We start from the raw sequence: 72,089 nt of genomic DNA, 5'->3' as shown, positions 1-72,089 counted from the left end.
AGCAAAGCAAAGAAGCAGTTCTTACCGAGTTCACTCAGTCATCAAAGGTAATTTGGAAGAAACAGTTCTTACCGAGCTCACTCAGTCATCAAAGGTAATTTGGAAGAAGTAGTTCTTACCGAGCTCACTTGATCATCAAAGATAATTTGGAAGAATCAATTCTTACTGAGGGATTCAGTTCTTACCGAGTAAACCTGGTAGCCAAAGGATTTTAAGGATATTGCAATGTTAACTGAGTCAAGAAGGCTAACTTAGGAAATTTTTGGAAGCAGTATTTACCAAGCAGGGTCAGCCAGTAAAGGATTTCATTATTTTATGAAATAATTTTTATTTGTTCAAAGTAATATCTATAGCTGACTGATGCATGGTTTATTGGTAAACGTAACATATAAATGGGCTGACCTAACAATCTGAATGGTATAAGTAAGAGGTCAAGTTGCGAATTCTAAGAGTGTGGAGTTAATGAGATATGAGGACTGATTATTGTGGAAGCAAATTTGAAGGATGATCAGAGATCATTGAGGAGCAACAGAGCCATATTTGATCAAGGAGGATCTAATGATGTTGAATAGAGACCTATAACTAGCAAATTCAGTTGCATCTTGTTCAGGTCAATTCATTGTTACTTTCTAACCATTGTAGCAGTGATTTCAAATCTCTTAATAGAGTTGGTTTAACAGCCATTTTTGAAATCCTCTAATAAGGTGACACTTCATTTGAATTGTTCTAAAGACCTCTAGCAAGGCCACTCCTAACAAGGTGATTAAATCCTCTAATAGGGTCACACCTAACAGTGTCTATTGTAACCTTTAACAGGGTTGGCTCCTAATAGGGCTCACTTCAAAAGAGTGAAAAATTGGTAACTAGTTACTTGGTGGTTTTTCTCATATTGGGTTTCCACATTAAATCTAGTGTCTTTTATGTTCACTTTGTTTTCAGTTACATGCATGAATGCTTGAAGATAAGTAATAATTTAATTTACCAAGTTACAGCATTTGTTTACCAAGTATCAGCAGTAACTAGATCTTTAAGACATCTAAGGGATCTATGGATTAATTTTTGTTAGTAACTAATTCACCCCCCTCTCAATTATTGTATCTTTAATCCCAACAATTGGTATTAGAGCTATTGGTGCTTACAGGAAAAGATTTCAAGGATCTAAGCTAAAGATTAGGATGTCTTACAAAAGGGAAATTCCAAGACTTAACAGGGACAAATTCTCAACATGGTAAGGATTGATGAGGCTTCATCTAGCTTCTATTGGTGATACAGGGCTAAAGTACTTTGATGAAAAATATGAAGAACCTTCTTGTGCTTTATCTGTCAATGATATTGCTAAAAAGAAGACTCACAATAACATGATGATAGATATAGCATCTACTCTAAGTTATGACAAATTTGATGACATCAAGGATTGCAAAATTGCCTTTGAAATGTGGAACAAGCTGAAAGAGATCTATGGAGGAGATGATAATGTGAGAAGAGCCAAAGCAAAAAGTTTGAGAGGGCAATTTGATCAAATGAGGATGAGAGATGATGAAAATATTGCAAAGTATGTTGAAAGAGTTAAATCATGTGTTGGTGCAATCAAAGCATCTGGAGGAGATATCAGTGAGGAGATAGTTATAAGTAAAGTTCTTAGAACTCTACTTCCCATTTATACAATCAAAGTCTTTGCAATTCAAGAAAGGAGATGTGAGGAAAATCATAAAATAAATTTAGAGGCCATAGTTGGAAGATTGACTGCATTTGAGCTAGACAACTATGACAATTATGTTTGAGCTACCAAGACCGTTGAATCAGCATTTGAAGCCAAGCTTTCACTCAAAGAAAAAAGGAAAAAGATGAAGGATCCACAATCAAATAGTGATGAAGAATCAGAACAAAGTTTAGATAGTGATCTTGAAGTGGTTGAAGCTCTACTAGCAAGAAAATATTCAAGAGGCAAAGGGAAATACAAAGGTAAGGTTCCTCTAATATGTTTCTCTTGTGAATAAATTGGACATATTGCTGCTAGGTGCCCAAATAAGCAGAACAAAGATGAGAAGAAAGGTCACAAGTACAATGTCAAGAAAGACTTCAAATCATTCAAGGATAAAGGTAAGAAAACATGTTTTATGGCTAAAGATTCTAATGATTCTGATGATGATGAAGAAGATGAAATTGTCTACATTGCTATGAAAGATGAGTCTGATAATGATGAGGAAATGGCACTCATTTCACATATGAGCTTAAATGATACATGGATCATAGATAGTGGTTGTTCTCATCACATGACTAGTGATAAAACTAAGTTTGAATACTTTGAAGACTATGATGGTGGCAATGTAAGATTTGGTAACAATGAACCTTGTTGTATAAGAGGAAAAGAAAAAATCTCACTAACTAAGGAACTTGTATGTGATAATGCATACTGGGTAGAAGGACTAAAGCATAATTTGTTGAGTGTAGCACAGCTACTCAATAATGGATTCAAAGTAGAATTTATGCATGGAAAAGCAAGATTTTTGGATGGCAAAGGAAAGCTGATTGGATAAGGCACTCAAAAAAAAGGTAACTTATTTTATCTTCAACTTGGTGAATGTTCATGTTTCATTGCTCAAATTGAAGAAAGTTGGTTATGGCATAGGAGGTTGAGTCATGTAAACTTTGACAACTTAATAAAAATTAGTAAATTCAGGAAAGTAAAAAGTATTCCTTACATAAAGAAACCTGAGGTTGGCCTATGCAAGAATTGTCAAATTGGTAAAATGGGAAAGACTAGTTTTAAGAGCAAGAACTATCAGACCGAAGAAGTTCTAGAAATTGTGTATACTGATTTGTGTGGATCTATTGGCATTGAAAGTTATATGGGTGAAAAATTCTTCATTCTATTTGTTGATGATTATTCAAGAATGATGACTGTCATGTACCTAAGAGAGAAATCGGAAGCATTTGAAAAGTTCAAATGGTATTTGGCCAGAGTAAAAAAGGAAACAGGAAAAAGACTGAAATGCTTAAGGTCTAACAGAGGTGGTGAATTCATTTCACATGAGTTCAATAACTTTTTCATTGAAAGGGGAATTAAAAGATAGGTTTCAGCACCTGGAACTCCTGAACAAAATGGAATAGCAAAAAGAAGGAATAGATCTATAATGGATTGTGCAAGAACCTTAATGATTGAGAAAGGCATTACTATCAAATACTAGAAAGAAGCTATCAACATTGCAGTTCATACCTTGAACCGAGTACAACTAAAAAAGGACTCATTCAAAACACCCTATGAGTTGTGGTATTGCTACAAACCCAATGTAAGTTATCTAAAAGTATTTGGAAGCAAATGTTACATTTTGAAAGAATCTAGAAAAGGTAAATTTGATGTAAAAAGTGATGAAGGAATATTTTTTGGGATACTCTTGCAAAAGAAAAGCATATAGATGTTTGAATTTATCTACTCACAAAGTCATAGAAAGTGCACATGTGAAAGTTGATGAGTTTGCAGAAAGAACAGAAGAAGAAAGCAAAAAGGAACCTGAAGACTACAAAAGATTTGTTTACATTGAACCTGATACAATGCCAAGTATACCTATTAATTAGGAATCCTCAACTCCAGAATCTTCATTAACTGAGTCACAAGAAGTTCAAATCGAGTCAGCATCTACTGAGCTGCAAGAACCCGAGTTGCAAATAGAAGCTATCAAGTTAGCATCTACCGAGCCCGAGCAACCAAAATCAAAACTAGAAGTTGAGACATAGAAGGATAACAATGCAAGTCATTCAAAAGGCAAGGAGCTCATGTTAGCCAAGTATGTCAGAAAGCATCATGCATCTAATCAGATCATTTGTGATAAATCAGAAGGAACAATGACAAGAAGTAAGTTGAAAGGCACTTGTTTACTTGTTGATTTTGAACCTAGAAATGTCAAAGATGCACTAGACAATGAAAGTTGGATTGAAGCTATGAAGGAAGAAATAGAACAGATAGAGAAAAACAACACATGGACTCTTGTACCTAGACCCAAAGACAAGAATGTGATTGGAACAAAGTGGGTATTTAGAAACAAACTAAATGAATATGGTAAGGTATCAAGGAAAAAAGCTAGACTAGTATGCAAAGGATATTCACAAGAAGAAGGTGTAGACTATGGAGAAACTTTTGCTCCTATTGCAATATTGGAAGTTGTCAAAACCTTACTTGCATATGTTGCATTCAAAGGATACAAAGCTTATCAAATGGATGTCAAGTTAGCATTTCTCAATGCCATATTGGATGAAGAGGTTTACATTGAACATCTTGAAGGTTTTGTTGATCTAGACAAGAAGTAGATGGTCTGTAAATTGTATAAAGCATTATATGGTCTGAAACAAGCCCCTAGAGCATGGTATGAAAGATTGCATAACCATCTTATTCTGATTGGTTTTCAAAGAACTAATGACAATAGTAGTTTGTACACAAAGGAAGGACCGAATAATAAGATTGTTTTGGCAGAAATATTTGTAGATGATACTTTGTTCACAAGAAATGATGATCTTTGCAAAGAATTTTCAGAACAAATGAACAAGGAATTTAAAATGTCAATGTTTGGTAAAATCAAATTCTTTGTTGGTCTTCAAATTCAACAGAATAAGAATGGCATCTACATCACTCAATCTAAATATATCAAGGAGATATTGAAAATTTTTGGTATGGAAGATTGCAAACTAGTTGGGACTCCTATGTGTACTAGATTAAAACTTACCAAGGATGATGAATCAAAGGAAGTAGATTAGACATTGTATAGATATATGATTGGAAAGTTGTAATATGTAGTGCACACAAGACTAGACATTGCCCTTGTAGTAGGAATTGTAGCAAGATTCTCAGCAAAACCAAAAGAAAATCACATGATGGAAATCAAAAGGATCATGAGATACTTAAAAGGAACTGAAGATTATGGATTATAGTATAAACTTAGAGGAAAACTGGATTTAAAGGTGTTCACTAATGCAAATTGGGCAAGAAATATTGATGACAGAAAGAGCACAAGTGGAGGAGCTTTCTTTCTCGAGAAAAGGTTGGTTTCTTGGACAAGAAAAAAGCATAATTGTACATCTCAATCCATAGCAGAGGCTGAATATATTGCAACAGCAGTAAATTGCTCAAACATTGTGTGGTTTAAACAATTATTGGAAGGTATGAAGCAAGAAATCAAAGAACTAGTTGCTATGTTTTGTGATAACACAAGTGCAATTAACATCTCCAAGAATCAAGTGATGCATTCAAAAACCAAGCATATTGCCATAAAATATCACTTTGTTAGAGAATTGGTGCAAGAAAAGGAAATAAGGTTGGAATATGTGCATATAAAGGAACAAATTGCTGACATATTCACAAAGCCTTTACCTAAGGATGCATTCTTGTATCTAAGAGGTAAGTTAGGGGTCATTCCCCTATCTAAAGCTCACTAAAATATAGTTTTAGTGATGGATCAACAGGAACAGAATTGAAGATCTATCAGTTGATGCAGCAAACCAATGAAGACATTGCATATGAATCAGTACATCAGGTACAATGCTATTCAACTATTTTGAGTTGTCTTTGTCATGTGTTGTCAAAGAGGGAGAATATACTATCATATCTTTTTGAAATTTGCAAAATAATAAGAATTTGTGTAAAAGGAAGAGATTATTATGAAAGAGGGAGTTTTGTATTCTGTCATTAAAAGACTTGTTTTCAAATTTCATCCTGCTATGACATGTTGTGTTGCCATCAATGCCAAAGAGGGAGATTGTTGGATACAATTGTTCAAATTGTGTGTTGTCTTTGATGTCACACAAATGTTATATCAGTCATCACATAGTGTCTACTGAGCTCAAAAGGTTAGCAAGGCAAAAGACAATGTCTACCGAGCTTAGAAGGTCAACAAAGCAAAGAAGTAGTTCTTACCAAGTTCACTCGGTCATCAAAGGTAATTTGGAAGAAGCAATTCTTACCAAGCTCACTCGGTCATCAAAGGTAATTTGGAAGAAGCAGTTCTTACCGAGCTCACTCGATCATCAAAGATAATTTGGAAGAAGCAGTTCTTACCAAGGGATTTAATTCTTATCGAATCAACTTGATAGCCAAAGGATTTTAAGGATATTGCAATGTTAATTGAGTCAAGAAGGTTAACTCAGGAAATTTTTGGAAGCAATATTTATTGAGTAGGGTCAGCCAGTAAAGGATTTCATTATTTTATGAAATAACATTTATTTGTTTAGAGTAATATTTGTAGCTGACTGATGCATGGTTTATTGGTAAATGTAACATGTAAATGGGCCAACCAGATAATCTGAATGGTATAAGTAAGAGGTCAAGTTGTGAATTCTAAGAGTGTGGAAGATGAAAGTGTGGAGTTAATGAGATATGAGGACTGATTATTGTGGAAGCGAATTTGAAGGATGATCAGAGATCATTGAGGAGCAACAGAGCCCTATTTGATCAAGGAGGATCTAATGATGCTAAACAGAGACCTGTAACCAGCAAATTCAGTTGCATCTTGTTCAAGTCAATTCATTGTTGCTTTCTAACCATTGTAGCAGTGATTTCAATTCTCTTAATAGAGTTGGTTTAACAACCATTTTGTAAATCCTCTAATAAGGTGACAGTTCAGTTGAATTGTTCTAAAGACCTCTAGCAAGGCCACTCCTAACAAGGTGATTAAATCCTCTAACAGGGTTACACCTAACAGTGTGTATTGTAACCTTTAATAGGGTTGGCTCCTAACAGGGCTCACTTTAGAAGAGTGAAAAATTGGTAACTAGTTACTTGGTGGTTTTTAACATATTGAGTTTTCATGTTAAATCTAGTGTCTCTTATGTTCACTTTGTTTTCAGTTACATGTATGAATGCTTGAAGATAAGTACTAATTTAATTTACCAAGTTACAACATTTTTTTACCAAGTATCAGCAGTAACTAGATCTTTAAGACATCTAAGGGATCTATGGATTAATTTTTGTTCGTAACTGATTCAACCCCCCTCTCAATTACTGTATCTTTAATCCCAACAATTTCATTCTTTTGTCATTTTACCCTTCTAATTTTTTGATTGGTTAAATTGAATTTCTTAAGATTAATGCCTTCTAACAAAATGCATAATCTACTCTGTAATTGTCTCTACAATCTTTAAATGTCATGTAGAAGTCAAATCAAATGATTTACATAAGTGTCTATACCATTACAAACTCACATGTCAAAATTGGTTTACTCAGCACTTAAATGTTCTGACACTCGATCATAACTAACAATCATGTTGTCACTTGACTTCTATACACTCAAAATATATTGATTCACTTGGCATTTACGAACTTTACAAATGCTAGATCTCTCCAATGTTACTCGACATGTATGCTGACTTGGTCTCTATTAGGTGCTTGGAAACCTTTGACTTGCTCAACATGTAATGAAATATGAACAAGTCCTCTATAGCTCAACCTTCTCTAGATGGCTCAATCATAGTGATGATGGCATAACTTTGGCTTGGAAATTACTAAGTGTTAGACACTAATATGCAACTTGAGCCGAGATATCAACATATATATGTGTGTGTTGTGAGATTTTTTAATATTAAAATGGAGATTAATTAAACTAATTCATTATTGGTTAACTAAGAGAGATGACAATCTATTTTATGTTGGGTTTCTTTGTAAGTAAAGGTGACAAAAGGTCATGTCTGATAAGACATGACTCCTCCATGAGTCATGACTATCATGTGTGGCTCATGTTTCCATACTTATATTGCCTGATGTTCCTCAAATTAAATAATTAGAACATATACCTTATCATAGTCTTTGATGTTTCATTTGCAGATTGCATTCAATATCTCTAAGTCTACTTTAGTTTTAGTTACTTCATATTTGATTACTACTTCAATTTAAATTACAATTTGTCTACTCACAATAACTTTCATATTTAATATTCAAATCAGAGATAAAGCTATCACACACACACACAAGAATTAAGTTCTAAGGAAGAAAAGTACTTTTCAATATTACAATAAAGTCTGATAATTTTAATACAACTAATCTCAACTAGGATCTTACATTTCTTGTTGTCTCATACATTGTTCTTGCTGAAAATTTAAAATCAAAATCCTATTTCCCCTTATGATTTAGACCTTGAATATAGACATTTTCTTATTTGTGGGTTGAAAGTTTGTGTAGGTAGTTGTTACACTTCTTTGCTTGTTGGACAAGTGTAGAAGAATCAAGGTTAGATCTTCTTTATTAGGAATCATCTTAGGTGTACTCACTTGAGTTATATAGAGATCAAAGAGTAGGAGGAAAGTGTTGCCTTGTTAGTTGATCTAGGTTCTAATCAAATGTATTGATCATGGGAATTAGCTAGTCTTTAGATGTAAATTTGTTTTAACTTCTTGGTAGTTAAAATTATGTCAAATCGGGAGCCAACATAGTCAATATGAGAAAGAAAACAAATGTTATCACATACATTGATAGTATTATACAAAGTGCATTCTCATAACAAGAACAATGCTAGTTCATTATTTTCTTTAGTGGCCAAATTGAAATGTGTGTTGTCAAAAGTAAGTATTCTCTAGTTTTGAACAACAATTTATTCAATAATTTCCATTACATCACAAATTTATAACATTTTGTGTTGCTAATTGCCACTCCCAACATCTAATATCTTGATAGATATTCTTAATATGCATTTTTATATAGGTTCAAATCCAATTTGAGTAAACGGATTAATCTTGGTGTATAATAGGAAAAGTAGAACTTCAACTACTAAGTTTGAATAGGAAACAAATATTTGGTATAGACAAGGTATTAGAATACAAAAAATAAAATAAAAACCACATATCTTGGTAAAATTTAGATTTGGTAGTCAAGATTAAATTCTACAAAGACTTCTCAAATTTAAAGGAAACAAAAAATTAGTTTCCAAGACATATCAAGATACACCATATTCACAAGTTATGTACTAAAATTAATAAATACCCAACTATAATTAATTTAATTGCCACTCTTATCGAGGTTTATTCTTGTATGATATCTAAATAGAGATAGACACTCATGCAATGACAAAGGAACAATGCCCAGGAAATGCATCTAGTAGCATCTAGGGGTTACCTCATTAAATTCTAAAGGATGAAAATTATTATCCCTTAAAGTTTATTGTTTTATCCATGAAAATCAAAGTCTAAATTTTATACCTACATCTTCTATCAATAATTCACACTTCTATATGAGTCAAAATGAACAAAGACTAAATTTTTATGTATTTAGATCATGTTATTAGCTAATTTTTTATTAAGTGAACTAGCCTTCAAAGTCTTGGTTCTATAAACGCATGTATTGGTGTATTTTTATGTTTAAACTTCTAATGTTTTTGAAGCCTAACCAACTTGACTGAGTAGTACTCGTCGAGTGTATAGATAGTTGTGTTAGAAATGTATCTTATAGACTAGGTGATGAGAGGGGGAGGGGGTGAATCAGGAACCAATAAAACTTATAATTTAATTCACCATTTAAACCTTAACAATATAATCTGATCTAATTGCATGCATGAGAGACTAAAAGAAATAAAACATTCATAATACTTGACACAATATTGGTAACCTAGAAACCTTCCAAATAGAAATTAAAATTGGGATGGGGATCATACCTGCAAGCTTTATTACTATAGTATAAAGTTAGTCTATTAAAGCTTACAATTGATCACATCTAGTGATCTGCCCTATTAGGCGCAATAAGGACTATTAGGTCCACCTTGTGGAAGGATTTACAACATACAATGAAGTATGCACTCTATTAGGAGATTTAGAAAAGACTATTAAGTCCACCTTGTTAGAGGATTTGACTGATGCACCTGTTAGGATGAATCAGTGATTGATCTTTGATCTGCAACTCGATCTGTGGAATGAGATCCCATGAAATACAATGATCACCTGACTGTGATAGATAAGACTCTACTTTTCCTTATACTTCTTGTAGCGTTCTTAATTCACACTCGTACTACTTCTTGCTTTATTCACTTTGATGATTGGATAAGATAAGATGTATTACATATATACCAATCTAATAAATTACCTTCTAGAGTCAGTTGCAACACTAATTCAAACAATCTTCCCTAAGTCAACTTACTATTGTAACTCAAATTTTGAATACAACTCAAGTGATATTCTAACACTCAACAACACTATCAACTCAGCAAACTCTGGCATTCATTTGACATTATTGCTTAGTCCACATTGATCACTCTAGAGTAGCAAGAACTTGGTTAGCATAGGGTGACTCAATGAATATTGAAGAACTCGATAGATTGGGTTGGCACCGAAGCTTAGTCAATACTATCTTCATTCTACTTCATTAACACATTGTAGCTTAGTAGACATTGATAAACTTGGTAGATCCCACAAAGCTCGATTAACAATAAAATCTTCATTGATTACATTGAAGAGCTCGATAGCAACTAATATCTGCTTTTGGATATCGGTAGACTTTGCTATGCTCGAGAGACTCTTCTTTCTGCATATGGAGCTCAGTAGCAACTATGAACAACTAACCAAGTGTTAAGTCACTAATTGACAAATGATTTGACCATAAGGTCAACAATCTCCCCTGTTGGCATTAGTGACAAAAATATTTATCATACCAAAAATCTGAATGTTCAAAATACAAGTCAAAACTTCCCCTATCAACAAGTCTGGGTCTATAACTTAGTTTTGACTATTGTCTTGTTGTTGCTTAGTAACCTCTGACTCTATTTTTTTTTATTTTTCAAAATTGTTTTTGTAAACATACTTTTTGCTATGTATATATGTCTTTCATACTATACATATATTTCTTCCTTGTATGTATGCATTCCCCTTGATTTACATATGATATACATTCTATATTCTCCCTTTTTGATACAAATGCCAAAATGCATAACTACAAGGTAATGCCAAAATGTGAAAGGAAATCACTATGTACCTTCAAAAGTATGGACATTGTCTTGTCCCAATTCTCTTGCAAAACTTTTGAACTATGCAAAGTTATTTGTACCTCAGTTGATAGTTCCATCATGTGATCAACTATAGAGAAATTATCGTCATGGTTCAATATTTTTGCATGTGCAATATGCTTTTACATTGCATCTATGTTAGGAAGTATCATGCCCTATATTTCTTCTAGTGCAACCCTTATGTTGGCTTCTTCCCTCAACAATTTTACATGTAGATCTATCAAATATTTGATTTTCACAAAATGTGCAGAACTACTATTAGGATCAAGTGACAACTAATGTGCACTTGCCTTTATATCAGCATCTATCTTAGATAACTTATCTTTTATTTCTTTAGTAAAATTTGATGTATCACTTAACTTTACAAATAAAGTAACAACATTATTTACAGAATCTTCAAATGTAGCAAGAATGGTAGATAGTTCTACTTGATCAATGGCTACCCAACTTCTCCAAAAATTTATTTTCAAATTTACTTTCTACCTTCCACAAAACTATTTCGTGTCCATTCACTTCCTCATTATACTTGTGAACTACTTCAACAAGCTGATCTAAAATTGGTTGTTTTTCATCAACCTCTATGTTCAGTGCATCAATAAATATGCCCTTGATATCTTCAAGAACTTGATTTTTCTTTTTCTTATCTTCTTTGAGATTTTTGCATCTAGCCCTTTTCTTCCACAACTCACCTGGGGTATCCATTTGATCAGGGGTTATATTGGAAAGATCCCAATCTAGTATTACAATATCTTCCTCTAGATCAATTTCCTCATTAGAGGCTTCTAGCTCTTTACCATTTTCTTGATGTATAGTAGAAGGAATAATTTCCTTTCCTTTGCTCAAGACTTTAGTGCTTAGTTAAGGCTCAACCTCAACTGCCATTGCACTTGAAATAATCGAAACAATAGTAGAAACAATATAAATTGCAATAGAAACAACACTAATAGTAGGAATACTTGTAGTACCTTACTAAGACTCAGATTGTCCTATTGCAAAGATGATTTGAGCATGTTTCTCAATAAATGAAGTGATAGTACTCATAATTATACTTGGTAGAGTTGCACCAATAGTCAATTGGATGTTTGGTAAAATAGTGTTTACCTCATCTAACTCGGTAGTGGCATTCTCTGAGCTAGATTGCACTAAGGCTTTTCTTGGAGAGATTGGATGGGAGATCATTACCTCTGCTACTATCTTCTCAAGACTTGAGTCTTAAATACTCTAAATTTCAAGAAGATCTCCTCCTACAATCTAATCCTCTTCATCCTCTTTGTCCACATTATCAATTTCATCATCATTTATCTCCTCGTCATCTTTCTCAACATCATCTATTTTCACAACCGCTTCAGTAGGTTTATGAAATCCATAGATGTTATTCCATGGAATTGTCTTAGACTTCACAACTAAATCAATGTCTTTTGAGAGGATTGAGAATGCATTGAATCTAGGGGTCAGCTTTTGTTCATCATCCTTCAATGATTTCTACACTTCCTTGTTAGAAAGATTTGGTATAAGTTGTCTTAAGGTTTGTTCTCTGATGTCCTTGATAATATTTAATTCATTCTCCCAATGATGTGTAATTGTCTTTAGTAGGATATTAGGAATGCGTTTTGTTAGTTCCTCTGGGGAGTACTTCCACTTTGCCATTTTAGCCGCTAAGGCTTCTTCAACTAGTTTTTGCTCTACCTTTGTCCTTGTTTCATATTTCAAAAAATTGAAATTAGATGTACCTCCACCATCTTGAATTCTTTTCAGTATTTTTTCAAAGGTGAGGTCTAATCTCTTGAATGTTACTTTTTGATCTTCTTCTTCATTTCATCATCACCTAATTTGAGATTCTTCTTAGATTTTGCAGATCTTCTAGTGAATACTACAGGGGAAGATTTTCCTAGCCTAGTTATTATAACCTTCCCTTTCTTCTTGGAAGGATCCTCCTCTTCAAATTCTTCTTCCTCTACATGCTCTTCTTCTCCCTCCTCTTCCTCAATTTCATCTCCTTTGCCTTCTATCAGAAGAAGACGAGAGTTGGTCTTCTTGGTTTCTTTCAAGATTTTCTCAACTTTCTTTCTTCCTCTCTTCAAGGATTGAGGAAGCTTGATCTCCAATGAAATCCTAGCCTTGGTTTCTTTATAGGTACCAAAATATGGTGCCTTTGAGACTATTGGCTCATTCACAACAGCCTCAATTATATCCCTTGTATCATCAATGCTAACCTCATATCCAAGAGGTTTAACCCATGTCACTCTTAACCTTACTACCTGGATATGTATTTTGTCAACAATCCATAAGAAAATAGATATCTTTTTTATAATCTTCAACTAGCTTCTTGGGAATTCCATATCTATTTTGCATTTTCTCCTTAAAAGTTTCAAAATATATATCCATAATTCTTTCAAAATTATCACCCATCTCATCTATGAATTTATTAATCTAATACACAACTAGTGTATCCTTCTTCCATGCCACAATTCATCTGGAAGGGAAAAACTTTTGAACATAAAAGAATAATTAGGTCAAAAGAGATCCAAACTTACACAAATTATTCTTTGATGACTAAATTTTCTCCATATTTTTGCTCATTTGATTGAGTTGCAGCTCGACAAGGTTGAAAGATATGTTGTTCTTCACAAATTTGTAAGCTAGGTCAATAGTTTCACACAAAATATTGTTCTGACAACTTGAGTTGTAGATCTTGTGGGAAATAACATGGATGCCAAATTTGATCTCAAGGTTACTAACTTGATGGGGACACGACCCAAGAACAGAATGGACACAACAGAAAAGGGAAATTGTATTAACTGAGAAAATAAGCTAGTACAAACAGTATAGAGAAAATAAACTTCAAAATATGCCCTAAGGGCTTACAATAGCATAAATCTAGAGATAATTTCTCCTTTCAGTACCACCTCTCAAACTCCACTCCGAACTACCTTTTACAATGACAGAAATCTCCTTAAATAGACCTCGGAGGGTTAAGGACTAGGAGTACATTCTAGAAAGTGCTAGTAGGCATCCACTGACCAAATAGAAGGTTCCAGAAGCTACGTTAGAAGTCGGTGCAAATCTAGAAGAATCCAGAAACAGTAATCGAACTTTTGGGAGGCATAACTTTTGAACCGTAGCTCCGATTGATGAACCGTTTACATTTTTGAAAAGCTCTTGAAGCGCTCTATAGCCCTATGGACAAGCTTTGCTCACCCCCCATTTTTTTACCCTTTTCAAGGTCATTTAATGCCCCTAACCTGACTTTGAAGCATTCTTAGGAGGTCTCCAAAACTCGAAAAACTACAATAACTTTCAAACCGTGGGGCCTTTTGACCTAATTCTTTTTTTGGAATGCTCTAAATCACAATTACATTCATCTGGCCAATTTACACCTTCTAGATCACCAAAATGATGGCCAAATTACATGCTCCTATTTTTTCAGGATTTTCTAGCACACTGATAGCTGAACTGTGAGAGTTGGAACCTTTATTTGACCCAAATGGGTATCCAAAAATGAAAAGACATGAAACAGAAACTAAGTATAAGTACTTTTTTTGGGTGACACAGGATTGCCCTTATACCTCTGAATGCTCCTGCATCATGACTCCATTTAAATCCATGCCTCTACCATCCCATTTGGCAAGAGTCTTCTTTGCAAGTTTGACCTAACCTAGGGTTTTAGTGTTTTTGCCTTGTCAAGCATAGGTAACCCTGTGATTCTATGAATCATCTTCTTGGTGATCTGAATTGGTTGATCCAACCATAAATACATGTCATGAACTTAGCTTAGAAAAAACCTAATACAATTTCTTTAAAAATCTCTTGGCATATGTAGGATATGCATTAAACCTTTCATTTCCAAATGCTTGTGCTCGAGTTTCAAACTCCTACACACAACTCATTATATGCCTGGGTCATTTCTAGGGTTCCTAATTCTTGGATAGAATGGTGATAATATTATTGAATATCATGAATTAGAAGTACCTTAGGAGGAATCTATCATTGAGCTCTCATTGGGTCAAGTTCTTCCCTAAATGGTGGACTCAATTTGAATATTGGGGCTTTTCAATCAACACCCCAAACTAACATTTATGAACCTTTCTTCACTTTGCTACTGGAAGATGCCATATTACTCAGTAATGCTTCGAATGAAGGAATAAACTTCAATGAATTTCTCTAAATCACTTGGTGGCTCTAGAATACTTTTCACTCTTAGCTCTAAAAATTTGCGGTGAAACAATAACCTTTGATTTCTCCTTTTAAAAAAATTTATTCATAAAATTATCATTAATGCATTTTACAAAAATTAGCTCAATGGCAAGCTATCCAATTTGACTAAGTATTCAATGCTCAGAAGATACCTTTGACATGGTAATGTCTCTAAAATTGGAAGGAATATCAAGATGGTAAGAACATTAAACTTGGTAGAGTCTTCATCTCGGTAAAAACCTTGATCTCTCCATTTGCATCCAAGCTCGGTTAGGTCTTGCAACCCGACCATGCTTGGTAAGATCTAAGAAGCTGGTTGAACTGTCATTCTAATTTGATGATCACAATGCATTTGAAATATTGATATGGACCTTTTGTTTGTTGACTAGAACTGATATGAGATATCTCCTTCTGAATCATAGCTCTAGTAACCTCCATAAATAACTAGTTTGAAATGGTTGAGTCACCCAACTCATTGACTTGGGTGTCAACACTTTCATTACTCTGGCTTGCATTCACTAGAGACTTCTTTACCCATTGCTACCTCATTTAACATTTGATATTGTTAGTCTTTGCTTTCTTTTCATCTTCAACTATTCCTTGGTTCATATAGTTCTTGGCAAGATGCCCAAGTTTTGTACATACAAAACATCTCTTTGTAGTATCTCTCTTCCTTGTGTGATGTTTTATGCAGTTTTCTCCAATGTGCCCATATTCACCACAATAGTGAAATTTGTACCATGTGTTGTAATCCAAACCAAATATAGCTTTGATAATTTGTTCTATTGGGTTCCATTTCTTGGTTTTTCATTCTAAAGATTTATGCCCTTGTTTGTTGTAATTGAAAAACTTGCCTTCAAACTTGGGTTTTTTTGTGCATTCACTTGCTCTATTTCCTGGTTTGTTGCAACTATAACACTTTCCACTAAACTTTGATTTTCCATTTCTCCAACACTTATTTGATGTATGTCCTATCTTTCCACAATGATTACATGTAGGCCTTTTGTTCTTTTGAACTCCTTGCTAAGATGATTCAAATTCTTTTTTGTATCCTAATCCAGCTTTGCGTTTCTGTCTAAATTGATTTTTCCCAATAAATTGATTCATGCTTTCTTAAGATTTCATCATTCTCCCATTGGTTTGCTTCTCTATGCTGAGATCATTCTACAATCTTTCATTGTATGTCCTCAAGTTGATAAGCTCTTGATTTTCATCATTGAATTGATCAATCAAATCTATTTGTTGAAGAGATAGTTAATGAATTTCATTGTACTTTTCTTCTATTTCTTCTTTGGCTTTGTCCTTTTGTTCCATGACTTCACAAATTCTACTTGATTGAATTTCTTATTCTATTTTTAGCTTTCTGACTTCTTCATGAAGAGTAAGATTCTTTTCAAGTAGATTTATGATTGTTGAATCAACTTCATTTGAACTTCTATCTTGAAAAATGTCTTCAATTCTTTCTTCAATGTAGAGATTGTCATTCATCTGTATTGCAAGGTCTTTTCTTCTTTTCAAGGATTGACAGAGTTTCTCCTTCATTTTCTTGAATTATTCCATGGCCAATTATAGATCCAACTTTTCATTTTCAATAGCTTTCTCCAGTCTATATAATTTCATTACCTCTGATCTTTTCTCAAGCTGTTAAACTTTTGATGTAAGAACCAATGCTTTGATACCAATTGTTGGAAATGTAGTATAGACTAGGTGATTAAGAGGGGGAGGGGGTGAATTAGGAACTAATAAAACTTATACTTTAATTCACCTTTTAAACCTTCACAATATAATTTGATCTAATTGCATGCATGAAAGACTGAAAGCAATAAAACATTCATAAATACTTGACACAATATTGGTAACCCAAAACCTTCCAAATAGAAAGTAAAACTGAGGTGGGGATGATGCCTACAAGCTTTATTACTACAGTATAAAGTTAGCATGTCAAAGATTACAATTGATCACTTCTGGTGATCTTCCCTATTAGGAGAAATAAGGACTATTAGGTCCACCTTGTCAAAGAATTTAGAACATACAATGAAGTATGCACTCTGTTAGGAGATTTAGAAAAGACTATTAAGTCCACCTTGTTAGAGGATTTAACTAATGCACCTATTAGGATGAATTAGTGATTGATCTCTGATCTATAACTCAGCTTTCTAAATGAGATTCCTTTGAAATACAATGATCACCTGATTGTAATAGATAAGACTCTATTTTCCTTAGACTTCTTATCACATTTTTAATTTGTACTCATACTACTTCTTGCTTTATTCACTTTGATGATTTAGATATGATAAGATATATTACATATATACCAATCCAATAAAATACCTTATGGAGTCAGCTACAATAGCTAATTCAAACAATCTTCACTAAGCTGGCTTACTATTGTAATTGGGATTTTGAAGACAACTCAGGTGATATTTTCACACTTGGAAAAACTATCAACTCAAGATACTTTGGCATTCATTTTACACCGGTGCTCATTCCACATTGATCACTCTAGAGTAATAGGAACTTGGTTAGCATTAGGTGACTCGGTGAATATTGAAGAACTTGGTAGAATTGGTTGACACTGAAGCTCAGTCAACACTACCTTCATTTTGCTTCAGTAACACAATATAGCTCGGTAGACAATGATAAACTTGGTAGACACCATAGAGCTTGGTTAAAACTAAAATCTTCACTAATTGCATTAAAGAGCTCGGTAGCAACTAATATCTGCTTTTGGAGCTTGATGGACTTTATTATGCTCAGAAGACTCTTCTTTTTTCATATGGATCTATGAACAACTAACTAAGTGTTAATTCACTAATTGATAAATTATTTGACCATAAGGTCAACAGGTTGGGGAAGATTTTGTTTATTCCATTAATACAATCATGGGAAGAAAATTAAAAACAAGCACTTGTTCCTAGAAAGCCCAAGGGTTACACCGATCATTGATCCATTATATTGATCACTTGCTACAATTTAAATAACTAGAGGTTGGTATATTTGATTTGTAAGATTCACATCTTTTAATCTTTTATGAGCATCCACCAAAACTCTTTTTGCAACAAGGGTTGCCTCCACTCCAAAGTTGTGGTTGTTGAACCATGCCTTGGTAGAAGAATTCTTGAGCTCTTCTAATGGCCTAAAGATCTCTATAGCTAAAGGTTCATCAAGAAATCCTCCTCATTCCCTCTTAATATATCAAAAACTATTTCCCTCTTGATAGTGCCCATGACCTTTATCAAAATAAAAGTTCTATGTTTTTGTGATATGTATCAAAAGAATCCAAACACAAGTTTGGAAGATTAATACCTTGAATATAATCAAAATATGATTAATTTTTTTTAAATAAGGAGTTGCAAGTGATGTAGAAAGATATTTTATGTTCATGCCAAAATAGGAGCATTGAACATTGAACTATTGAATGAGGGTGTAACATTAAATTCTACAACCTCTATTAGTTGCCAAGAAAATTAATACCATTATTTAAAATGAAAGTGTGAAAAGGGAACAAAGGGACAAAAATTACTGTGAAAAGGAAAGAAATGATGTGGGAAAGAGCTTCATGGAAAAATATCATATCTTAGTATTATTATTATAATTTTTAAAAAAAAAATTCCCTATCAATGTAATCTGTACCAAAATAACCCAAACATGTATTTTATAAATAGCCTAAAATGTATTCATATTATAGTTTATCATTAAATATCATTAAATATGGAGTTACATTGAGCCATATAGAATTGATAATGCTTGTGAGCTTTATCAAAATAAAAGTGTTATATATTTGTGATCTGTATCAAAATAACCCAAACAGGAGTTTTAAAGATCAATACCTTGAATACAATCAAACTATGGTTAATTTTATAAAAATAAGTGATACAAGAGCATCCTTTATGTCCATGTCAAAATAGTAGCATTGAATATTGAATTTATTGAATGAGGGATGTAACATTAAATTCTACAACCTTTATTAGCTACCATGAAAAATAACACCATAATTTATTATGGAAGTGTGAAAAGAGAACAAAGGGTCAAAAATTAAGGGAAAAGGAATGAAATGTTGCAAGAAAGAGCTTCGTGGAAAATATCATATCTATATATCATTATTATTTAAATGTACCCTATCAATGTAATCTGTACCAAAACAACCCAAACATGTATTTTGAAGATAAATAGCCTAGAATACATTCATACTACAATTAATTAGTAATATAGTTACATGGTAAGGATTTTTTTTGAATTATAGCTCAAATTATATGATCCATATAGAATTTTGACTATAAGAAATAAGCTTGGGTGCACCTGTGTAGTGAAAAAAGTGTTGGCTTCAAAAAATATTTGGAAGTCGAAGTGCTACATCAATTTTAATGATCGTTCACTCTTTTGATATTGAAACAATCATTAAATTCCTACTAGAATATTTATGGTGGTAAGCCTATGGAGTTCACCTATGTAGTTGAGCCAAAGAAATCAACCTCAGAAGCTTCTTGTTGCCCATAATTTTCTCTCTCTGTTACCTTTGCATCGCATGTTCTGCCGCATCATAAGTTATATTTCATCTATCGCAAAAATAGGATTCCAACTTAAATGAGACAATCGAACCACTACTTTCTTTTCCCAATCTAAACATGGCATTTTTTAGTGGATGATCCTCCTAGGAGATAGCCTAATGACTAATCAAATTAATCGTCAGTTATATGCACTACTTGTTTGTTTGAGTGTCATTTTAGACTAGTTGACAATTTATGGATAGAATTTTCATGATCATAAGGTACAAAGTGTTGTAATATGGAGCTTAATCAGACTTAGAGGTTTATTCAACATGATTCCACCCCAGATTATTTCTATGAGGGTTTGGGGATAGTGCCCCCAAGAAACAGTCAAGAGGCAACACACCAGGTGTGCTCCCTATTGCAATACATGGTGGGGTTGAGGGGCAACACCCTCATGAGGGTTTTTGGGGCAATGCCCCCAAAGCCAAAAATAACTTTATATAGTAAAAGGTGTCAGCTACTATTTTTCTATTGGATGACTTTTTCTAGCCCTAATTTTTGGTAAGTGGCAAAAAAGCTTCTATAAAATAGCTTAGGGTTAGGGATTTCATAATGTATGGTGATATTATAGCTTCTTGTAGCAGTATTGAGCTATAAGGGATTGCAAATTATAATCACTAGATAATAATAATAATGGACTTGTTGTTGGTGGACGTAGCCCCAAGGATTGGGTGAACCACATTAAAAAATTATGTCTTGTGTTGTCTTCTATGTGATCTATTATTTTCTAATATTGGTTATATTTGAATGTAACTATTATTTCTAGCATGGGTGGTCTTTGATTGGCAGAGATCTTTAGTGACATTTTTCTCAAAGATTTATTTCATAAGTATATTTATAATGTTTCTATGTGATTCTAATAGTAAGTTCTAACTAAACTTAATAAAAATGAACAACAAAACTATCATGATTACTAATTTTTTAATGACTTTGAACTTAAATGCTTTATCTAGTCAAGATTTAGAATGTAATATTAGAACATGGATTTTATTGAGATGGCTAATGTAAGTGGTCACAATATGCAAATCTTCCTCTTTGAATAGTTATGATGTTTCCTAACTCACAAGCTCAACTCTTGAATGGTTGCATCCTTTATGAACTAGCTAAAAATGGTCTTTGTGGAAAAATACTATGAACAATAAGATTGAATGTGTAGTACAATGCAAGGGGTCTTCCCAAGCCAAGAAATAAAATAAACATATATTCAAAGGTAGCAGGAAAGCCACCTAACTCCATTTCCTAAGTTTTCCATGATACCATAGTCTTCTTTTTTCTTCTTTCTTTTCAAGAATGCCCTATCATTTTTGTCAATGTGGAAGGAATTGCATGTCATTTCTAAGGGATGTGGTTGGTTTTTCTTAAAGAACCCACTATCTACTCATGTTCTCAATATTATCCCTAAGTGTTGAGTAAAAGTAAATATGTGTTATATATATATATATATATATATATATATATATATATATATATATATATATATATATTTGTGTGTGTGTGTATGTGTAGAGAGAGAGAGATACACACACCAAAATTTTATTTCAAACTAAGCATATTATTTAATATAAGCCAATAATCTCTTACTTGTTCCCTAGAAAGTGATTGATTAGATAAAATGTAACTTCTATTCAACTCATAGATTTTAAGATTAAGTTAGGGACAAGAGTATCCATTTAATTATTCATAGTATGCATGAAGTGGTGTGTGTGTGTGTGTGTGTGTGTGTGTGTGTGTGTGTGTGTGTGTGTAAGCCAAATGCTATGAATCCAATCCTCTTAAGGAGCTAGCCTCGTCTATCTCAACCATAATCTCACATTCGATCTTTTGTAAACTCTGACACTCACAACATATCAATGAATTAGTAGACACATAATACCATGATCCATTGATACATTATCACATGTGCAAATAAGAAACATCATGTATTCATGACATGTCATCATAATCACCATAATCATGTTATTCATCACAATATGTCATCATATTTGTTGACCATTAGTTTATAGTACAATCATTACACCATGCATCATACAATCATCAAAGCAATCCAAAATTGTCTAGCAACTTTAATTGTCAAGTCCAACATAACACAACTAAAACATATCGACTCAAAGTCAAGCCATAAAGACTAATTCAACAATAGTCAGATGTTTCAAATATGTTAAGATATAGGAAAATCATAGGTCAAGTCATAAATAAATCCCTATTAGGAAGAGACAATGATTCAATGTTGCATGAACACAACAAAATGAGAAAATGATCTTAATATATACATATTAGTGAAATGGTATAAAAGTATTTATGCAAAAAGATGTAGGAAGGATCAATGCATATCATTTGCATCCTCCCAAGTGTTGTTGACAAAAAATTGGTCCCATTGGATCTTGTACTATGAAAATGTCTTGTCACATATCTAGATGGTACACTTATCAACAAGGCAGGTAGGTTGTTCGAGCACTACCCCTAGATCCTAAACCTACAAAGCATGCCATTCTAAAATGTGAGACACATCAAGATGATATGGATTAAGAAAAGATACATGAAAAACATTGTGGATACAGGCCAAAGAAATTGGTAGAGAAAGTCAATAAGCTACAAGTTTGATGACCTTCAAGATGTCAAAAGGCCCCACATATCTCAGCACAAGCATGAAAGACTTTCCAAAAGATATTGAACTCTTATGCTAGTGCACACACAATAATACTTTATTCCCTACCTAAAATTATCTAAAATTACATTTCCTATTTGTATAACTCTTCTATATATCAAACGCTCCCTTCATTTAACTACAAATCATTGATATCTAATCTTCCATCTCTCGCAACATCTTAGGATCAATCACAATCTAATCCTCAATTTTGTTCCAGCTAAAAGGTGTATGATGCTTTCTCCTAGCAAACCCCTCAAATATTATCATCCCTAAAGAAACATGGTATGAGTTTTTATAAGAAAAATAAACCAAGGGAATATTATTTTCCTATTTGTACTATCGATTCATGCAATACTTATTTCACCCTCTCCATATGACAGTCTGTCTAAGGATGGTAAATTATGTTAAATTAAGCCATGTACCTAATGAAGAATTCAAAGTTGTCCAAAACCTTTATGTCATCCTTCTACCCCTATTATATATATATATAATAGTCTCAGGTATACCATGTAATCTAAAAATATCTTCCCCAATTTCTTGGCTAAAGCCAATTGCAAAGTACCAAGAATGAAATGTGCTACCTTTTTAAACTTATCTACCACAACTATAATACCATTGTGTCTTTGTATGGTCATAGGTACCCCTTGATGAAATTCATAGTAATAACTTTCCATTTATATTCTGACATGTTACATGGATAGATTATCTAGTCACATGAACATGCTCAACCTTGACTCTTTAACACTCTAAACATTGGATCATGTAAGTTGACACATCATACTTCAGCCTGAACAAAATTAAAGTGGACTCATATCGACAATCATCTTAGTCACCTTTAAATGACCTAAAAAGGGAGTACAATGCATCTCTATTCTTAACATCATCAACCCTACTTGCTGGATAATGTATATCTGACCCTGGTATCTCATAATACCATCAACACGAAAACTATAACTAACAAAATGGTAATTAGATAGATCAGTATGCAAAGTAGACTTGACCATCTCATAATAATCATCACCTACAAGGTTCTATGACACCTTCTCTCTCATGTACATCCTTGCAGTAGATATAACAAAAATATGCCTCGTTCTACTAAGAGTGTCAACCACTCTATTTTCCTTCCCTTTGATACACTCAATACCAAAAGCATGTTCAATGAGAAATTCTAGACAAAATTTATGTCTAACATTTAAGTTATGTTGTGTAAAGATGTCCCTTAGCCTCATATGATGTATTTTTAATTCAAATGGTTTACCTACTAGGTAGTGCCTCCACACTTGTAAGGAATGAATTATCACACTAGCTCAAGATTGTAAGGCAAGTAGTTAACCTCATGTTGCTTCAACTTTTGGGACTCATAAGATACTACCTTGCCTTCTTGCATTAGTAAAACACCTATACCATCACCTAAAGTATCTATAATAACTAGAAATTGTTTGTTCAAATCTGGGATAACTAGGATAGGAGCATAAGTGTTCTTTTATTTTAACAGCTAAAAGGATCACTCACATTGTTTTACCCATTCAAATATTTTTCATTTTCTCTAAAGGGGTGTAATAGAAGCTTCTATTTTAAAGAAACTCTCTAAAAATTTCCTGTAATAGCCTAACAAACCCATGAAGCTCCTAACCTCACTTACATTTTGTGAGGTTGGCCATTCAAGAACAACCTTGTTGTTTGTAGGATTAATTGAAACTCCATCTGCACAAATGATGTGCCCCAAACAGTGAATCTTCTTATGATTGAAGGAATACTTTGATAGCTTCCCATATAATTTCCTATCATGAAGATGCTACAATATTATACATAAGTATTTCTCATCTTCTTCCATATTTTTTGAATAGATCAAATATCTATTCTATGAATATCTCCATGAACTTATCTAGGTAGTCTCTAAACATATTAATCATTAAATTCATGAAGGCTTTAGGTACATTCATTAGGTCAAATGGTAGGACAAAAAACTCATAATAAAGTAGTTTTTAGTATGTCCTCATACTTGATCTGAAGTTGATTATACCTATATTAAAGATCAATCTTTGAGAAATAGTATCTCCCTTCATTTGGTCAAGTAACTCACCTATTCATAGGAGTGGATACCTATTTTTTATGGATACTTTGTTTAACATCCAATAATTAATATATAACTACAAAGTACCATCCTTCTTTTCAACAAAGATCACTGGTGCTCCCCATAGTGACACAGCCAAGCATACAAAACTCTACCAAAAAATCCAAAACTTGAACCTTAATCTCATACATTTATATGGTGGATATCATTTATGGTGCTTTTAATTGTTTCTCTACACTTGACATTGTGTACGTAGGAAACCTGAACTCCCTTTTAGGAGGTAGTTTCCATAGGTCTTAAGGAAAAACATCTTGAAACTCTTGCAATATTCGATAATCCTCTAAACAAAGAGTGGAATATTCAAAATCCATCATATGAGTAACATACACTTGACATCATTTCCTCTTAGCTTTCTTTAGTTGCATAATGGATATTTGCCTTAATTTCGTTGGCCTTTTTATCCCATTCACCACTATAGGATTACCTATATCATCCCAGCATTCAACCAACTTCTCTTTAAATTTTAGAATCACCTTATGCTCAGTGAAATAGTCAATACCTAAGATAATTTCATAAGACCCAAGAGGGGCTATATACAAATTGACTTGCATGTGGAAACACAAAATTTCCAACTCACTACACAAAAGATATTATGCTCTTTACTTTGGGAAATTCCCATATTCAAATATCCAATGGTTAGCCATAAAACCTACTCTAACAAGAATTCTATTGACTACTCTAGGAGCAACAAAAGATTCAGTAGCACCAATATAAATAAAGATAGAAACTTTGTAACCAAAAATCTTGTGAGTTAGTTGTATAGATGTTGCCTAGAAAGTTGCCTACCTATTCTCTATAGCTATGTGTATGTAATGTTGTGCCCCTTTAACATCTTTGGATATAGGTCATTGGGGAAATCTAACAACATAATAATCACCACCACATACAAAGTATCATTCACATGGTCTATGCCGACCCTTTGGTTTATCCTTCTTATTGCCATTTTGATTGTTGTTGCCACCATTGTTCCTATTATTATTTCCCCCACTGTTTTTATTTTTCCCATGATAGTTCTTGTTATTTTTCCTACCTAAATCACCATATCCTTTACCCTTCATGTTTCTAATCTTTTGGACCCTTTTTTTTTTTTATCCTCGTATTTCCTCTTGAAACCTTAAGAGGAGCTAGATTTTTGGTTTGGTTTTGCTATAGAAATACTCTATAATTTTTCCTCCCATCCAAGAGTCTTTCAAAGAGAAAGATCCATGGTCTTTCCTTCATGCCTTAACACTTCAATATGAATCTCTAGACATGGGCTTCTGATAGATTTGTGAGTTCTAAACTGCTCATCCTATTGATATTGTGGCACATATTTGACTAGGTGACAATTTTTTTTATGGCACTATGTTAATATCATGTTTCATGGTTGGTCAATACAATGACTCTGTATCTAAGGATGGGACACCCTCTTTACATTAGTTCTACATAAGATCAACATCAACTAATGTACTAGAATGTCATGCTGAGCTCATTGAATTATCAACCACAAAAAGTAAACTTGAAACGATGCCTACAAAGTATATGCTCTAATTATTTTGACATTTCATTACTGGAATAGGAACTAAGATAGGAAATGAAATGGTAACTTAAACTACACTCAAAAATGAAATTACAAACATGAAACTAAACTATTTACTTATGTTATAGGAAACAACCAACAATTATGTTACCGTAAGGCTATAGGAACAACATATCCCTAAAAATTGTGCTTCTATTTTGTGGAATGAAAAAATATTTTCTACCTAATTACAAATTACATTCACCTCCCATATAGGCCCCCATAGAATAATAAATAATCAACAACTCAAAGATTAAGAACTGTAAATATCATTTTCATTTATGAGTATTTCATAAGTACATAAGTTGTAGGAAACATAGTTGTATTTATCTCAACTATTGGATTATAAAAGAGTGTCTTCCTAATTCTTCTTACCATCAAAATCTAAATGTTCATCTTATTTCACATATTGACATAAAACATAACTCCTAAAATCTAAGGTCCTTCAACACCGAGAATTTGACAAGATTGGCATCAAACATCATTTAATTCATAAATAAGTTATGCTTTGCTTGCACATGAACTCTGAAATTCATGGTTTCTAGAACCACTCCATAATTATTTATAACTACATTGACCCATTTATAATTATTTATAAGGTCATGGAATCATTGTGATTTCAAAATAGTCAACCACTTACTTATCAATGCTCTTTAATGTAGACTTTTCCTTCCATTGCTAAGTTGCCATTTTCCTACAAAAGATTAGTGTGTACATGCAACAACTGCAATACATATCCAAGATAAAATTCATAATAAGTTACTCATATCAGTTTTTCTCTCACCAGTAGCTACAAGAGAAATTACCGAATTAATGCAAGACATGAAAATACACCATTTCATTCTATATAACCACATATATATAGCATATTAATCCCATCAAAATTCACACATATAATAGCATAATTATAAGTTTATCAAAATCTCATAAATTTTTGAAGTCTTTAAGCATCAAAACATGTTTTAAAAAATGAACTAAATAAGCCTTAGATTGGACTCATCATTTCCCCTCAACTTTGCTTTTTGTTGGTCCTCTAGCAAACATGAAATTCTTTATCCTTGCAGACATTCTATAATTTGCAACTACTTTTTTCCTTGTACCACCTTCTACAAAGTTCTATTAAAATCCCTTTATATCCCTATGCTTTTCCCATCTTCTAACTTCCTTGGCCATATCATTATCATTTAGATTCTTAGTCTTAGTGAACAAAGGATGCATAAGCATAGGTGGCTAGAAAGTAAGAGGAAGCCAAAGACTCTATTGAACTCTACCTAATTTTATGTACCAAGGAGCTCACCTATTAGCCGTGATGAAGTTAAGGGATGAATGTGGTTCCTTATTCTTGAGATCCTCTTTCATGCTACCCCACCTCCACTATACAACCTTCATAGACTTTGATAATTCTCTTTTAGCCAACTTTTCATATACATCAAATGTAGCATCTCTAAGGGGGTTTATTGCATGACATCCTATGTTAGATGAGGCAATTTTTAGACAATCAAAATAACAAGTTCTAGGATCCTTAATCTCAGGCCTTAAGTACATAGGAATTTTATCCTCTGATTCTTTATAAGATTTAGCATGTTCTTCTCTATTGATTTTATTTTGGATCCATGACATTAGGGCTCTCAATTGAATATCCCCAACATATAATAAGGGATTCCAGGCTCTATCATTAGGTACTGGAAGATTATGAAGGAAGAATTCACAAAATAAATTGTGTATTACTCAAGGAGAGCTATAGAAAGTTTGTGAAAACTTAAGAGGTTTAACCAAGGATGATGGTTTATTCCTTACTACACAAGTCATTTGATAATGCAAGTGTTTCTCTCTCAAAAATAGTGCATAGACAAGGGAGGGGAAATGACAATTCATAAGTTAAGGTATCATTAAGGTTACCTTAGTAAGCTTGGTTTGCAACTTCTCTACTTCATTCTCCTTCTCTAAGAGATCTTGATAATGGTTATCAATTACTTGGTTTAACTATTTCTTTTTTTGATTCCATTATTCTCGTTCCAAGGTTAATTGGTTAGACAACTAAAAGATAATAGAGAATAAGGATACAAATTTTGAGGCTTTTGACTTAGTATTCATACTAAGGTTTTATTTTTTTGTGCTTGGAACATCAGTTTCATGTTTTATTGGAATTTCAACCCCTTCAAGATGTGTCTCTTTTACCTCTATTTTCTCATGTCTATCAACTTGGTTGGTAGTTAAGGTCAATGCATCCAAACCTTGGTTTAGTATTTTCTCTGCTACTTCATTTACAAAACCTAGATCAACCCTTAAATTTGTTTCATGAAATTTTCCACCTCATGCTACAAGAGGTGACTCTAGAATGTCTACTTCCATAAGGAAGTCTTCCTCCATCATATCATCATTTTCAAACATATGGTTTTGTTCATCAGAACTAGAATTATAAATTATTACATGTTCTTCATGCTTTTTAGCTTCGGGACGTTTCTCTACTTTATCCTTGTATGAAAAATGCAACAAATTTTGGTGACCATCAAGCTCATCTATTTCTTATTCGAAGGGCTCAAAGGATTCGGAATGAATTGGAGAGCTAGATTGTGGCTTAGCAACTAGCAACTTTTGTTTTTGCCTAGGGCTTGTTCTTACTAAGGTTTTCTTTGATTTCTCAAGATTTTTCTTCTTTTTGGAGATGGGGGATGCTACAGGAGCATCTTCCTATATCTTTTGACAAGACACAAAGGGTTTTTCACTTACTTTTTGCTTCTTCCTCGGAGAGGTCCTAGTTTGCATGAAAGAAGGTGTAATCTCTAGTTCAACAAATTTAACTTTATTTTTTCCTTTAGCTTGGCATGACTTGGATGTAGACACTCCAAGAGAACTCTCAAAGTTTTTAGTCCTTGAACTTCTAGATTTTTTAGAAGAAGATGTTGATCTTATTTCCTCAATTACCTTCTCAATCTCATGTTTAGTGTGAACTCATTTTCCCATTATCTGTCCTATAGAGCTTAGGGTCTAATTTATAATTTTCCCAGGAGAAATTCTTCCCATGACATTCTCGTTTCTCTTAATGTCTTTTCTAAACTATTATTTTAATCAAACAATGGTGAGAGACAATATTAAGCTTTCCTCCTTGCACTAGTGAGACAATCCCATAACTTTGGATACAATTTCTTCTATGAATGACACTCTTAACCCTTTTACCATGACTTCATTATCCCTTAATGTGCTCAAAAACTAAGTAGCCACTTCATCCTCCTAGCCAGTGAGCCTCTACACATAATCAAGCCATCCCTTAGCTTGAAATAATGATATGCATGCTTGATCCTCCAATGAAATGTTATGAATGGTGGGTTCATGAGGAACCAAACCTCCACCCATTTTCTCACAATATCCAACACACAAACTAAAAAATTTGCAGGAACAAATGAAATATAAGATCACAACAAGGGTTTTCAATAGAGAAAAATTTGACTCAAGGAGATAGAAATCAACAATCATAGGAGAAAATGAAAAAGATATAGAAGTTAAGCTATTGATTTGAACAATAATTGTAAATCTTAACATTCATTTTCCATAAAAACTCCTCAGACTTACGTACTAGCTAGCTTAGCAAAATATGTGCAAAATAAATAATAATGTGTTAAGAGCTATAATGTCATAAGCAAAACTAGATTTGTGGCAAGATTTGTGGAATGTTGGAATGTTGGAATGTTGAAAATAAATAGCACATACCAATATAATCATATAAAACAAAAATAATATATGTTCCCCCCCCCCCCCCCCCAAACTTAATTGAGCAATTGGCCCCACAATTGTACAGGTGACAAGAGCATTGCCAATAAAATAAACAAATAATAAAGAATTAACATGGATAATATGTATGAACCTAGCAAATTGGTGATGATAGCAACAAGTTTTCATCTAATAATGAAGAACAATGAGGTGGAAATGTAATGATAGGGTGAGATGGAGAGACGAGATGTGAGATGAGATTAAATGATGAGGTGGATTTTATTATGAAGATTGTACTTTCAAAAAGAAAGTCTTCATTATGAAATGATCTGAACGCTTAAAGAGAAGAATTGGTGTGAGCAAAAAACTCAAGACCAAATGCTACAAGAAACCCGTCATCATCATTAGAACAAAACTGTTGCAGGAACACTTCTTTTCTTTGAGGCTTATGATACAACTTAAGTCATTATCCATTGACAAGTAATATGAAACACACAGGATCAACTATGGATAATTGGATTACACCATTTGGAAAGACAAATAATTTCATAAGGCCCTTGTTGGAAATATAAGAGGAGTAACTAAGAGGGGAGGGGTGAATCAATTACTACTCAAATAAATTCTAGATCCCTTAGATGTCAAAACAGAACACAAAACTTCACTAAAAATATTGATGCTTGGTAAACACATAGGCACTTGGTGGCACTTGGTTTACACTAGTAAAGTTTGTAACTTAGTAAGCACTAAAATAGCAACTAAAACTCGACAAATATTGAACATGAAGAACTTAAGATCTATTAATTGTGTTTAACCTTACTTAACTTAGTTGCATACACATGAAAGAAATAGCATGAACACAATTGAAACCAAGATTTAATGTGAAAACCCAATTTTGGGAAAACCACTAGTTGCAACTAGTTGCTTATTTTCACTCTTCTAAAGTAAGCCCTATTAGGAGCCAACCCTATTAAAGGTTACAAAATACAGTGTTAGGTGTGACCCTGTTAGAGGATTTAATCACCCTATTAGGAGTGTCCTTGTTAGAGGTCTTTAGACACTTCAATCTAGAAATGCCACCTTGTTAGAGGATTTACAAATAGCTATTGAGCCAACTCTATTAAGAGATTTAGATCACTACTACAATGGTTAGAGAGTAAAAATGAGATGACTTGATTTTTGATGCAACTAAATTGTGATTACAGATCTAAATTATGTCTTGTATACTTGATCCTTTCTAATTGAATGTATCTTTGCAGCTCAACAAGGATATTCTATTTATCCTTTTAATTTGCTTCGTCTAAGTATCTTCAAATATTCAACTTGACCTTATATTTATACCTTATGCATTTTCAACTCAGCTTGAATACAACTTAGAATAATTAATATTCATTACCTCAGTTGACTAGAACCAACAATCAAATCTATTGAATTCAATATGCCAAAATAAAAAAACCCTTTGTTAGCCAACCCTGCTCAATAGAAACTAACTCAGAAGCAATTTTTTAGTATTAAACTAGTGAACTCGGTTAACATTACATTTTCACAAAGTTCCTTTGGTAACTGAGTGAGCTCAATTAACACTGGTTCCATCCAACTTTTCCTTCATTAACTAAGTGAGCTTAGTTAACACTCAATCTTCTACAAACTTCTCTTTGTTGCCTAAGTGAACTTGGTAGACACTCTCTTTTAAACTTGGAAAACTCTGGAATGCTTGACAGACACGGGAAACTATTTGCATCACCTAAGTGAGCTTAACATACACTGACTAGTAAAGATATGACATTTTGTGTAATATCAAAGCCAATACACAATTAACCAATTATTTTCAACACCTAACTATCTTGTTTGAAATTTTCTAGGTGTATGCTAATGCCTGGAGTCATAAAGTAGGGCCTAATCACCAATTTCGAAGTACTTATCTTTGATGAACTTATCATGTTACGGTTTCCTTTGTTGTTGAATAATTCTTTTATTGTGCAAAGAAGAATTCCTCCATTCATCTAATCCATCAAGTGTTAAAATGTGCTCTTGTTGTGTAGAAGTAAGATCCACATTGAGTTCCAAAGTTGTATGTAATTTTTTATGCTCCAATTCTATAGGCATCATTGTTGGTTTGTCATAAACAAGTTGAAAATGAGTGAATCTAGTTGTAGTTTTCCATGTAGTTCTATAAGCCCATAATGCTTCAAGTAATTTTCTAGCCCAATCCTTCTTATGTACTAACACTATTTTAGTAAGGATTTCTTTGAGCTCCCTATTAGTGACCTCCATCTAGCCATTGGCTTGAGGATGATAGGGGAAGATTTTCCATGCCGAATTTTATATTCTTCAATTAGAGCAGTGATGAGATGTGAAGTGAATTGAGGACCTTGATCAGATACCAATTCTCTGAGAACACCAAGTTGAGTAAAAATGCATTCATATAGGAATTTGGAAACATTATTATCCTGAGGGTGCTTTATTGGCTTGGCTTCATCCCACTTAGTTACATAATTAGTACAAACTAGAATGTAGGATTGACCTTGTGAAGTAGGTTCAATAGGTCCAACAAAGTCAATCTCCCATTTTTCAAAGGGTGTCACAACAACCTAGGGTTGCAAAGGCATCTCATCTAATTTTTTAGCTCTTCCCATGCATTGGCATTTATCACTCTTTCTTGTATATTGTGTTTCATCTTTGTGAAGTGTTAGCTAGTAGTATCCTGTAGTCAATACTTTGAAAGCTATTCTTTTGGATGCAAAGTGACCTCTACAGGGTTCATCATGATATACCCTAAGAATATCATATGTTTCATCCTCTCTAACACATATTTGTATTACTTGATCAGGCCTAGTATAGAATATCAGTCTAGCAATCCAAGAAAAATCAAAACTTTTCTCTACTATCAACTTCTTTTGGTTAGGAGAAAAATGAAGTGGTGTCCTTCCTATGGTTAGATAATTTTCAATATCAACATACCATCGATTTTTTGTTGATAATAAGAAAAGATGTTCATCCAAAAAACTTTCATCAATGACTATAGGATCCTCAAGCACATGTAAATGAGATACAAAGTTAGCTACTACATTGGCTTTCCCTGCTTTGTCCATAATGGTGATATCAAATTCTTGCATAAGCAGTAACCATCTAGCTAGCCTCCCTGATATGGTAGGTTTATTCATCAAGTATTTAATAGTTGAATGGTCAGTATGGACAAATATCTCATAACCACTAATATAATGTATGAACTTATTTAGTGCATAAATAACTACAAGCATCTCCTTTTCGATTACTATATAATTAAACTCGGCTCCTTGCAAATCATTATTGATAAAATAAATGGCATGCTCCATTGCTCCTTTTTGTCCCAACACCACCACTGTGGTATAAATAGATGCATTAGTATTGGAATGACAATCCCCAACTAGGCCCTCTCAATACTAGTATTATTGTAAGAACCTCCTTAAGCTGCATGAAAGACTTGTTGCATTCAGAGTCCCAAGAAAAATCAGAGTCTTTCTTTAATAAGTTGTAAAGAAGTGTTGCAATTTGACTAAAATCCCTAATGAAACTTGTATAATACCCTGCATGCCCCAAGAAACTTCTTACATCCTTTTGTTTTTTTGGGGTAGGCAAAGTATTGATCTCTTCAATCTTTGTTGGATCCACCTGGATACCTTGTGATGAAATGAAATAACCCAAGACAACACCTTCCTCCATCATCATGAAACACTTTTCACTGTTAAGGGAACTATTGTACTTCTGACATCTCATGAGGATTTTTTCCAAATTCATTTTAGCTTCTTCAAAATTAGTCCCATAGGCAGTAAATTTATCCATATATATTTCCATGCATTCAACAAATATGTCAAGAAAAACACTGATTACAACTCTCTCGAATGTAGTTGGAGCATTACATAGGCCAAAAGGTAAGACTGCGTATGCAAAGGTTCCCCATGGGCATGTAAAAGTTATTTTCTCCTGGTCCTCCAAAGTTATTTGGATCTAATTTTAGCCACTAAAACCATCCAAGAAAGAGAAATACTTTTTGCTAGCTAGATTGGCAAGTACTTGATCAATGAATGGCAAAGGAAAATAGTCATTTTTAGTAGTTGAATTGTGTTCTTAATAATCTACACAAACTCTCTATTTTGCACCCTTTTTTGGAATAATGACTTGGGGTGAAACCCACTAACTATTAGAGATTGGGTAGATAAAACCAATATTTAACAACTTTTGCAATTCAATCTTGACTATATCTCTTAGGACATGATTAACCCTTCTCTAAGGTGTCTGACAGGCTTCTATTTAGGGCTAATATAGATCCTATGAGTACAAAAATTGGGATCTAGGCCTTTCATGTCTATTTAATCCCAAGAAAATTCTTATTGATTCTCTTGCAATACTTTTAGTATGCTTTCCTGATATGTAGATGAAATAGCACTACTAATGTTCAATTCTTTTCCTAGGCTTACTGCAACCTTTTTTACTTTCTCCATCATGGATATTTGAGCAACTTGATTTGAATGAATCTCATGTAGAAGTAATGAGTAAAGTAATTTGGAGGATGTTGAATATTGATGTGCATTAGGAGGTGGTAAAATAGTTTCCAAGATACAGTCATGTTGGGAAACTCTCAAGAATTGACTCCATATTCATTGGTGACAATTGAGGAGATAACTTCATCATCTTCTTGAGAGGTTACAAATGGATCCCTAGTTATCATCATGAGCTGATGAAGTGAATTAAATTCTAATTCTTCATCCTCCAAATCAAGCCATAATGCTTGATCATCTTGTAATAGGGGTTAAGCGGGGGAATACAATGTCAATTTTTTGGTATGCAACCCATTAGATATTGTTATCTTACCTAGCCTATGGTCTATATAAGCATCAGTAGTAGCTAACCAAGGTCTTCCTAGAATGAGAGGATACCCACCCATGTTGGCTTTTAGGGAAAGAACAACAAAGTCTACAGGTTATTCCCAAGAATTAGTGAAACTATAACATCCTCTATCATCCCATCTGGCTTGACAATAGAACTATCAACATGTTCCAAGATGGTTAGTGTTTCCCTAAGGCCAATAATGTGCAAGTGGGATAACACTTCCTTTGTCATTACATTAATAGATGCACCTAAATCCACCAGGGCATTTTGTACTTGAATTACATGAATAGTAATAGTGACCACAAGACTACCAGGATCAGAGTATTTAGGTATTGTCACTTTTTCTAACATAAGGTCTGATAATTGTCCCAGGACATTAATAGTTTTAGGATTTTCCCCTTTTCTCTCTAGTTTCCTTATGCAAGCTTCCTTTATGGCCTTATTATAAATAAGAACTTCTTTTATAGCATCTAGCAATGGTATCTTAACAGTTATATTCTTCAGTTGGTTAAGTAAATCCATCATAGCTTGGTTTTGCACAGTCACATTTGAGTCTATAAGCCTTTGAGGAAATAGTGAATCTTATGCTACAGGAGAGGTTGGTTGTGTAGGAAAATATTCCTTTTCAATAGAGGACTATTCAACCTCTATGATCATATGTTTTTGAGGTGAGGCAAGAGTGGTTCTTGACATTAAGTGGATGTCATTCAAAGATATAATGTAGCTTTATTATTGAGCTAGTGGCTTTTTGTTGTTAGGATTTGGATTAGGTTGAGCTAGAAGTTGGGTTGGCTTAGATTCATTATTATTGGTTGTAGGAGGATGCATTATTGTCTACTATTGAGCTAGTGGCATTAAGGCTTGTTGATTAGATTGGTTTGACCATTGTGGAGGTTGTTGCCAACTTTTTCTGGGGTTGATGCCAACCTTGCACATCAACCCTATTGAGGTTGTTGCCAACCTTGCTGGGGTTGATGCCAACCTTGCTAAGGTTGATACCAACCCTACTTGGGTTTTTTCCAACTAGTACTACTACTAAAGCCTTGAGGACCACAATTTTGAAAATTTTTCCATTGCCTATTATTACCAAAATTTTGAAGAGGGTCTTGTGGCATAGCTGGTCTTTGAGCCCATGGTCTTCTTTGAGCAACATAGATCACCTCTCCATTTTCATTAATGGCCTTAAATTCTATGGGCATTGATTGTGGCTCCAAGCTTGCAATAATTTTGCATTTGTAGTTCCTCTTCCTTTCTCTATAGTGTGGACAATATTCAGCTAGCATAGCATCAACTTCTTCCTTCTTCCTTCTTCCTTCTTGCTTGCATGTTGTCAAGCTAAGTAGCAACATCATTTATGATGTATTTCTTGAGATTAGACAATAGATTGGACAACTCTACCTTAGATACTCTGAACCATTAGACTTACCAGGCATGGCCTTAAGTCCTCTACCCTTCTTCGCAATAGCTCTTGAGTAGTTCAAGCATATATTTTGTATATCATTCTAGGTCCTTTGAGTAATGTCTCCTCACACCATTAGGTATAAATATTTTTTACTTGCATCACTTACACCTTTTAGAAAAAGATGTTTCCAAGACTCCTCATTCAGTTGGTGTTGGGTGTTGCGTTGTAAGTAAAACATAAACCTTGAGACATAGTCCTCTAAGATCTCATCTTCTTTCTGTGACATCTTGAAGATGTCATCTCCCTTCATATCATGACCCTTGCAAAACTCCTTGTTTTTAGCAAGAAAAATATTTTTCATTGTATCCCAATCTCTTAAAATAACCCCATGAACCATCTTAGAGCAACCTCCTTTAGAGTAGATGGAAAAAAATTTAGCTTGTGGGCATCAATTATATAATCACAACTCCTAAAGTGTATGTCAAATTCAAAAAGGAAGATATTAGGGTCTTCTATAATAAGACCATAAAACTTTCAAAGAGCAAAGGTAGGTATATTCTTCAAGTTATCATTATCATGTAGGTCATGGATAGGAAAAGGAAATGTAGGTTGAGCCATCCTTGGAGGTGGAACAACTTGTTGGAATGGATAAACAACAAGGGGTAATGGATTTTCTAGATACTCAGGTGCAACAATTGGTCCTACAATTCTTCTTCTTCTTCATTCTCAACTTGGGGTTCCTCAAGTGCAATATTAAAGATATCTTCTGGTTTGAATTGAGAATTCTAGGGGAGGAATCTCCCAAGGTGATATCTTCTTCTATGCATAAAAATGAATGAACTAAACTAAAACAATGACTTCATACATGAATTAAATTGACACCATTTTCAAAAATGATGCCAAAAATGGTTTTTCAATACAATGACTCTGTATCTAAGGATTGGACACCCTCTTTACATTGGTTCTACATAAGATCAACACCAAGTAATGTATTATAATGTCATACTGAGCTCATTAAATTATTGACTATAGAACATAAACTTGAAACGATGCCTACAAAGTATATGCTCTAATTCTCTTGACATGTCATCGTTGGAATAGAAACTAAGCTAGGAAATAAAATGATAACTTAATTGTTGGGCGTTCATTTTGCACGAGGTCAATGGTAGGAATCCATAATGTAATTCCTCTCTTGAAAAGCAAATCTTTTTAAGGATCTGCTCCAAGGTTCAGTATTTGTCTTACGACGTACCAAAATCTGCTCAGTAGAAGATAAATGTGAGTGTTCACGAGGAGGCCTTTGCTGGTTCTAAAACCGTTTTATCTTGGAATTGAAGTAAAATTTGTTGACTATCTCAAAATATCACACCAAAAGAACAATATTTTTCTATTTTTTCAATGAATGCAATTCTAACAATGCAACTACTATGAGGTCCTATTCTAACAGGGGGGTTAGCAAAGCAAATAATGAAACTGTAAGAAAATAACATGAAATCAAATGACTTGAAATTAAAATTCCTAAATGGACATAAGCTATAGAACACAACATGCTACGAGTTAAGCTTTCAAAGAAATCGGTAGGAAACCAATGAAAACAGGAACAACGCTTCCTAGAATCCACTGATGCAATTGTCGGTGAGAATCTTTAACAAATTGAATGATGTTTCACTCTTCATCAAATTGCAAGGCCAAATGAAGTGCGCTCATGCGAGACAAAAAGCTATGTAGACACAAATCGGGTGATCTCTTCTCAAGCTCATTACGTCAATAGAATTCATATATCTGTAGCAAACACCAGAACTAAAAGATTGCACAACTAGAAACAACTCAATAAACCTTTGGCTCAATCACAATCTCATAAATAAAATCCACAAAACAATGACACATTCAGGCAAGAATAACTACACTCTGAATGCTAGCAATAAAAGCATAATTTTATTGCATAATAATGGCGGCCTTTTTTACATTTTACAATGGGGTATTTATAAGAAATCATCTCCTCAATTTGTGTTAAGAATGAGAGATATCTTACATGCAATAAAATGCTTTTTAACAATAAAAACAAACTAAATATATACAAACTATCAATTAATCTAGTGCATAGAGGGACTCGTCCATATTTTATTCATTAATTGGATGCATGAGTCCTTTACATGTCAAAAATAGAGAAAGCATGAGAGAGTAAGTAGGAGGAAGCCATCAGTTGAAGTGGAAGTGCATGGAGGCGTCAAAAATGGAAATTGGCCCTTCACTAGGCATGTGTTGGAGTTAACTTGCCATAAGAATGTGCTCTCGTTGCATGGAAAGTGTTATTTTTGGAACTAGCAGTCAACTGTCAGTGCACCTCTGAATTGTGAGGCTATGAACCTCAAAAAATGTGGACCTGCAGACCTGCGTAGTTGCAGACCTATGGAGTTGCGGACCTTGAAAGCTCAATTCGCCAAAAAATAAAAGTTCTCAATTTTGAAAACGGTTTCTGGGTTTTTCTCAAATGGGGTTTTAGATCATTTTTTGTATACATTCTTTACCCTTTTTTGATGATTTACATCCTCTTTATAGCCAATTACTTTCATAAACTTGCACTCCCTCCTCTTCTTCAATCAAAAATCTCAAGGCACCTACATTGAATCTTGTCATTAATAGTTGCATAAGATGGGGAACCTATTCCCCTTCATGTGTCCAACTTTTGTATCTTCGACCTTTGTCTTCTCTCCAACCACCCTTTCCTTCTCGACGAGAAACCAAGTGATCCAGATTATCCAAGATGATCAAATGTTTGCAACCTTTTCATATTTTTTCACAAATTTTTCTAGGCATTTTTAAATGACCTTTTTGGAGGTCTTTTGCTCAAAATTTCAAGTCAGAACCTTCATCAATCCTTAAAACTAGACAGTTGAAGGCTCACTGTTTTAGGGACTGAAATTAGATCTTCAGTTCTTTCCAATGGTGTAAACGATTCCAAATTTTGAGGCTCAAGTCAAAAGATATGACCTCGACAAGTTGAGGATGCCATTTTCACCTACAAAAGAAGAAAACATTAGTTCATAGAGTTAACAATGCATAGTAAAGACACACTAGCTACTCAAACAAAATTGGAGGTGAATTTTGAAATCTGGCTAAGTCTGAAATCCTGAAGCCCTGAAATTTGGCTAAGTCTGGATTCCTAAAGCCTTGAAATTTCCTATAATATTTACCTTATCTCAGGGAGGTCTAAAACCTATCTTAAAAGATTCTTTGCATATATTAAAATATATCTTAAGTATAAGAAATTAATATATGTCAAACTTATACTTGAACGATATATTTTAAACCTCTTTTATGGCTACCTAAACAAAACTGGAGGTGAAAGGGTGGCTTGGCAAGTGCACACGGTGCCTTAGGAGTGTGGCAATGTGGAGGTCTGCGCAGCGACGGCGGTGGGTGCATGCGCGGAGGGTGACAATGGCACACATGTGGAGGAGGTGCATACACAGAGATGATGGCGCACGCACACAGAGGAGCACATGCATGCAGTGTGGAGGAGCACGCGAGGTGGTAGTGGAGTGCAGGCGCGTGCGGTGTGGAGGAGCACACACACGGAGGGGGAGGTGCACATGGTGAGGGGTGCACGCACGGCGTGAGGTGAAGGGATGCACGCGCGCAGAGGGAATGGGAGGTGCATGCACATGACGTGAGACGGGGTGAGTTTTCTCCTTTTTTTTTCTTCTTTTTTCTTGTTGTGCATTTTTTTTGACTTTTTGACTCTAAAATTCTAACTTCTAACCAAAATTTTTCCTCCCAACTCCTGCACTACGAGTCCAGGAGTCGAAAAAAGTAGGGGGGTCCCCATTCCTCACTAGGAATGGGGCGTGTGTTGTGGAGACCACAACATTAACCTACACTCATAAATGAAATTACAAACATGAAACTAAACTATTTACTTATGCTACAAGAAATAACCAACAGTTTTGTTACTATAAGGCTGCATGAACTGTTGGAAATATAAGAGGAGTAACTGAGAGAGGAGAGGTGAATTACTTACTACAAAAATAAATCCTAGATCCCTTAGATGTTAGTATCAAAAAGAAAACTAATGATTGAATATTGTTGAAGCGCAACAAACACGCAAAATGTTGTAACTCGGTAGTAACTCGATTAGCTCGGTAAAAGATTAACACATAAATCACTAGATGTTATCTATGATTACCATTACCTTAACTTAGTTGCAAACACATAAAGAAAATACCATGAACACATTTGACACTAGGATTTAACATGGAAACTCAATTTGGGAAAAACCACCAATAGCAACTAGTTACTAATTTTCACTCTTCTGAAGTGAGCCCTCTTAGAAGCCAACTCTGTTAAAAGTTACAAAACACACTGTTAGGTGTGACCCTATTAAAGGATTTAATCACCCTGTTAGAAGTTGCCTAGTTAGAGGTCTTGAGAAGAATTCAATATAATTGCCACCTTGTTAGAGGACTTGCAAATAGCTGTTAAGCCAACTTTATTAGGAGATTTAGATCACTACTACAATGGTTAGAGAGTAATAATGAGATGACTTGATCTGAATGCAACTAAATTGCTAATTTTAGATCTTTGTTTTGGCTTCTAATTTATCCTTCCTGATCGAATTTGGCTTTTCTACTCCACAAGGATATTTTTCTTATTCTTCAAATTCACTTCCTCTACTCATCATTAGATCTTCAATCACATCGTCACAATTCACACCTTTACTTGCACTTTTTCACACACACTTTGAAATCACAACTTGATCTTATACTTAAATCTTCCACTTTGCTATGTTGGCTCAAATACAACTTAGAATAATTAATATTCATTACCTTAGTTGGTTGGAATCAATAAATAAATCAATCAAGCTTAATACAAAAAAATAAGAAAATCCTTCGTTAACTGACCCTACTCGATAGAAACTAACTCTAAAATGATTTCCTTTGTTAACCAATGGAAGCTCGGTTAATAGTGCAAACTTATGAAAATCCTTTGGCAACTGAGTGAGCTCGATTAGTATTGGTTCCATCCAACTTCTTTCCTTACCCAAGTGAGCTCGGTTAACACTCATGTTTTGCAACTTTTCTTTCAACGCTCGAGTGAACTCGGTAGACACTACCTTCTGAACTAGGAAAAAATAGGAATGCTCAATAGATACTGCGAACTATCTTTACTACCCAAGTGTGCTTGGCATATACTGACTGCAAATGATATTTGTGTAACATCAAAGACAACACACAATTAACCAATTGTATCCAATAATCTCCCTCTTTGGCATTGATGGCAACACAACATGTCATAGCACAATGAAATTTTGGATTTTAGATTTGAGAACTCCCTCTGTCAGTATGAGCTCTCCCTTTTACTAGATTTTGTCTTCAATGGTTGTTACCAAGTTCATTCAGAACATCCTCCCTCTTTCAACATACTTCTTCTTTGGAAGACTTCTCCCTCTTCGGTTTCTAACTTTATTTTGGTTCAAAAAATTTCTCAGAATATGACAATAAACTTCTCTCTCTTTGACAACACATGCCAAAGACAATAGCTCTATAAATACCAATGTACCTTAAGTAATGATTCATCTACAATATGCCCTTGCCAATTCTTGCACCAACTAATTGATCTTCAACAAGTTTTGGTTAATGCATTCACTAAACTTCATTTAGTGAATTTTAGATAGGGGAATGACCCCTAGCTTACCCCTTAGATATAAAAATGCATCTTTAGGTAATGGCTTGGTGAATATGTCTGCAATCTGTTTCTTTGTATTCACATATTCCAATCTAACTTCTTTATCTTGCACCAACTCTCTTAAGAAGTGATATTTTATAGCAATATACTTTGTTTTGGAATGCATTACAAGATTCTTTGATATGTTGATTACACTACTGTTGTCACAATATATGACAACTAGATTTTGATCTCTACCTTCATTCCTTCCAATAGTTGTTTGAACCCAACAATGTTAGAACAATTAACTGGTGCTACTACATAGTCTACCTCTGCTGTGGATTGAGATGTACAATTTTGCTTCTTGCTTGTCCAAAATACTAATCTTTTACCAAGAAAGAATGCTCCACCACTAGTGTTTTTTTCTGTCATCAAGACTTCCTACCCAATCAGCATTATAAATACTTTCAAGTCCAAATTGCCTCCAAGTTTATACCATAAACCATAGTCTTCAATACCTTTTAGATATCTCATGATTCTCTTGATTGTCGTCATGTGATTTTCTTTAGGATTTGTTGAGAATCTTGCCACTCTTCCAATTTCTAGAGCAATATCAAGCCTTGTGTGTACTACATATTGCAATTTTTCAATCATTGATCTATAAGTGTTCTTATCTACTTCTTTGGAATCATCATTTTTGGAAAACTTATGTCCAATAGACATAGGTGCTCCAACTAGTCTTTAATCCTCCATTCCAAATTTCTTCATAATCTCCTTGTTATACTTAGAATGAGTGATGTAGATACCATTCTTGTTTTGTTTTATTTGTAATCCAATAAAGAATTTTATTTTACTAAACATGGATATCCCAAATTCTTTACTCATTTCTTCTAAGAATGTTTTGCATAAGTCATCAGTTTCTGTAAATAGAGTATCATCAACAAATATTTCTATCAACACAATCTTCTTATCTAGTCCTTCCTTGATATATAGACTACTATTATCATTAGTCCTTTGAAAACCAATCTATACCAAGTAATTATGGAGTTTATCATACCAAGCTCTAGGAGCTTGCTTAAGACCATATAATGCTTTGTGTAGTTTGCAAACCATGTCTCCTTTGCTAGGATCTACAAAACCTTCTAGTTGTTAAATCTAGACTTCCTCATCAAGAATTTCATTCAAGAAAATAGATTTAACATCTATTTGATATACTTTCAATCCTCTATGTGTTGCATATGCTAGTAAAGTTCTAACACCTTCTAGTCTTGCCGCAAGAGCAAAAGTCTCACCATAGTCAATACCTTCTTCTTGAGAATAACCTTTGCATACTAATCTTGCTTTGTTTCTTGATACCTTTCCATCTTCATTCAACTTATTTCTAAATATCTATTTTGTACCAATCACATTTTATCCTTAGGTCTAGGAACAAGAGTTCAAGTTTTGTTCTTTTCTATCTATTCTATCTCTTTAGTCATTGTTTCAATCCAAATTTCATTTTCCAGAGCATCTTTAACACTTCTAGGTTCAAATTCAACAAGTAAATATGTACCTTTTAATTTTCTTGTTGTCATTATTCCATTTGCTTTGTCTCCAATGATCTGATCAAGTGCATGATGTCTTCTAACATATCTTCCTAACACAAGCTCCTTAGTCTTTTAATGAGTTCCACCATCTTCTTCTTGAATTTTAGTTTCAAGCTTAGGTCCTTCTATATGTGACTCAAGTTCATCAGGCTCATTTTGAACTAGCTTGGTAGCCTCTGATTGTGACTCTGGTCCTTGTAGCTTGGGTTGCATTGACTGCAGCTCGGTAACTATTGGAGTTTACCGAGACTCAAGACATGAAGCTTCTTTTCTCTCAAATAGATTTGGCAAAGTATTAGGTTTGTAATAAATGAACTTTCTATAGTCTTCAAGTTCCTTGTTGATTTCTTCTTCACTCTTTTCTACATATTCATCAATTCTGACATGTGCACTCTCTATAATTTTTTGAATAGACAAATTCAAACATCTATATGCTTTTCTTTTGTAGGAGTATCCTAGAAATATGCCTTCATCACCTTTTACATCAAATTTTTCTTTTCTAGATTCTTTCAATATATAACATTTGCTACCAAATACTTTCAAGTAACTTACATTAGGTTTGTAGCCATACCATAGTTGATAAGGTGTCTTGTTTGAATTTTTCTTCAACTAAACTTTGTTCAAGGTATGAACTGTAGTGATGATAGCTTTCTTCCAGTATTTGAGAGCAACATTCTTTTCAATCATCAAGGTTCTTGCACAATCCATGATAGGTATGTTTATTCTTTCTACTATACCATTCTCCTATGGTGTACCAGGGACAGATACTTGTCTTTTGATTCCTCTTTTAATGCACAAATAATTGAATTCATGGGAGATGAATTTACCACCTCTATCTAATCTCAAGCATTACAACTTCTTTCTAGTTTCTTTTTCTACTCTTGCCAACTACCATTTGAATTTTTGAAAGGAGTTTGATTTTTCTTTTAGGTACATTATTGTGATCATTCTAGAGTAGTCATCAACAAAGAGAATGAAAAAAAATTCTCCATTATAACTTTCTATTCCAATAGGTCCACATTAATCTATTGAACAAGTTCCAAGACTTCTTCTAACTGATAGTCTTTGCTTTTGAAGCTTGTCTTCTTACCAATTTGGCAATTCTTACATAGACCCATGTCATGCTTCTTCAAACTAGGAATACCTCTTACTCTATTATGTTTTCTTATCTTAAGTGGATTATCATAATTCAAATGACGTAGCCTTTTGTGCCATAACCATCTTTCCTCTACTTGAGCAATAAAACATGAACAATCACTGAGATCAAGATAAAATAGATTACCTTTTGTTTGCTTGCCAAAATCAACCAAGTTTCCTTTCCCATCTAGCAGTTTGGCCTATCCATTCATGAATTCTACCTTGAAACTAATGTCATTTAGCTATGCCAAACTCAATAGATTATGCTTTAATCCTTCAACCTAATAAGCATTGTCACATACAAGTTCTTTAGTCAAAAAAATGCATCCTTTTCCTTTTATGTTACAAGGTTCATTGTTTCCAAATCTTACAATACCTCCATCATAATATTCCATAAGCTCAAATTTTCTTTTTTCACTAGTCATATGATGTGAGCAGCCATTTTCAATAATCCATATATCATTTTTCCTAACATGAGAGATAAGTGCCATCTTATCTCCTTCATCATTAGATTCATCTTTCACAGCTATGTATACCATTCCATCTTCACTGTTATTAGAATCTTTAGCCATAAAACAAGATTTTTTGCCTTTGTCCTTAAAGCTCTTGTAGTTCTTGTAGTCCTTCTTGCCTTTATGCTTATTTGTTTTCTTCTCATCCTTAATTTTCTTATTTGGACACCTAACAACAATGTGACCAATTTCTTCACAAGAAAAGCAAATCAGAGGAACTTTACCATTGTACTTTCCTATTCCTTTGGAATACTTCCTTGCAAGCAGGGCTTCAATAACTTCAAGATCATTGTTTGAACTTTCTTTTGATGATCCATCTTCTTCACTTTCTGATTGAATAAATTTTGACTTTTTTTCCCTTTTCTTTGAGTGTGAGTTTGGTTTTAAATGTAGATCCGATATTCTTTGAAGTAGGAACATAGTTATCATAATTGTCTAACTCAAAAGCTGTTAATCTTCCAACTAGAGCATCCAACCCTATTTTATTATTTGGATCACATCTCATTTCTTGAATAGTAGATACTCTAATTGCATAAATGGAAAGAAGAGTTCTAAGAACTTTACTTACAATAGTTTCCTCCTTGATGTCTCCTCTAGATGCTTTGATTACACTTGCACTGGCCTTGATCCTTTCCACATATTTTTCAATGTTTTCATCTTCTCTCATTTTCATTTGATCAGATTATCCTCTAAGGCTTTCTACTTTGGCTCTTCTTACATTTTCATCTCCTCCATAGATATCTTTTATTTTGTTCCACATTACAAAAGCAATTTTGCAAACTTTTACCTCATCAAATTTAGCATAACTGAGAGCATATGCAATATCAATCATCATGATATTATGATTCTTCTTTTTAGCAATGTCTTCAACTAATAAAATTCTAGTGGGAGTCTTATATTCAGCATCAAGATAATTGCAACCTAAATCACTGATGGTAGCTAGATGTAACCTCATTAGTCCTTGCCATGATGCAAAATTGTCTCTGTTTAGCTTGGGAATCCCTCTTTTGTAAGACATACTAATCTTTAGCTTAAGTCCATGAAACCTTCTCTGCAAGCACCAAAAGCTTTGATACCAATTATTGGAAATATAAGAGGAGTAACTAAGAGGGGAGGGTTGAATCAATTACTACAAAAATAAATCCCAGATCCCTTAGATGTTAGTACTAAAAAGAAAACTAATAATTGAATACTACTAAAGCTCGACAAACACATAGAATGTTGTAACTCAGTAGTAACTAGATTAGCTCGGTAAAAGATTAACACATAAATCATTAGGTGTTATCTATGATTACCATTACTTTAACTTAGTTGCAAACACATGAAGAAAATAGCATGAACACATTTGACACCAGGATTTAATGTGGAAACCCAATTTGGGAAAAACCATCAATAGCAACTAGTTACTGATTTTCACTCTTCTAAAATGAGCCCTATTAGGAGCCAACCCTATTAAAGGTTACAAAACACACTGTTAGGTGTGGTCTTGTTAAAGGATTTAATCACCCTATTAGGAGTGGCCTAGTTAGAGGTCTTGAGAAAAATTCAATAGAATTGCCACCTTGTTAGAGGATTTGCAAATAGCTATTAAGCCAACTCTATTAGGAGATTTAGATCACTGCTATAATGGTTAGAGAGTAACAATGAGATTACCTAATTTGAATGCAACTGAATTGTTGATTTTAGATCTATGTTCTGGCTTCTACTTGATCCTTCCTAATCAAATATGGCTTTGCTACTCCACAAGGATGTTCTGCTTATCCTTCAAATTCACTTCCTCTGCTCATCATTAGATCTTCAACCACATCATCACAATTCACACCTTTACTTACACTTTTTCACACACACTTTGAAATCACAACTTGACCCTATACTTATATCTTCCATTTTGTCAAGTCGGCTCAAATACAACTTAGAATAATCAATATTCATCATCTTAGTTGGCTGGAATCAATAGATTAATCAATCAAGGTTAATACAACAAAATAAGAAAATCCTTCACTAGCCAACCTTGCTTGGTGGAAACTAACTCTAAAACAATTTCCTTTGTTAACCAAAAGAAGCTTAGTTAACACTGCAAACATATGAAAATCCATTGGCAACCGAGTGAGTTGGGTTAGGACTAGTTCCATCTAACTTTCTTTCATTACCTGAGCGAGCTTGGTTAACACTCACTTTCTGCAACTTTTCTTTCAACGCCCAAATGAACTCGATAGACATTGCCTTTTGAACTAGGCAAACATAGGAATGCTCACTAGATACTGAGAACTATCTTCATTTCCTGAGTGAGCTTGGCATATACTGATTGCAAATGATATGAAATTTGTGTAACATCAAAGATAACACACAATTAACCAATTATATCCAACAATGAACAACATAGCTCTAAAAATTTTGCTTCAATTTTATGGAATGAAAAACTAATATATACCTAACTACAAGCTATAGTCACCTCCCATGTGGGCCCCATAGAAGAATGAATAATCAATAACTCAAAGATTAATAACTGTAAATATCATTTTCATTCATGAGTATTTCATAAGTACATAAGCTACAGGAAACAAAGTTGTATTTATCTCAACTACTAGATTACAAAAGAGTGTCTTCCCAATTCTTCTTAACATCAAAATCTAAACTTCAAGCTTATTTAACACTAGAAATGGGTGTTGGAGGGTCAATGTGTTGAGTGCGAAAGAAGGATTTAAAATTTCAAACTAGAATGGAAATGGTGTAGGTCCATCTGGTGAAGGAGATCAAGAAGATAAGACTTTGGATGTTGACAATGGGAAGGATCCCAATGGAGGTCAAACAATTAGGGACCCGAGGGAGTCCTAGACATGTGGCTTCAACAAATATTCTTGCCAAAAAGTGGTCAAGTTTGTTTGGCATCAAGCCGACAAGTAAGTCTTCTTTTCCTCTAGTTAAGAATATTTCTTCATCTGAACAAGGTACAATTACACTGGAGATACCAAATCAAATTATAGACAAGAATATTTATAGAATGGATTTGGCTCTTGTGGGGAGCTTTTTAGGAGCTAAACTAAATATAGAGGTGGTTCATGCCTTTGTTAGAAGGAAATGGGCTTTTTTAAAAGACAGGTGGACATTGCAGCCATGTCTAAAGGATGCTTATCCTTTAGCTTCTCATGTGAGGAGGATAAAATGGAGATCCTATGTAATAGTTTGTGGGTTGTGGGTAAGCATACTTTGATTCTGCAAAAATGGTCCCCAAGCCTAAAATCTCAAGATGAATCAATGGTTCAAGCTCCTATTTGGACAAGACTTCTAGGTATGCCTTTGGAGTATTGTGTGGAGGGCATTTTTCAAGGTATTGCTAATGCTTTTGTTGAACTATTGTTCATGGACCTAGATACAGTTGCTAGAAGGAGATTAACTTATGCCAGAATCTATGTAGGGGTTTTTCAAGGAGTTGATATGCCTGAGATTATTTCACTCAAATCCAAAATGGGAGTATGGTAGTAGAATATTGGGTATGAATCTATCCCCTTTACTTACTTTCATTATAAAATATTGGGTCATTGGGCAAAGAAATGCCCCAATTTGATTAGCTCCTAGAAAAAATGTAACAAAATATGGGCTCACAAAGGAACTAAAAATACAATGGGTATTGAGAAAATTTGTTCTATGGAAGGGCCTCTTCAACAGGGTATGAGTAATGAAAAGGTGACTTTGGAGTCCATAGTCTATGATTAGGTGGTAACTTCACAACTGGTTACTATCAAAGAGATGAAGAACCAAGAACGGGCACCTCTAGATTACATTTGGGTAGAGGAGGTTGTCACTTTGGTGCCAGAGGATAGCCTTGTGGATGAGGGTAGGCTCATTAATGGGGGTGAAGGAGAAGATGGTGAGATTTAGATTGAAAAGGTTTTGGAAGACTGTAGTATGTCCTCTACTAATAGTAAGGTATCTGACTCTTATGCAACTTTGAATTGTATTATTTTTGGGAAGGATACTCAAGTCAAGAATAAGCCTCTAACATAAGTATTACCTATGGATGGCAACCAAAAGTGAAGGGATGTTGAAGATATTTCTAAAGCCTTAATGATTGAGGAAGAAGATTCTGAAGCTTTGGACTATAGTGGGGGGTAAGAAGCTCTTAAGATTAAAAAAAAAGAGGGGTGAGACTTCTTTTAAAAAGAACAAAGAGAATGCTTTGATTGGTGATTAAGGAAATGGGGAGCAATAAGACAAGGGATATTACACATCTCAACACCCCAACTAGAAAGAGCATTAAAAAAGGATATGTCAAGAGTAAAAAAACTAGAGATAGTTGTCTACCTTCTACTGTAGCTAGGAAGGGTGTCAAATCTGGGGATGTTGGTCTAAGCCCTATATTTGCAGGATGACCTTCTAATGTGCATAAAAGAATTATGGAGACAAATAGAAGTATAGTGGATGGTAGTCAAAGGACTATTTTAGATTCAAAATCTTTCCATAAGCAATGAAGTTTATATCATGGAATATGAGAGGATTAAATAATCCTCACAAGCAAGATATGGTGAAGAATATGATTAGGGATAACAAGTTGGATATTGTTCTTCTACAAGAAACTAAAATGTTAAAAGAGAAAGTTGAAGGTCTTTTGGTGTTTAAAAGTGGTTAGGTATTTTGGGGTATTCTAATGGAGCCTTAGGTAGTATGGAAGATTTTTGGAATGATAGATATATTTACTGGGAATTATCTCTTAGAATAGAAACATGATGAATATTAGATTTTCTAATGCCAAGGATGGCACCTCTTGGGTTTTAACTAACATTTATGCCCCCAATTCTAAATGGGGGTAGGAAAGTTCTTTGGGATGCTCTCTCTAATCAAAGAAATAATTGTTTGAATGAAAATTGGATTATTATGGGTGACTTCAATACACCTCGAAAAGAGAACGAGAAGATGGGAGGTAGTCAAACCAATTTGGACAACAGATTGGAGCTAATGGAGTTTATTAATAGTCATCTTTTGCATGACATGAATTTGCATGGGATTGACTACACTTGGACTAATAGAAGGTCAGGGAAGGACCTTATTAAAGTGATGTTGGATAGAGCCCTTATTAGTAATGATTGGTTTTTGAAGTATAAATGCTCCCTTTCTGCTCATGTGAGAGTGGGCTCAGATCACTACCCCATTTTTATTTTGGCTAACCCTATAATTAGCAAGAAGAACTATCCCTTTAGATTTGAGAAGATGTGGACTCTCTATCTTGGGCTAGAAGACCTTATTAAGGAATGGTGGGGCATTCATGTGGAGGGAACAACTATGTTTAAAGTTGTTAAAAAGTTGAAAAATGTCAAAAAGAATATCAAAAGATGGAACAAGGAAACCTTTGGGAACATCTTTGACAACAAAAGGAGGATTCTTTAGGAATTAAAAGAGATTTAGGACAACATCTAGGCTGAGGGCTATGAGAATGTGTCTAGAAAAGAGGAAGAGTTGAAATTGATTGAGATGCATGATATAATTACTAAGGAGGAGGTGTATTGGAGACATCGGTCTAGAAAAGTTTTTTGAGTGAGGGGGATTAGAATACTAAATATTTTCATGTGACTAATTTGAAGCATAGAATGGTTAATAAGATTTCTTGGCTTAATGTTCATGGGGTTCCTATTGATGATGATGAAGCTATTAAAAGGGAAGCCATGATTTTTTTTAGTAATTTACTAGAGAGTGATCCCAATATAGATAAGGACAAGGAAAAGGTGTTTTTGGATTGTATTCCAAAATTAATTTTAAATGAAAAAAATAAAAAAACTTACTACTATCCCTAGCAATGAAGAAATTACTAATGCAATATTTTCCTTTGAAGGAGACAAAGCTATTGGACTAGATGGCTTTCCCTTCCTTTTTTTTTGTAAGTATTGGCATATCATTCAAGAGGATGTTTTAATAGTGTGAAAGAGTTTTTTGGGTTTAATAAAATCCTAAAGGAGTTGAATGGTACCTTTCTAACTTTGGTTCCCAAAAACCTTGGGGCTAACTATATGGATCATTTCAGACCAATTAGTCTTTGTAACTCTTTTTACAAGGTTACCTCCAAAATTCTTACTCTCAAAAGTTTATATTTTCTACGTAATTTGATTTCTAGACAACGGAATGAGTTTGTTCTCGACAGGCAGATTTTGGATCTTATCATTACAGTGCATGAAAATATTCATTCCCTTACTAAAACTAAGAAAGATGGGTTCCTTCTTAAACTTAACTTATCAAAATCCTATGATAGGGTGGATTGGAAGTTTTTAAAATGTGGGTTGGAAGCTTTTGGGTTTAATAAAAGATTTTTGGAGATGGTCCTATTGCTAGTTTCCTCTACCACCTTCTTTGTTCTTGTTAATGGTTCTTTGACACCTTTCTTTTGGGATTCTCATGGGTTAAGGCAAGGGGATTCACTATCTTCCATCCTATTCATTCTCATTGTTGAATGCTTAGGTAGATATGTGGAAAAAATGGTAATTTTGGGGGAATTTGTTGGACTTAGATCTTCTTCTAAGAATCTTACCTGCTCTCATCAAAAATTTGTAGATGACTTTACTATTATGGGAGAAGCTTCTATGAGGAATGCATGAAACATCAAGAAAGCTATTGAAGATTTTGGGCAAGCTTCTAGTCAGATGATAAACTAGAACAAAATTGCGATTTATTTTATCAATGTTAATGAGAATAGACAAAATAAAATCAAAAGAATCATTGGTTGTGAGATTGGTACCCTTCCAGGCTCATATATTGGCTTACCCCTCTATCTTGACCCTCCTAAGACTTTCTAGAGTTCTTTGATTAACAAAATTCACTCAAAGTTAGTAGGCTGGAAAGGATCCCTCCTTAGCCAAGCTGGTAAGGTTACTATTCTTGAATCCACTTTACAAAATATGCCTTTGTATGCTTTGAGTGTTTTTAAGATTCCTAAGAAGTTTTCTTTGGCCGTTGAGAAAATTTAGAAACAAATTTTATGGATGGGTATGGAAAAGAAGAAAAGAATGCTTTTGATTGCTTGGGATAAAGTTTGCATGCCAATAAACAAAGGAGGACTTGGCCTTAGAAGGGTGATAACTATGAATGATTCTCTACTTTCTAAGCTTATTTGGAGATGGCATCAAGAGGAGGGAGAATGGAGACACATTTGGAATGATAAATATAACATGAAGAATCAAGGGTTTAACCTCTTCCTTAGTAATGTGGCTTCTCAAGGGAGTTCTGCAATCTGAAAGCAAGTTCAAAAAGATAAGTAGATTATTAATAAAGGGGTCAAATGGAAGGCTGGAAATGGTAGAACTATTCATTTTTGGGATGATATTTGGATTCTTGATCATACCCTTAGTTTTAATTGGAGGTGGAATGGCTTTATGGATCAATGCAACAACTTTTTTGGGATTTATGTTGTTGATTATTGTGAAGACGAAAATTGGATTAACCTCAATAGAGTGGATAACAATCTTTATGATCTCAACAAAATCTTGAATGTTGTCTTTTTAGTTCAAGAGGAGGATGCTTTAATATAGAAATATAAATCCAATGGGTTGTTCTCTGTTTCTTCTTTTATGCCAATGCTTTTGAGGAATATCAAGCACCTTGCTAGGCTAAAGCTTAGTTTAAAGGAATGACCCCCAAAATTTACCTATTTTTTTGGATTCTTTTGCAGGATAAAATTATTACCACTAATAATTTGATGAAGAGAGGTATGAATATTATCAGAAAGTACTATCTTTGTAAGGAAGTGAAAGAGTCAGTTAATCATCTAACTCTTCATTGTTCTTATACTAGAAGGTTATGGGAAAGGATCTGTGGTTTGTTGGATATGGTTTGGATCTTCCCCCTTACTATTCAAGAGTTTTTTAAAGGATGGAAGTCTCCCTCTTGTAATACATTGATTATGAAGTTATGGGATTTCATCCTCCCTTTTCTCTGTTGGGGTGTGTGGAAGGAAAGAAATGATAGGGTGTTCAAGGGTAAGGAGACTAATTATGTCCAGTTGTTCTATAAGATTAAGGATTCGGTGATAGAGAATATTAGGACTATTGGGAAATGGCATCAACCTCAAAATGAATGGGAAGATAATTTGATTTAGAACTAGAGCTTGGAAGGGTTAAGTATTATTCAAAATGGTAATAATCTTAGGAATTTGGCTAGGTGGGATTGACCTCCTCATGGCTAGTGTAAGATTATTTTTGATGGGGCCTCAAAGAGAAACCTAGGGATGGAAGGTTGTGAAGTCATCATCAAAAATATGAATGGGGACAATTTGGGTGTGATGGTCATCCCTATTGGGGAACAAACAAATCATGTGGCAGGAGCTAGTGCAACTCTCTATGGTCTTAGTTATGCCAAGAGTATGAATTTGGACAAGATTTGGCTTGAGGGGGGACTCCCTCAATATTATTAATTGTCTTGATAAAATTAAAAATCATTCTTGGAAAATTCATAATATTATATTTAAGGCCATTTTTTTAATCAATTCATTTGAGATTCGTGTTATCACTCATAACTATAGAGAAACTAACTATGTTGATGATTGGGCTGTGAACATGGCATGCAAAAGTCATGAAAATTTTATTTGGAATCATGGTGATAATATTCCTATTAAGGGTTTATCCTTAATTAAGTATGATAAGGTGAGAAGTAGGCAAAAAAGTTTTATTAATGATGAAAATGGAAATAAGGATTAATTATGATTTGGGCAAATTTGGGGTGTGGCAAGTTATGATTAGATTGGTAGGGACTTTTTTTCAATGTCACACAAGTTGTGGGTTTGTTTATTTATCAATATCCTTTGCTATGATATCAATACTGGGTTTTTCTTTTTGAATGTTTATTCTGAGATAGTGAGAATCTGCAACAGCTTGAAGAAGATGGGAGGAAGGAGAAAGAGGGTTGAACAAGCTAGCTACAAGGACTGGAAGAAGAACATAGAGTTTTGGGAAATTTTGGAACATGGGAATTTCATCGATTTTATGGAGAAGCTTAAAGGTAGCAACCCTTCTATTACTTGCCAATTTATTAAGACCTAGAAGGATGGGAATATTTTAGTGGGTAATCAGAGAATGGAGGTAACATAGGACATCATTGAGGAAGCTATGAGCCTTGACATAAAGGGAATCAATTTTTATAGGGATAGGAAGCTTTGTAATCAGGCAGTGAAAGAATTTGTAGATACAGCTAAATAGTACAATAGGTTGGTTAAAATTGGTAATTCCTATTTTAACCCTAGTTCCATATCTTATCCTTCGAGGTTTTTCATGTTTGTAGTAATTGAATACTTAACTTTGGATGGCCACTTTACTAAGATATTTGGGTACCATTATATGATCGTAGACCATTTTAAGCATAGGGTTTGGCTTAATCTTCCCTTCTACCTCAAGCAATCATTGGGTAATACAATTTTAGCTATTTAGAATGATCCTGAGGGTGACCATGCTTGTCATGAGGGTTTAATGGTGTTGGTTATGAACCTCCTCAAATCCAAAAAAATAGATAGACCCATTATAGTAAGAAAACTTTGGAGTGTGAGACTGAGGGGAGTGAAGAGGATAAGGGCTTTGATAAGGATACAAAGGATGAGGTTGTGGAGATGGAGTTTAAGAAGAGGAAAAAGCTTGATCCTAGAAGCTCATCTAAGAAGAAAAAGAAGATTAAGGAGGTTGAATCTAAGATGGATACGAATTCTAAAGAGGAGCTGGAAGAGGGTAATAGGAAAAGTGGCATCACCAGTAGGGTACTAGAAACAAGGGGAAGAATATGGACAAGGTTTCAAACATACCTTTTGATGATGAACCTCTGATTAAGAGGATGGAGCAAAAAGGGAAGAATATGCTTTCTCAAGGGAAGGTTGGTGTTAAAGGGCCTAAGGAGACTAATTATGAAAGAGACAATTTGGGTAGGGATGAGGATGACCTAACTCATAAGAAGCTCAATGAAGATCAAGGGTTTTTGAAAGGGATCTTTGGTAATTCTAGGCTAATGAAGAAGAACATCAATAGTTTGCAGTAGCAGATGCAGGACATTTTGAGAGAATTTGACCAACTCAACAAAACTACTAGAGGGGAGAGAACTCTGGACAACATATTGATAGAATTTATGAGGTGATTGGTAATGTTGAAGGGGTTTAGAATCTTATGAAACATGTTCCACCCCTAGAATCCAAGAACATAACTTTGGATAAGCTAAATAAAGATATCCAAAAAAGGTTGGATGGTCTAGATAAAAATGTGGTTAATATGGAGAAGACAGTTAAGAAACTGGCTAACTAGAAATTTTTCTATTTTGAAGACTGTGGTAGACAACATTAATACTCTTTTGAACAAGCTTGAATAGGGGAAAGGTCAAGGCTCCAAGGATTTGAAAGATGACTATGGACCTAGTAATTGTACTAGGGCTAATTCAAAAAAGTTTGAGGTTGTTAAAGCCAAAGAAATGGATGATCTAAAGGCCTCTATAGATAACATGAACATCTTTGTAGACTAGGCAGCAAATTTTCTAAAGACCCTGTAGCTAGTTTTGTGTTGTCTTTTTGCTTTCTTTTTGTTATCTTTTCATGTTGTTTGTTTTATGGCTACTTGTTTTAGCTAGTTTTGTTCTTACGTCCCGATGCACAGTTCTTTTGGGTTTTTTAGCTTTTGTTATTTTGTTCCAATGTAAAAGGTTTTGGGTCCTTTAAAACCTATTTTTACTTAATCAAAACATAATGACATAAAATAAAACTCCTCAATTCTAGGGTCCTTCAATGCTAGGAATATGACAAGAGTGACATCAAACAACATCATTTAATTCATAATAAGTTGCACTTTGCTTGCACATGAACTCTAGAATTCATGGCTTCTAGATCTGCTCCATAATGATTTATAATTGCCTTGACCCAACCCACAACAATATCTAATAACTAAAAGTTCATGGAATCATTATGAATTCAAAATAGTTAACTACTTCCTTATCAATGCTTTATCTTCAATGTTGATTTCTCCTTCCATTGCTGACTTGTCATTTTCCTATAAAAGATTAGCATGTACATGCAACAACTACAATACATATCCAAGATAAAATTCATAATAAGTTACTCATATCAGATTTTCTCTCATCGATGGCTACATGAGAAATTAACCAATTAATGTAAGACATGAAAATACACCATTTCATTCTATATAACCACACACACACACACACACACATATATATAACATATTAATCCCATCAAAATTCACACATATAACAACATAATTATAAGTAGTCTAGATAAGTTTATCAAAAGATCATAAAGTTCTGAAGTCTTTAACCATCAAAAGTTATTAAAAAGCATGAACTAAATAAGCCTTAGATTGGACATATCATTTCCCTATACCAAATGTTGAAATTCAGACACCTTCTAATTGTAAATGACTAAGGAAGTCATCTCTTGTCAAAACAATTGGAGAAATTCCTTCCAATAGGTTTCTTTTGGTTGCAATTTCTTTTTAGCCATAATATGACCCCACCAAGAGGCTACTTCACCAGCCAACTAGGAGGTAACCCACATAGTCCTTGAAGTACCAGAGAAATTCCTGACTTAAAAGTACCTTTCCATAAAGATAATCTAAGCTTTTGCATCATCACTACAGGTTGTGCCATTGAAATATGGAGGTACCACCTTTTTAAGCTCTTTGATCAATTCCTTAGATATCCTAATAATAGTGTGTCAAATTCGTAGCTCTAAGCTCAACCTCCCTCTTATGTTTCTCTTCTACTCCTCCATCTTCCTCTAACTTTCTCAGATGCTCAACTCTCACATCCCCTTCCCATTTTCTCTACTCTTTTGTAGAATGGTTTTCATTTTTCCTACCCATCAAGTCATATTCAATTTGATCCATGTGGGCCCCTTGTTGCTACTAGAGATTTCCCAATTGAGTCAAGAGATCAAGAATCTAGTCCACCCTTAGATTCTAGGCTCTTCTTATAGACCATTTGTGCTTCTAGCCTTGTTACCACTATTGGTATTCATGATGTCTATTTAACTCTTGCAATAATCAAACCACACAACTTTAGAAACATTTGGATCATAGGCCCTAGAGTTAAACATAGCTCTAATAGCACATGTAAAGTCTACATTTTCTACAACATACCACTTAAGTAGAACACTAAAAATCTTGGAGAGTCATTTGAAAAATTAAATTGTTCAAACATAGAGTCAATATGTCAATAAATCTCCCATTTAATTAATATCAAAAAATAGACATACAATTCAAACTCTTGTCGAATGATAAGAATTAAATAATAAAGTACATTTTATTGAATAGTCTTGACACACGTGGAAATACATCGGATATAAACACATGATCAAATTTTAATGATTAGCTAGCCAATTTATGAAACTTTAGTTGCATCAAGTACATCAAGTTACAAATACATAAGTTTCACACACAATATGTCAACTTACATGTCATATATCTTGAATACATAAATAATTACAAAGTTTACAAATATGTAAGAAAAATAGATTATCATTAGATCGTGGTCCATTTACAAGCTCTTATCTCCTAAGCCCTTATATTTGAGCCCATCTACTATCTTGAGATATGAGTGTGGCTCAAGTGCTTAACTACCAAACCACAGAGGGGTTAGCTCTCCCAAGGTCCTTCCTAACATGAAGAACTCCTTGACATTGCCCAAGGAACCTAATAAATTGGGAAGGTTGGATTAGATGGATCTGGTGCAACCATATGACTATTCTACATGCACATATACCTAATATAAAAACTAAGCATGTATAAAGTAGGGAGAAAGAAAACAAATTATGCATGAAAACATAAGCAATAATAATAGCTTTCCCAAAAGCTCTAATGAAAAGAGATATGGAGGAGAGGAGAAGGATACTAGGGTTTCAAGATGTTGGTAGAAGGCACCATTTGTAGTAGGGTAGAGAGTGATATACAAGCTTTAGGTTCCCATGGCAGCCACCCAGATTCCAGCCAAATAAGCATGAAGGGCATAGGGAGATTCAGAGAGATGAACATTGGCACATGATTGATGGTCCACACCATCAAAAGGATATTTCTCCCTCCAAGTTCAGGATGTCAGGAGAAGTAGGGAGATGGATTAGAAAGGATGTCAATAGGAGGTCAAATGCATTAACTAAAGACTCCCTAAAGATTGTAAACAATAAGGTGATTAACATTCAAATAGATTCAAAGGAATGGAAATCTACAATATCTCTCTTAAGAGAAAGGGCTTTCTTTATGAAATGGGGGGGACGATGGCCATCTTTGGCCAAGATGAAATAATGGATTATAGACACCTGGGGACTGCAAATAATGATCAAGACCCTAACCAACAACTTTTTTTTAATCATAATGGAGTCCAAATTGGAGAAAATAAGGGTTATGTTTAATGGTCCCTTTCTAATGGATGGAGTGGGTTTCTTTATTAAAGACTAGGTACCCCAACTTCAATTGGATCAGGTTATACAATCTTCCTCACGAGTACTAGATTAAGGATATTTTCAAATTAATAGGGGATAGACTGAGTTCTTTCATTAAAGTGGATGAAGCCATTGAACAGAAAGAGTTTAGCTAGCATGCTAGGATTTGTATCATGTGGGAGCCTCATCCTCTACTCCCTCATGCTATAGAGATCATAACAAGTGAGAGTTATTGGTAGTAAGAGATTGAGATTGAGGAAGCTATTAGCCGATGTAAACTATGTAAGATTTGGGGTCATAAAGAGGAAGAATGCAAAGTTAACAAAAAAGACAAGGAATTGGTGGAGGGAGGGACTATGGAGTTAAGAATGGACCCAAGTTCTTTAGGAATAGCAGGGGAAGAACCTGACCGAGCTGAAGTGGCAACTAAGCTCCTGTCAGATCATGGATTGGATATTGAAATGGCTTGCCCTGTGGCAAAGGAAGTTGTTGTCAACGAGGAAATGTTGGAGCCAAATTTAACAAGTACTAAAAAAAATTCTTTGGGTGGTTAGGAGGATGATAGGGAACAAGTTTTGAAGGTAGCACAAGAGGACTCTTCAAAGCTTGTGGAGGCTAGAATGGCAAAAATCAAAGATATAGGTAATCAAGAAGGAGAGAAAGGGACTAATCTAATTGCTTTACATAGACTTTCTAAGGACCTGAAGAATTCGAAGGTTGAGGATGAGATCAACTTACTCTCAACCACAAAAAGTGGGGTCTCCTATCTTGGAGGAATCCCAAAAATTAAAGAGTGGTTGGGAGATGGAGATTCGACATAAGAGGAAGGATTGGGGAATGTAGAACCATGAACAATTTCACATACCAAATAATACAAGGCTATTAAGTAGTCAAGAGGGTCACAAAAGAAAAAAGGTAAAAAAAAATAACTTGGATTACTAATAGATGCACAGAATATGTGAGGTCAAACCTACTTGAGATGCGAGAGGGACATTGTCTCTCTCGAGAGACTATAAAATTCCTAACATAGAATGTCAAGGTCTACAATGCTCCTGACAAAATATGCTTCATCAAGCGATCTCTTGATCAAGCAAAAGAAAACATTATATGTGTTCAGGAAACAAAGATGGAAGTAGAGGAGGTAGCGAAGGTTTTTGGAGTCAAACAAAAATGGTTTGGATTCTTCGTTGAGGCGATTGGAGGTTCGAGAGGTTTGGGTATACTCTAGAATCCAAGGCTTCTCAAGGGAGATCCCCTAGTGAAGGCAAGATTTTGGCAAACTGTTCAATTCCCTTCACAAACTATTAACTTATTTGGAGTTTTGAACAATGTGTATGCGCCCACTAAGATGGAAGAAAAAAAGGTTGTTTGGGGGGAGATATCTACTTTCTGCTCCTCTCTAGGCAATGAGTTCAGGTTGATTGTAGGTGATTTTAATGCCACATTGACTGTGGTGAACAAAAGGGGTGGGGCTTGCTCTCTAGGTTCTATGCAGTAAGGCTTTCATCTTTTTGTACAAAACAATATGCTCTGGGAAGTATCTACTAAAGGCAAACATTTCACATGGACAAACAAAAGAAAGGGCTTCTCTCAAATTACTAAAAGATTAGATAGAATCTTCCTATCATGAGAATGGCAGATAGTATCAGTAGTCTTTGAAGGAAGAATTTTGGAATTATTAGGCTCTGACCATTATCTGGCTTCAATGGTGGTATAGAATGATGTCATAGCAATCAAGTGCCCTTTCAAATTTGAATTAATGTGGTTTAGAGAGGAAGTTTTTTTGATAAAATGCACAACTAGTGGGCTAGTGCTCTGCCAATTGAAGGTAATGCGGCATATAGGTTTTTCTCAAAACTCAAATATCTTAAGGTCATGCTCAAGGAGTGGAACAAGAATCATTTTGGAAATATCTTTCAAAAGAGGGCAAGTATTGAAGTTGATCTTGTAGTGTTAAATAGTAAAGTTTTGAGAGCAGGGATGGATGATGTTGATTATAGTACAGAGAATGATAAAAAGAGAGGAAATCTTCTTTAAGAAAAAATCGTGGGAGAATTGGCTTAAAGCTGGAGATAGAAACTCTAAGTTTTTCATAGTTCGATAAAGACTAGATGGAGTGTTAATTGAATACTATCCATCAAGAATCAGCAGGGAGTTCTTTTGGAGGATATGGACAACATTAACAAGGAGGCTATGGACTTTTTTGAAGAGTTGTGGAGGGAGGATCAGGTGGATAGGGGTAGGGAACAAGAGAGAGTTTTGAGTGTTATCCCACAATCAATTTCTAAAAAAGATAACAAAATGCCTATGGAACCAATTAAAATGAATGAATTGAAAGCTACAATTTTTGGATTAGGAGCTGAGAAGGCACTAGATCTAGATGGTTTCTAGGCTTTTTTAACCAAAATTTTTGGGAGTTTTTGAAGGAAAAATTGTTGGAAGTGGTGGACGAATCAAGAAGTGTGGGTTTCATTTTGCAAGATTTCAATAATACATTGATTGCTAGTATTCCCAAGAAATCACATTCATCCAGGTATGAGGAATTTTGGTCTATTTCACTTTGCAACATAGTTTATAAAATTATTACAAAAATTGCTACAAATAGGTTAAAATTGTTGTTAGATTCTATTATCTCCCTAGAACAAAGTGACTTCACCCCAAATAGAAGCATCATGGACAGTATCATACACTAGTACATTTTGGCAAATATGTGACTACATGACTAAAAACTTTAGTCACACCACAAAAAATTTGAGTAAGGTGACTAAAACTGATCACATTCTACCATTTCTTTATAATTTGCAATTATAGGTGACTAAATAAGTGACTAATTTAGTCATTGGGTAGAAACACAAGATCAACCAAATAAAAGTGACTAATTAAGCTACCAAATAAATGACTAAATAGATGACTGCAAAGTTAGTCACTAATAATTAGTCACCTAAACAAAAATTACTAAATAAACTATTAAATAGTTAATCACTAATAATCAGTCACCTAAACAAAAATTAATGAATAAAATATTATCACTCATTTATAATAACATTTGATAAAATAATCATAGACTAATATATAAATTAGAAGTTCCATTTTACTACAAATGCTTGTTTGTTAATAGGAAATCTTATTGCATGAGAAATTCATTTATACTTGACTCATGCCAAAAATCTAGTTTTGAGGTGATTTTAAAATCAAATATTGATAAACACCATTATATATATATTATAATAAGAATAAAAATGAATTAAAAATAAATAAATAAATTGAAAACTAGTTCTTCATATTTATTTTTTTATCTGTAATATATGTATTTTACTATATGATAGTTTCAACATCATATTTCAGATTACAAGTATCCCATATCGACCCACGACCTATTTAAGCATGCAAACAAGATGGACGTAAACAAGAATAATTACCACCCTAAATTCCCCTCCCTACACTTATACTATATGACTACATAGGCATACAAATAGTGCCCAATAATACAAAATTGAGCCAAACCAAAAAAAGTTTCAAGAGAACAAAAGCATCACACAAAATAAACCAATACCACATTCACATGAACCATCCCTTAATTTTATATTTTGATGATCAATTGGAAATGAACATGTCAGTCCGTGTATCCATATTTTCTATCTTCTTTCCTTGTCTACCATGTCGTCACTTGGCCATCCCCTATGATTTGGAACTTACAACTATGTAGAACTACCTCTAAACAACTCCTTATGCAACACTCCATCTAAAAGAATGTAATGCATTTAATTTTAAAGAAATGAGATTTTAGAAGAGACATCTCCCACAATATTTTAATATATTATTAAAATATATGTATAACATCTAATAGTCAAAAGACATTATTATAATCTTTAACATTAATTAAATCCATCATTTTTTACACATTTTATAATATACAACTAGAGTTATTATTATTATTTATATTAATTAATAAATATAGATAAAATATAGTTAATTTTATACTCTCAAATAATTAACAAATACAACTAAAGAAGCATTTTAAACTCTAAAAGAAAACTTATATTATTTTAAATATCAAATTCCACAAATAGATTCTCTGTTGGAGGGAGTTTTCCTGAAATATTTGGCATTAACGTTTAGGAATTTTTATCATTTCATTTAGCACACCAATCTTTCGCTCCAATTTTTAGGCAAAGAGGGGAAGAAAATTGTGGTGTCAAAGTTTAGAGGGAATTTCATTATTTCATTTCAGCCCAACAAATTTCTCTCCAACTGTTTTAGGTAGAGATTAAAAAACCCTTGAAATCATAATATTTGCATTTTGAATCATCCCCCTCCCTCCATTGACATGGGTATACTTCTGTTAAATATTATTTTCCTATATAATTGTAACATAAAGCATATACATAATGAGTATGTCCAAGCTTACAGGTGACATGGAGCACCTTATGACCATTTCCCTATTGAAATTGAACATTCACGGGATACATCACATGTTGGTACAATTCAAATATCTTTTTGCACTCTTTTTGTATGTATCGATTTATTTAGTTTAGGTTTTAATAGTTTCAGCAGAAGGTGGGGTTTTATGTATGATGACACTGAATCTAATAAATGAAATCATTTTCCTATGTCTAAGAGGACTACAGGGAGAGGGTGAATAGCTTTATTTTTCGTGTGTGAGACTCTGGAATTGGAGGCTTCTTTTCTACAGGTCTATGAACACTCACTTTTTCCTTAAAAATTTAATCTAATACTTGAAAATTCACCTTAGGCTGAGCTTCACAACCCATTTTTATTTTTTGTGTGTTAGATTATCATCTTGAATGATTTTTTGAGGTTGAGAGAAGAGATTTTTTTTAGTTATAAGGGCTCATAAATTATCTCCAGTAGACTACACAAAATTTGAGGGCGTTATTTGGGTTGACCAAACATTGTAATGCACAACAACCTACACTAATCTACCAATCTAACTCCAAGACCACTTATTGGCCCAAACTTTATTCAAGATTCAAAGTATGACAATGAGGTTTATAACATATTAATGCCTCTCTTCAATTAGATAACACTAGGATGGATACTTAATCTCAAGGCTCTATACACACAACTTCATCCTTGACCCGAAGGCTTGAAAATAACCCTTCAACATAGTCTCTTTTCACCTTAGAAACCAGAAGAAATATATAATTTACTCCACATACCCTTGTAAATGATTTTTTTAGAATATTTTTTTAAAAAATTGATTAAAAAATGTCATGTCCCCTTTTCAAATAATTAAAAAATAATAATCTTTGCTAAGGAAGGTAGGCCCAAAAAGGTGAAGTTTCGAAAAAAGGGGATAAACTTTGGAAGCTAATGGGATAATAAATGAAAATTATTATTAAAATATATTTTATTAACCCCTCTTGGACGTGAGTTAGGGTTATGCCCTCTTTTAAGGGGTTTGGAGGCATTTTGGGCTCATTCTAGAACTTGATTTTTGCTCATTTCTTTGTTATTCTTCAGAGGCTACCAAACCTGTGGAGAAGGAGACCCAAGAATGGGATTTTTTAGGTTTCCAAGAAGGATAAGGATGGGAGTTTGAAGCCATTCCATGTGCATGCTCATGCAGAGTTTGCCTTTGTGCTGAACAGTGCAGATTTGTGGTTTTTCGGGTGTGTTTTTTGTAAGAGTTTGGTGTTTTCGGTTGAGTATTTCATATCAGTTTGGGTTGTTGCTGTATTTTAAACTTTTAGATGTTAAAATAGAGTTGAATATATGTATTTTATCATGATTATACTTCTGTAATAGATTATTAGTGTTTTTGTGGTGTTTTCGAGCTATTCTATGTCGTTTTCGGGAGCCTGATGAGCATTGTTTTTATCCTCCGTTTGGGAGCTGTTGTGTAAATTTTATACAGATCTGAAAATGTAATTTTGTAGGCTGTTATGCTATTGAAATTTCTATAAAAATTTCCACTTTCAGATTTACTAATAATATGTGAAGCTGTGAAGTTTTTGGCACTATTTTCGGCATACCCGATTTGGGGTTTATTGAGAAATTGGTGGATCTTTGAAAGATTGGTTGTTTGATCTTAAAGATCTGATTAGAGGCTTGAAATATCATATAAAATAAGAGAAAGGGACATTTTAGTGGTATCAGAGTTATGATCTTGCCAGCCTGAGGGTTTGTAGAAGTTTGCATGTCAGTTTTGACAACTACCGAAATCTTGCATGTCAAAATTTATGGTTGCATGCTACTTCTAATCATTTGCATGTTAGTTATTGGTGAATTTGGTGGTTTCATGTTGCTTCTAATTAGTGCATGTCAAAATCTATGGTTGCATGCTACTTCTAATCATTTGCATGTTAGTTCTTGGTGAATTTGGTAGTTGCATGTTGCTTCTAATCAATTGCATGTCGAAATCTATGATTGCATGCTACTTCTAACCAATTGCATGTTAGTTCTTGGTGTTTGAAGAAGTTATAACCTATTAGGGGTTACACTCTACTTTATCCAGGATGGACAGGTATAGTACAAAGTCTTAGAGGACACGATCTTGGACAATTGATATCCAGAGTCAGAACAGTAGAAAGGATGGTTATTTAGACATTTGAGATAAACTTAGGAAAATAAGCCATGACATGTCTAAACAGTTGGTTGAGCACCACCATATAATAAATGACATGTTTTCTGACCCAGCTAAGGTGGATAAGTTGACTAGATTTCTATTTGGCAGATTTTCTCACAGGGCAGATGACACGATCACCAAGAACTTGCATGAGGAGTTTGAGAAACTAGCTTATAGCCAGGCAGAGATCTCAGATTCTACTCTGCCACAGGAGGTAGTGGGTTTAGATGATGATTATGAGGATGTTTTTGTGCATGATGGTGAGATACCTAGTAGAGATGAGAAGACATTGAGCATTCATGACTTTGTTGAGAAAGAGTACCAGGCATAGTTAGATGCTTCATCACATGAGGTTGAGGCAGGTAGTACTTCACATGATTTGTCCAGCCAGCTAAAGGTGAACAAAGATAGTGTTGTGACTTCATTATCTCATCATGATAGGATGTGGGATATGATAGAGGATCACATTCAAATGATTCAGTTACAGGGTAGACATAACGGAGTTCAAGCAAAGTCCTCTTGTGTTGACTTACAAGTGATTAGGGAAGGAATGGGAATGATGAAGTTGAGTTATTTACATCTTCTATCAGATTGTGACCATCTTTTTAGCCTTGTCAGAGACTATTCAGATTCCTTGAGGAGGAAGGAGGAGGAAGTTGATAGGCTTTCTCACGAGCTTGAGGACACTCGAGTTTCTTTGGTGAATACTTCATTGGCATTACAAGACTGGAAGAGACATGGGGATAAACATGGCATGGAGTTGAGTTTAGTTTCATCTTGCACTCCTAATACTCAGCTTTCTATGAATGGTAGATCATATGTGGTCTTTGATAATGTTGTGAGTTCATCTTGAATTCACATCCAGGATATAGGGACAATGTCAGACAGGTATGTGGAGTTAGTTGGTATTGGTCATATTACTCAGGTGAGGAGTTTGCTTGAGTTACAAGCTGATTATAGTTTACGGATATGGACTTGAGATTGTTATATTGGCATTTGGGATTTAGTTGACTGGAAATCTTTAACACTTTTTGGTAGCAGTGATTGTTTGGGTGCTATCATGGATTTGATTAGCAGATTGCAGAGTGTTGTTTTTTCTCGTGCCAGCAGCTTGTCCGATGCTGGTATTAGTTTTTATACACTGATGTTGGGCTTTGTTCATATATCTAGTCGACCGTACTTGCTGGAACATGTTGATGATCTTTCATATTTGGCAGTGTGTGTAGATGAGTCCCAGGATCATATTGGCATTGATGACATCCAGGAGGATGTAGTGGGCAGTTTTGAAGACTTAGTTTTCTTGGGTACAAAGGAGTTGGACAGCAGTGCTACAATTTTTGATACTTCGTATGTTGATATGAGCTTTAGAGTTGATTCAGAGGATATGGATGGTAATACTCTAGAGACTAGTAACTTTGAGGATACTCCTTTAGATAGTGCATCAGAGGAGGTTTGTATGAGACAGTCAAGCCAGTGCTATCATGTGTCTAATCAGTTGAGAATTAGTGAGCAAGACATTGCTATCGCTTGCCAACATTTCAATGTTGCTCATCAATTATTAGCAGTTTATGGATGGGGTTCTCCTACTAGTGATGAGCAGGGAGGCAGTTATCTTTCCTTGACAAAGTTCCACTCTTTATGGGAGGCTATCCAAATTTTGAGACAAGATTATATGCAGTTGGTAGCTGACAAAGATTATCTTATGGAGTGGGGTAGTACAGCATATGATGCATTGCTACCCAAGGAAGATGAGGTGAGTGAGCTTACTGAGCAGCTTGAGGTGACTTCTGAGATTCTTGAGAGTACACAGTTGGCATTCAAGGAGTCATAGTTTCATTTGGCTAAGGTGACCATGGAGTTAGAGCAACTACAGTCTTTACTAGATTCTGTACAGTCACAAGCTATGGTGTCTAGTGATCCGAGGATGTCCATGGTCGAGATTGTCAAAGATAGTGGAGATGGGGATGCATCCATCCTTGATACTAACATTGGCATATCGGGTTTGTCCCCACTAGAGTTAGGTTCAGTTGAGTTTGGTACTGCAGCAAATTGTTGTGGTATGCCTGACATGGTGGTGACCTCTAGCACTAATGGCACGAAGACTAGAGATGTTGTATCAAAGACCATGTGTGATGTTGGTGAGCTGTCAATTGGCATGGTTCCTGCTAGTAATACCACTCCCTTGGTGATGTCTTTAGAGGTAGTAGTCAGTTCCAACTTGCTTAGTGATCGATTGCAGTTAGTTACATCTGGATTGCAGTCTGAGCCACTAACTGAGATTGGTGCATTCTATCATCATTACATTGTGAGGTATGCTCATCAATTTACCTTTGATGACCATGTTGATGAGATGATGATACAAAGATGTACTTTGGTTCCTAGTGCTTATCATCAGTTATGGGATAGTTTGACACCTCGGGATGAGAGTCGTGATGGGCACGACATGGTGATAGGTTCTACAGTTTACAGCTTGATAATACATGACTTAGAGCAGGAGTTTTGGAGTAATGCTTCAGTTGATGTTGTTATTGATTCTACTCCTTTGGCTATGACATCTCCTGACTTAGCTGGTGATCAGTCATAGTGGGTTGTATCACTTGTTTATGGTGAGTTGTTGACTAAGGTTGGTTTTCTTTATCAACATTATATTGTAGGGTATGTACATCAGTTAGCATTTGATCCTTGTGTTGAGGAGTTGATGGCAGGAAAATTTGGTTTGGGTTCCATTTCTTACTGTTTATCTTGTGATGGCTTTTCACCATCGCGAGTGCATGGGAGTTATGGTTATAAGATAGTGGCCAGTGATCTACAGAGTTGTGTTGACTGTAGGAGTTGTACAGTGTGTGGATTCTCCATACTTGGTGCAGTTTCATTCGGGAGCATTCACCATTGTTGCAGAGTTGGATTGTACATTCCATATAGGCCAATGGAATGCATTGATGGTATTTACTATGTTGGCAGTTTGATTTGTCCACTTTACTTGGGCTTTGATGTTCTAAGAGTTTGTGTCTCATGGGTTTCTGACTGTGGAAGTTGTGACTTTGGAGTTTGGTTGAGCAGTAATTGTCAGTTTGATTATGGATTCCTCTTGGTTATATTGCAGAAGATATTGCAGGAGCCTGAGTTAATTGACAATAGTATAGTTCATGACTACATTTGGGATCTAGGTGGATTGATTGGTTTATTTTTCAGCCATTTCTTGAGGACAAGCAATATTTGGAAGGGGAGGACTTGTCATGTCCCCTTTTCAAATAATTAAAAAATAATAATCTTTGCTAAGGAAGGCAGGCCCAAAAAGGTGAAGTTTCGGAAAAAGGGGATAAAATTTGGAAGCTAATGGGCTAATAAATGAAAATTATTATTAAAATATGTTTTATTAACCCCTCTTGGACATGAGTTAGGGTTATGCCCTCTTTTAAGGGGTTTGGAGGCATTTTGGGCTCATTCCAGAACTTGATTTTTGCTCATTTCTTTGTTATTCTTCAGAGGTTGCCAAACCTGTGGAGAAGGAGACCCAAGAACGGGAGTTTTTAGGTTTACAAGAAGGCTAAGGATGAGAGTTTGAAGCCATTCCATGTGCATGCTCATGCAGAGTTTGCCTTTGTGCTGAACAGTGCAGATTTGTGGTTTTTCGGGTGTGTTTTTTGTAAGAGTTTGGTGTTTTCGGTTGAGTATTTCATATCAGTTTGGGTTGCTGCTGTATTTCAGACTTTTAGATGTTAAAATAGAGCTGAATATATGTATTTGGTCATGATTATACTTCTATAATATATTATTAGTGTTTTTGTGGTGTTTCCGGGCTATTCTATGTTGTTTTCAGGAGCCCGATGAGCATTGTTTTTATCCTTCGTTTGGGAGCTGTTGTGTAAATGTTATATAGATCTGAAAATTTCATTTTTTAGGCTGTTATTCTGCTTAAATTTCTATAAAAATGTCCACTTTCAGATTTACTAATAATATGTGGAGCTGTGAAGTTTTTGGCACTATTTTCGGCATACCCAATTTGGGTTTTATTGAGAAATTGGTGGATCTTTGAAAGATTGGTTGTTTGATCTTAAAGATCTTATTAGAGGCTTGAAATATCATGTAAAATCAGAGAAGGGACATTTCAAAAAACCTCTACTTGGAATGAGAAAACCTCCAACCAAGTTTGAAATGGAGAAGACTCACCACATTACAACTTGAAATAGGTTTTAGGACCCATTCAATCCATAACACTAAGATACACGTCACTAATCAGTAAATTTCAAAGAAAATGACATTTTGGAAATGTGTACAAGACTATTGGAGAAGATATTTGAACAATTTTCATTAGACATCCTTATAAACACCTATATCTAAGAAACTCCTTTGACCATTAACTTATATTGGATTGTTAAACTAAATGTGTTTTCCTTTTGTAATCTGATTAGTGATAGTAAACTATAAAATTGGTATTTGAATACATGAATTATAATTTTAGATGATTAAGGGAAATGCTCAATTTTGAGTTTTGATACATCATTTTTATCATTTAAAAGAAAAAAAAAAAAAACCCATCAGTATATATAAGTATGGTATGCATTGTATGGTTTAATTTTATATATATATATATATATATATATATATATATATATATATATATATATATATATATATATATATATATATATATATATATATATATATATATATATATATATATATATATATATATATATATATATATATATATATATATATATATGTTTTTATAATCCAACATGTTTGACCCAGTGCACCTTATCTTGGTGTAAGTGTGTAGTTGAATTGCTTCACTAGGCATCACCAATAATCTCTACAAGAACATTTCCCTTCTTTGAAATAACAGAATCGATTAACATCTCTTGAAATAATATCTCTTGAAAAAATATTTGTGTGGAAATCAGCACATACTCAAAGGTTCTTGAAAATTCAAATAGTTGTTCCTAGGGTTGTGTTTTACAATCCAAATGCAATTTCTAATTTCTCACTATTTTTTCAGAGTAGTAAACCTCGCTCTTTCTTCTCCACATCATTTAGTACATATCTTTAATGTGGAACATATCCTGCAATTGTCATCTCCAAAGATAACTTCTCCCACTTTCCATATATCTCATGTGTGTAGGTGTAATTTGTCTCCAGCAAAAAAAAAATATGTGTACCATTTTATGGTCTTTGACCCAACTACATCCAGTCATCTTATTTATTCTTCTATCTTTCATCAATACCTTTAATATTTGAATTTCACCCCACCAGAAAACTTTACATAGATCTTTGAGAGAAGAATATAAATATCAACATTTACAGGATTCAGGTCCAAAGAGAGAGCTGCAACTAATTCCCAATGTGATATTCTTGTATAATCTACAGGATCCAAAAAAACTTTTCCACACAACCAACATGGGTTTAATTTGCATTTTGATGATAAAGTATAAAATTTCCTCAAGATAGGCAACACAACAAAGAAAGTCTATCATGCACACATCATGATGAATTATAGGAACAACAAAATAAGATTTATTCATGTAATCGGAGTATTTATAGCCCTCATCAATTAAACCCTGCAATCATGGTGTTCTAGTAGATTACATCTCTTTGGGTTAATTTGTCAAATAGTTCATGTGCCTTTTGTATGCTTCCCCATTTTGCTTAAGTGTCTATCACAATTTTAAAAATTCCACTTTTCACTATCCTCTAATGAATGTCCATTCCATGTTCTAATACTCCCATCTTAGCACATGTTGGGAGGTTGCTAACAAAGGTTGTAGAGTCTAGCTCTAAATGTGCCAATCCCACTTGCTTCAGTGCTCCCAAAGCCTTTTTGACAAACCCACTTTGTGCATATCCTAAAATCACTACATTTCATGAGATGAATTTCATTTGAGACATTTTTTCAAATAGTTCATTTTCTTTAAGTATGCTCCTCATTTTGCATACATGTCTACTGAGTAACTTACAACTACAACATCTGACAAAAAAATACTTTTAATTATGCTTTGACAGTTGTCCACCTTGTTTTAAAACTCTCATTTTGGTAGAGGCTGGAGGGATGCTAGTAAATGTTATGAAATTTGGCTTTACAGTCATCAATTACTTATCCTTCCATACTCTTCATTTTTTATGAAAATACTTCAAATTTTTCCCTTTTAATTAATAATCCTTTAAAAACTAAAACTAAATCTCTTCTTCTTTAAACTTGTGTAACTTTTTTTTTTGAGCAAAAAAAGTTTAGACAAGTTGATAGTATAACTGTGAACATTCTTGTTGGCAATCTCAATATCCTCAAGTAAATTCAAGGCAGGAACCTGAATATTGCCTCATTACCAATGTCTCCCATGAGTTGTTCAGATTAACATATAATGTAGGAGCTAATAATGATAATGTAGCAAAACTATGATCAAGACACATTTTCCCTGCAGTATTAATTATATCTAGATAGGGTGCCTAAGGAATTTCCCACTCTTCCTTATGTGCTTGTGCAACAAGAATTCCCATTTCAGCATTATGTTTGATTGGATTTTGGTCACTTATGTTCACTAAGACTCCAAATTCATTGATTTTTGTAGAAGGCTGAGAAGCATAATAATTCTAGGTTTGACCCATGGATGTTACTTCACTTACAAATTGAGGCCAAGCATCAATTATAGGAATCAATGGTGGATATGTAGTTTCATGAATCCTATCATAATTAAAGTAAGATGCAATTTTAGAGCTCTGCTTTGTGGCTGTTGAACTAGGATTTTGGGTGTGTGGCCATTGAAAGATGTTGTAACCTGCAATGGAAACTCCTATAGACAAACTAGATTGTGGTAATAATGAAAGTTCATGGTTTGTATCAACACAAGAAGACAAAGATTTTGTGGAAGGCACTGCATGATCATTTTGTTCTGACTACAATCACTTAGTTAACATCTCTTGCTCACAACTTCTACTATCAATCTTGGCTTATGAAACAAATACTTGTACTAGAATATCCAAGCATCCAGATTTTATGTCACTTGCATTTCTTATTGGAAATTTTCCACTGCACTTAAGTTTAGGATCACTAGTTACAGCCTCTGATTTTTTTTACCAAGATTCTATGGGAGCATTTAAATCCTAGCACAATCTATCATCATTAAATAACTAAAATTCAGATTTAAATGCATTTTTTTCTCTTGCTTCTGCCCATATTTAATTGAA

The sequence above is a fragment of the Cupressus sempervirens genome, chromosome 2, assembly GCF_028749045.1.
Source record: "Cupressus sempervirens isolate cs-2001-9-10 chromosome 2, ASM2874904v1, whole genome shotgun sequence".
Classification (NCBI taxonomy): Eukaryota; Viridiplantae; Streptophyta; class Pinopsida; order Cupressales; family Cupressaceae; genus Cupressus; species Cupressus sempervirens.
The sequence above is the reverse complement of the archived record's forward strand: the minus strand, read 5'-3'. Positions refer to the sequence as shown.